The 61,633-nt window shown below is 41.3% G+C and overlaps 1 protein-coding gene across 2 annotated transcripts; it reads left to right on the top strand.

Annotated features, from left to right (window-relative positions):
• Window positions 1-27,145: 27,145 nt before the first annotated feature.
• Window positions 27,146-54,901, top strand: SMAD1 (SMAD family member 1). 2 transcript variants are annotated; one of them, XM_004708699.4, is made up of 6 exons: window positions 27,146-27,717; window positions 35,353-35,610; window positions 38,855-38,971; window positions 47,016-47,237; window positions 49,522-49,778; window positions 53,499-54,901. In XM_004708699.4, the coding sequence occupies exons 1-6, from the start codon at window positions 27,318-27,320 to the stop codon at window positions 53,640-53,642; spliced, it is 1,398 nt and encodes a 465-aa protein (XP_004708756.1). In that variant the 5' UTR covers window positions 27,146-27,317; the 3' UTR covers window positions 53,643-54,901. The 2 variants fall into 2 exon arrangements, with proteins under 2 accessions (XP_004708756.1, XP_045151768.1); XM_045295833.1 differs by lacking the exon at window positions 38,855-38,971.
• The last annotated feature ends 6,732 nt before the right edge of the window (window positions 54,902-61,633 follow it).

Below are 61,633 nucleotides of genomic sequence, written 5' to 3'. Positions count from 1 at the left end.
CCACCTTCCGCCCACACCTCCTGTGTCTTCTGCGTCGCCCCATTCCTTTGCCCGGGCTGCATTCGATTGCCTCACTGCGCGTGCATCTGGGAGGGAGTCCGCGCTGGAACAACTGTGCTTTCACCCCGCTCCCTGCCTTTGTTAGGGGTTCTCGGGCTGGTTGCTGTTTGGAAGGTGGGGGTGGTGGGGGCGAGCGAGACAGACGGGGGCTTGTTGTGCTGGTGGCTTACTAGGCACACCGGGCCGGAGGCTGGCCGGGGGCGCGCTGCCCTGCGGACTTCTCCGGAGGGAGGAGGAACAAACGCCTGCCCATCTCCGCTGCGGACAGCCGCTACGGCGGCTTTTGTTTCTGGGGAGCCCCAGCAATGCTTCACTACCCCCTGTGAGGGGCTTTCCTTCTGAACGCCGGCGGGTCCCAGAGTCATCTCCTGGGGACAGCGGCGTTTACCTGTGTGCTATGACAACCGCCCCCCCCCCCCCTTTAACCTTTTCACTTCGGCGGTGGTTTAATGCCCTTGTCTCTGAAGTTTCAGGGTACCTGGAATGATGCAGAAGTTGCATGGTTCTTCATTATTTTTTATTTGTGTGCCTTCCCGTTTGCTGCCACGCTTCACACCTCACTCAAAGAACGCCTTTATTTAGAACATCTCTCGCTCTAATTGTCTCTCTCGGGTAACATGCCCACACTTTCAGAAACACAATGGGAAAACTGTTCTCGGCCTCTGTTGTTTTTTTTCTTCTTCTTCCCCCTTTCGACGTGCTTTTTAATTACCACTCTAACTTTTATTGGAGGTTGGTGAGCTGTATTGGAACCACTACTTAAGAATTGAGGCAGAACCTGTGTTCACGGCCCAGAATTTTCCATTGGTACACATCCTTTTGCTTAAGTGTTGGGTTATTCTGATGAAGAAGCACGGCCTATATAATGCTCTTTTGATGGATGTGTTGGCCCGCCCCCTTTATCTTTCCCATTTACAGCTGTGTGATATTTCGGTGCAGGTGGTATACCATTTGTGTAATACTGTAATTCTTAGGAAACTATAACCAGACTTTTGAGAGACGATTTTCTGGAGATGGAGGATGCTCAGGCCGCAGAGGAACCAGTCAGGGTCAGGTTTCAGAGGGTAGGGGTTTGCCCTTCTGTTTTGACCCTTCCAACCATAGGTGTGTAACCAAATACGTTTTTCCTTCTGAGGTACCTTTCGGTTTTATACCCTTGAAAAGCTGATGATCTATGCATTTTAGAGAAATGGCCAAGTTTAAGCAGCTAAAAATGTTAGTCTCTTGCATCTTTTGGAATTGAAGTTAAAAAGAAAAAAAACGTTTTTCTCACCACATTCAAGACTCACTTTCCTAAACATATTTCTTAGTTAAAAATGAAATTTCGGCTGGTAATCATCCTCTGATAATTCGGGGTTAAAGATAAAATGAATAATCTGGTCATTTGGGAGAAAGAATAAACTTGATTCAGATTAGATGAGCATATTTCAGCAGCAGCCAACATCATCAAGGCCAAGTTGTGTGTGTATGAAAGATCTCATCTGTGTAGTCTTACAAGGCTAATGGAGGCATCACTGAGGCTTTATAAATAATGTAAGTTGTGTATAATGTAGAGTCTCAAGAGACAGCAGAGAAAGCATCATTACCAGCCTTTTCAACCTGCTTGAGATCTTAAATTGATTTACAGCACTGAACTGGTGCAAAATGATACATCAGGATGACATGGGGTCAGCCTGTAAAAGTCTATGATGTCAGCCTATTAGTTCAGTCATCATAATTAAACCATATTACAGGGGCAGCTAAGCAGGAGTCTGGCGTTATCCTTCAGATATGGGTGGTACGTGAATTTTTGTTTGTAGTAGAAAGGCTTAAATGGCCAACAACACTGGTGAGTCTGAAAGAGGCTTAGCCTTATGGAACCGTGAGTCTCTGAGAGATGTGGGGGACTGAAAGTAAATGCAGAGAGATGTTCAGTCTGCGTTGTTTAAGTAACTTTCTATTAGGTAGTCGGGAAACAGATGCTTTGAGGGTGCTGACGTGGAAAGATCGGGGCCACTCTGAAGTGTGAGCTTGAATTTAACTTGGCCTCACTGACTTTCTAAAACGCTGAAATTTCACGTATTTCATATCTGTGGCCTTTTCATTAGCATCAAGTTCTCACTGAATTTGACATATCGGCTGGCATGTTATTTTTTTCAAATAATAGTAGTAGGTCTCCACAGAGAACAAAGATGTTTGAATTAAACATGAACAATTTGGGAAAAGACTACTCTTGTTTTTTGCCTAAATTTTGGTAATTAGTTGGTTTTATGTTTCCTTTAGGACTACTGCTGAATAAGGTAGCCACTAGCTAGCTACCTGTGGCTGCTTCTACTTAAGTTATTTGATATTAGATAAACATTTGTTTTTGAAGTAGCAGTATTAGACACATTTTATTTGCTCAGTAGCCACATATGACTGGTGGCTACCATATGGAACAGCTTGGGTCTGTGTGTAGGGGTGTTTATATATATGTGTATATGTATGCAGAAACTTCCATCATGGCAGAAGGTTCTCTAGGCCAGTGCTGCAGTATCAGTCCGTTGCCTCTCTCCTCCCTTTCTACTCCTCATTCATCTACTTCTCTGCTTGTTATCTCTACTAATGAATTTGTGTGCTCTAAGAGAGAAAGGCAAGTCAGTTAATTGTATTATTAGTTGCTTTTGTTGAAATAATTTTTAAAAAATCATTTAGAAGTGACAGTTGAAGCTAATGGATCAAATGAGGTTGACATTTCTGTGGCTGTTACATATCATTGGTCTCCTGGGTCCTAATTTGATTAGAGCTTTGGGTAGGAGAAAAAAATGAGAGCTAAATTTTGAGTGTTTACTGTGTGTGACATTTTTTTTTTTTCCGGACTGGGTAGTGTTTTATTCCATTGTACATAAGATCACTATGCATCAGAACTAATCAGACAGTATCTAGTAACAGTAACAACAATGGCTGAAAATTGAGCCATGGACATGACGCCAATTCCATTTCTGAAGGACTGTTAAGGGCCATAGTCTTGGGGGGGGTTCCACCAATATTTATCTAACCATTAAGCCTGGTTTGTTCTATGAGTTTGCGTTTTATTTCACATTTTTCTCCCACTCTACCTAGGATCTCTTACTGTGCTACCTTACAGAGCAGCAGTGAAGACATTGTTTTTGATATGCAAGATGTCTCACAATTTCCCTAATGACATTTTACAGATGAACAAACTAAGTCCAGAGTAATTCAACGCCTTGTCTCACACTACATAACTAGTGAGTAAAGAGGCTCTGTATTCCCTGTTGTGATAGGAGCAAGACAGTCTGGCTCTAGAATCTCCCTCTTGACTGTATTTTTTAAGTGATTGTGTCTATAACACCCAAATAGTCAGTGTTTGACTGTGGTACTGTATTGTGACAGACAAGATGACTTTGCTTTTACTTTTTACGCTTTTGGACAAATTTGTCCTCTGTTAGTGCTTCTCTTTGGATCCCTGGTGGTGTAGTAGTTAGGATTTGAGCTGCTAGTTTAACAGTATATTTTATCTCTTTGAAATTAGACTGGTATGAACAGTTAGACACTATACCTTGAGATGTAGGAAGAGCTCATTGTAAATTCTCTGAGAGTTTAAAAACAAAAAATGTCTATACTTTTTTGTAATGTCTTATAATGAAGTAGTTTTGTTTTTTTTAAGTTGGGGCTATTTAGGAATCTGATGACACTGGGGCTCTTCTATCTTCTTTTTATTCCTGTCTTTTTATTCCAAAATGTTTCTTGGCCCCGGTGACCCCTGAGTATGTATGCACATGGCATCCAAATTGCATGGTATTTCAGGTGAAGTGTTCTTTGTCAAGGACAGACATATCAAGTGTTTTCATAAGCATTAAGATTCGGAAATTTCCTTTACAAGAATATAGACATCTAGCTAAATGCTGCTTTGGAGATTCTCCAGCCTGGTTGGTGCATACGAGGATGAGGAACTTGAGGCCCAGAGAGGATCACCAGCTGGGCCAAGGTTGTCCATCGTGGGATCAGAAGAAGTACAGCTGGAACTTGGATCCCTCTTACTGTGCTCAAATGCTCATGCGTTTTGTTTTTTCCTACAGTCTAGGCTCTATTCCTGAGGCTTTTGTCTGAGCAGAGCCAGTATAATTTGGGGAAAAGAGGAGAGAAGAAAATGTTTTCATGATAGGGACGTTTCCGACCCTGTGTTGTGTGAGTTTAGTAGGAATCAAGTCTAACAACTGCAAAAAGTTAATGAGCTAGCTTCAAAAGTTTATGGAAAATGTCCATGATCTCTAAGTTCAATTTTTCAGTGAACTTTTTGAAGACCCCTCATGTTTTTCTTTTAAGAATCATATTGAGACTTGTTTGGGTTTTTTGAGAGAGAAAAGAAACCCCCCTGCTTGCAACAAAGTCTTCACCATAGTCATCTTCACTTGCTTTGCATGCGGCTGGTAACCAATGCCGAAAGGCACTGAGCCTTGCCTGAAAGTAAAGTTACCTACACATCTGTTCTGACTGACTGACAAATTCTTGAAGACAAGCTTAGGACTAGATCTCATTCCTAACCTTACCACTGCCTGTACTTAACATTTTAAATGGAAACTCCCTCTTGGTGGACATTAGTAAGATAGAGTCAGTCAGAGGTGTGCTGCTAGCCCTGTAGACAAAAAAGTAATCTTTACAGCCCCTGCTGGCTGACCTGCAGCTTCTGTGGGACGTTTTTTTTTTTGTATAAAAGAAACTCACTTTCAGAGGCGAAGAGCCAAACTTCATAAATAGTTGTACTGTAGTGAATACACCCGAATATTAGGAAGATAATGGCAACTGCAGGGTAGTTGGTCACATGTTGGGCTGCTAACCACAAAGTCAGTCGTTCAAAACTACCACCTGCTCCGAGGGAGAAAATGAGGCTTTCTACTTGAGTAAAGAGTTACTCAGGTAACTCAGAAACCCACAGGGGCAGCTCACCTAACTGTCTTTTAGGGTCTCGATGAGCCTGCATCAGCTCCCTGGCAGGGAATTTGGTTTTGGATTGGTAAATACAGTGGGTGAACAGAGTAACATTTTTGCAGTTCTTCTTGTAAACTGAAATCATTGGGGAAGATTATTTTTTATTAATTATTTTATTGGGGGGCTCTTAAAAATCTTTTAACAATCCATCGTTCGGTTGTATTAAGTGTACTTGTACATATGTTGTCATCAATCCCAAAACATTTTCTCTCTCCAAGCCCTTGATATCAGCTCCTTCCCCCCCCCCCCCAACCATCCCCCATGGGGAAGATTTTTAAAAATCACTTTAGAGAAGACTCTCTTTTGAAAATCATCAAACCCTTTAAGATTGGAGACAGCCTGTACTTGCTGATTCTTAACGAATTTTTTGAAGAAACAAGCCAGAATTAAACTTGAACTCACTTCAAAGAGGTTTCCTGTGTGTGTGTTTTTTAACTCATGATGTAAGTCAGTATTCACTCTGTCATGGTTGGAACCCTGTTGGTGTAGTGGCTCTGCATTGGGCTTCTAACGGAAAGATAAACAGTTCAAAACCAACTGCTCTGTGGGAGAATGACGAAGCTTTCTACTTAGTGTAAAAAGTTCGTCGCTGAAATCCACAGGGACACAGGGTAGAGGGTAGAACTGAGTCAGAATCCACTCAATGGCAGTGAGTTTGTTTTTTTGGTGTTTATGTCATGGTTGATCTTCTATCTGTTGTAAAAAACTACATTTATAAACATTAGTTTTAATGGCTTATTTGTAGTTTTCCATTTTAGGGTGGCAGATTGGGATACGTTGGCTGCTAACTGCAAGGTCAGCAGTTTGAAAGCATCAGGCCCTTCTTGGGTGAAAAAGCAGTTTGAAAGCACCAAGTGTTTCTTGGGGCTTTCCACTCCCATAAAAGAGTTGCAGTCTTGGAAACCCAAGTGGGACAGTTCTACCCTGTCCTACAGAGTCATGATTGACTCGATGATAGGGAGGGTTTTTTTTTTTAGTATTTTAGATTTTTTTCCCTTTATAATCTCAGATTGTTAGGGTATAGTTAAATCATTGTTTCACTCTCCCTGCCTATCTTTTGTGGTTTCTTTGTGGTATACTTGTGAAAGTGAAAGTATTTCATACCTTTATAGCTTTCCCCTCTTCTGTTTCAAAACCCAAATGCACCGTCACTGAGTCAACTCAAGCTCAGAGTGACCCTACAGGGCAGAGTAGGACTGTCCCTAGTGTTGTAAAGCTGTGTGTAAATCTACATAGGAGCAGACTAAGTCATTATTTAGTTTGTTAAATGCAGGATCTTTTGTTTGGATTGAAAGAAAACATGCCATTTAATGGATATTAAATATGCCCTTCCTGAATAATTTTGGTGTAGTATTATAATAAGCAAGGAGCCCTGGAAGTGCAGTGGTTAAGCACCCAGCTGTTAACCCAGAGGTCAGCAGTTCAAACCCACCAACTGCTCTCTGAGAGATAGGAGGTGTCAGTCTGCTTCTGCAAAGATTTATGGACCTACCTTGGAAACTCCGGGGCAAGGCTTCACTATCCTGTAGGGTTAACATGAACCAGAATCCACTCAAGGGCAGTAAGTTTTGGGGTTTTTAAATAAAGAGTCCCTGGAGTGGGGACAGGGAAGGGTGTAAACACTGGGTCACTAACAGGTTGGTGGTTTGTACCCATCCGAAAGAAAGAGAAACTGAAGACTTAGTGATTATTTGACTAGAGGGTAACAAGAGAGAGAAGTTGCAGCTTATTCATTGTTTCTCAAGCCTGGGTAGAAAATTAATAATGCCATTCCTAAAGAATAAGGATTGAATTGCAGTGAAGAGACAGTTTATTAAGTCCAGCTGAAAGGGACCGTGTATTTAGCTCTTCATCATCAAATAGAAGATTTTTTTTTAAAATATGAAGACAAGCCTTTGAATCTTTATGAAATGAAGCACATCTAAAGCAATAAGAAGTAGACTCTACACTCCCTTATCTTTCAGAAGAGGTGAGACCTCTTCACATTTCAAGGTTGAGGAAAAGAAGATAATGGAGAGGGCACGATGAAAGATAATGGAGTTATTGAGTGGCAGTACAGGCGACAAAATATTAACCATAATACCGAGGGAGCGTTGTCTGAGAGAAGCAGAAAGGGGTCGAGGGTAGAAAGGAAAGTAGGTGGCAGAGCTACGAGTAGCTAGCAGGCAGAGCCCTTCACTGGGGGGAGTACTGAGTTGGGATGAGAGAATCAGTAAGTGGTATTAGAATAAGGTGACCAGATTTAAAGCGGGCCACCATTGGCGGGGGTGGGATGGGTGATCTTGATTAAAAATTTGGTCTATGTGGACCAAATAGACCATTCCCTAGCTTGTCGTGCATTCTTTCTCCAAATTGGGACTTTTAAAAAATGCCAAAAATCGGGACTGTCCCTCCAAAAGCGGGACGTCTGGTCACCTTATGTTAGAAGCTTAAGAATGATGGAGAGATTTGGGGGAACCACTGTAGATTGTGTGCCAGGGAACATCTATAGAATTCAAAGGAATTATGGCACTGGTGGAATAGTAGGTTATGGGTTGGGCTACTAAGCCACCAGGTTAGCAGTTCAAAACCACCAGCCTTTTTGGAGAAAGCTGAGGCTTTCTATTCCCATAAAAAGAGACTCAGAAACCCACAGGGGCAGTTCTCCTCTGTCCCATAGGGTTACTATGAATTGGAGTCGATTCTGTGGCAGTGAGTTTGGTTTATAGATGTTAATAAGCCGGAGTTGAATTGTGATATATGAAATTATTAGGTACTTGTTACTCTCAGAGAAAATATAGCCAGAAGGTTCTTTATTATTGGGAATGTTGAGCCTTTGTCTTAAGTGCTCTGGGCATGTTATCAGAAGAGACCAGTCCCTGGAAAAGAACGTTGTGCTTGGTAAAGTAGAAGGTAATAAATAAACAGCCCCTCAATTAGGTAGCTGGCACAGTGGCTGCAACAGTGGACCCCAAACCAAACTCACTGCCTTCACATTGATTCCGACTCATAGCAACTGTAAGGGGCGGATGAGACCTGCCCTTTGGGGTTTGTGAGATTTGGGGGAGTGCACAGCAGGTGATAGATTTAAGCTGTTGACCTTGCAGTTAGGCTCAAGCAGAACAATTGTAAGGATGGCAGAGGATCGAGCAGGTTTTTGTTCTGTTGTCCATAGGGCTGCTATGAGTCCAGCCAACTCTATCTCATTAATAACAATAACAGTGTAATTTTGTGACCTAGTTATAAGCTTGGAGGGAAAGGTTGATTCTGGCCTATTGATAGCAAATGGGGTAAGCAACTTAGGCTCACACTTGGCTGGCTAATATCCAACTCCCTATACTTAACTCCCTTTATAACTTGGGAAAACTAACTTTGTATCTCAAAATTCTCTTCTGTAAAATACTCACTGCTATCTACTCAATAGTATCAGTCATCAACAACTCATTGCCACTGAGTGGATTCCAACTCATAGCAACCCTGTAGGACAAGGGAGCACTGCCCCACTGAGTTTAATGTTTTGGGGAGTAGAAAGCCCCCGCCTGTCTCCCATGGAGCAGCTGGTGGTTTTGCACTGCTGAGCTTGCAGATTGCAGCCTAATGGGTAACCTCTACGCCACCAGAGCTCCTTAGTATCAGCCTTAGAATTGATCATATAGGTGCCCTGGTGGTGTAGTGCTTACGTGTTGGCTGCAATTCGCATGGTTGGCAGTTCAAAACCACCAGCATCTCCATGGAGAAAGACTGGGCTTTCTACTCTGGTACACAGTTGTAGTCTCACAAACCCCTAGGGTGTTGCTATGAGCCAGCATTGACTTGATGGCCGTGAGTTTGGTTTAATTTTTTAAAAAGCAACCTGATAATATAATCAAATGAATTATACTTTTGTTATTTCATCTAATATCAAATACATTATTACATGAAAAAAACTAGAAAAGGACACTTGATTGTAAGACTTCCTTATTTCAGAGGTGTTAAAATTCAAGGGGAAGACGGAATAGTATATCTTGTATTCGGTGAAATGTGGACTCTCTAAAGGGCTTAGCATAGGACCTGACACATCACAAAGATCTGGAAATTGCTACCTATTCCAAGAAATCAGTGTGGTTTTAGAGTAAAAATGTTAGCAAGGGCAGTATGGAGTTCTACAGAGTCGCAGGTTGCAAGGAACCCAGTGAACTAAATGAACTGAGAAGAGTTCATAAGAATTCTGGTAGTGAAATCTTGGAAGAATTGGTAGATGAGCACTTCCTTGTAATTCTAGATAAACATTTTTAATAAAAGTATAGTAAGTAAACTAAGAGAAGCATGTCCTGTAACAGTTTAATTACTTAAATACCCAAGAGCTTTTAAAAATAAACTAAATTTATTCTCTAGTGCTGTAGCATACATCAGTGTTTTTGTTTATTTGTTGGGGTCGTTAAATTAATAGGTAAGTCAACAACGTTTGCTACAAACTCACCTTGATAGGTGCCCTCCATTTGGTTCAGACTCATAGCAACTCTGCACAACAGGCCCATATTAAACAAGATTTGTTTCTCATCTATCCTCCATCTAGGTTTATACCCTTCTGAGGACGGTGTTGCCATCTCTAACGGTCCCCTAAAGGATTCAGTGTTCTTTGAGTCACATCACTTAAAAATGGCAGTTTTGATATCCTGGAAACACGCAGATTCCTTGATGCCACTTTCCTGGTCTTTTTCTCTTCAGAGTCGTTTTCAGTTTTCTTCAAATTTAGTGCTAGTAAACCCTTGTGCTTACCCTGTGTCCTTCAGAAAACCCACCAGCATCATCTCTTTGGAATCACATGGAACAGTTGCTCTCATCCTCTGAGCTGACATCTCTGCCTGGAATTTAACTGGCCCAGCAGATCCCTCTGGGAGCCACTATTGTTGGTTTTTTCCCCTACCGAACTATATTTATTTGAAGGCACTTTAATGAGACTAAGACAAGTACATTACCGAGAGAACTTCTCTGCAGCCGTCCACTGATCACAGAGATATGCATAGACACATTTTGTAAACTTGTGTGACAAGTTTGAACTGGAACCGCCATAGCAGTGCTTTTTGACTTACCCTGTATTTGCTCAGAGGAGAAAGATTGTGGTGTTTGACATAGTGTTGTAAGGGAGGTGGAAGATTGGTTTATGCTATTTCAAGAGATGGTGCTATACACAGCCCATCACAGAACTTTTCTGCACATGGCTCTAACGAATAACATCAAGGACAATATAATAGAATTGACTTTGTGCACTCTGTAACCCAACACTCACTCACAAATCCAACTTGAGAGATAGATGACTGATTTGTAACAAGTTACTCTGCGCAAGAAAAAAAATAAAGAACACCACTCTATAGAAAAATAGACAAAGGACCTGAACCGGCAATTCCCAAACAACTGAAATTCAAGCTACTAACACACAGTAAATGTTCTGCTTCATTAGTAATCTAGAAATGTAAACCTAAGGTTGACACCTTTTTTTTCCCTTTCCACGTTCAGATTAAAATGGTAACACATAGTAATTTATTAGTAAAGGTTTGGAAATTGAGCACATGTACACTGCTGTTAGGAGCCCTGGTGATGTGGGTTATTTGTTGGGCTGCTAACCGCAAGGTCAGCAGTTCAAAACCACCAGTTTCTTTGCAGGAGAAAATTGAGAGTTTTTTATCCAGTCCTGTGAAGAGTTAAAGTCTTGGAAACTCACAAGGACAGTTCTACTCTGTCCATTAGGGTTGCTAACAGTTGGAATCAACTCAGAAGCAGTGAGTGAAGTGGGTGAGTGACACTGCTGGTATAAAAAGTAAGAAAAAAAAAGGGATTAAAACAAATCATCAACATTATTATTAGTCAAAAATGACAAAATGTGAAGCTATTGTTTCTTGATATGTCCCCCATCTAGGTCTATCCATCTACTTCTGACGGTGGTGGTTCCATCTCTCTCTCCCTTCCCCATGATATTCTGCATGCTTTGATTTCTACCACATCAAAACTTCAGCTAGGATGGCCTCGAGAGACACAAATCTTGTCCTTTCAAAATATTCTTTGATCAAAAAGATTTCTGATGGAGCAAAATTAGGGGTGTAGGGTGGATAGGGTAAGGTTTCCCAGTTGTAGTCTTCATGGGACAGACAGCCCTTGCCACTCTTGAAGAATGAGCAGGTACAGTGTGATGGGAAACAAGTCCTTGGTGCAACATTCCTGGCTTTGGGGCAGCCTCTAGACATTCATTTCTTGTTCGTTAAACTTTTTCTTTGAGGCTTAGGAACAAAAAGATTACTAATTGAGCAAGATAAGGTCTGCAGGATGGATGGGCTCAGGTTTCCCAACAAATATTTCATGGGACGGCCTTTGCTATCCTTGAAGAATGAGCAGGTACATTGTGGGGGTGGGGGTGATGGGCCAGGGAGTCCTTGGTACAACATTCTTTGGCCTTTTTTTTTTTTTTTCACCAATACAATTTCCGTTTTTCTGATTAAGCCTTTAGGATCGTCCTGTGTCTTAAAGAAAACCTATCTGATGACCCCTTCGGCATCCAAAACAAAACAAAAACTTGCCTCCACAACCGTGTGAGATGACTTCTTTGCGTTAAAGTTAAGGGCCCAGGAGATCCCCTCAGAAGCCAGGGAATCTCATTTGAATTACTTTCTGGGTTGTATTGATAAATCCAAGATACACCCTCAGTGATGAACCGTTCCACAATATCATTAGGGTCAATTTTGCTGATGGTGGAAAGATCAATTCTCAGGCAGCTGATCTTTGTGCAGTGGTGCTGGCACCCATCAAGTCAAAAGCTACCAAGGCCCAGATGTGTGCTTAAAATGGAAAAGGCCTGACCCTGTGTGATCTCAGCATCATTAGCCGTCACACCCACAGTAAATGCCTGGTGTGTCAACAGTTTCCGGATTTCAGCCACACTCTCTTCAGTCCTCCAGGTGGACTGGTTCCTGCCCCTTTGCTCATCTTTGAGGTCTTCCTGGCCTTCCTTTAAACACTTAATCCTTCCAAAAACTCTTTCACATGGGGCTTTTGTCCTGGAAACTGCAAAGCTCTAACGACGTGAGGTGGTGTCCACGTGAGCACTATTAGTCCTGACTTCAAAATTGTTTTTCTCCATGGCACATAAAAAGTATCTTTGGACTTGCAATTCCGTTATAGGAATTTATTTTAAGGAAATTATCTGATAGGATTGCAAGGATGTATGAATAAAGAAAACTGGCAGTCTGCTTCACAGATGAAAACCCTGTGGGTGTTAATTCTACCTGTCCTATACTGTCTTTAGGAATCAGAACCAACTAGATGGCCATTGTCTTGGTTAGTGGCCTAGGCTCAGGGAGATGCTGTGTTCTGTACGACACACTCAGCTGGAGTGGGGTAGTGCCTTCCCTTTTACTTCTGTGGTACTTGGTGTGGATTGTTTACTCAGGGAAAATGGTTTTTCTCATCGAAGGAAAGGAGATAAAAACTTCCCAGCCCCATCAAAGCAGCTAGAGTTATTTTGAGGTAGAGTTATAAAGAGTGAGATTCAAAATTTGTGGGAAATTTTGATTATCATTTAATTCAACTCTCCCATGGCCTTTTTGAAGCCCCCTTGTGATAGGTTTTGTGTCAGCTTGGCTTGACAGGATCCTCTGTGGTTTGGCAGTTGAGACCCGGTAATCTCCCATGAAAGGATCTCTGGTAGAGTGAGTAGTGAGCTAGTTACACATTGGGCTGCTAACCACCAGGTCAGCAGTTTGAACCCACTAGCTGATCCACAGGAGAAAGATGAGGCGTTTGCTCCCATTAAGATAAACAGTCCTGAAAACCCATGGGCGCAGTTCTATTCTGCCCTGTAGGATTGCGATGAGTTGAAATTCACTAGATGGCAGTGCGTTTGGTTTGGTTTGGTTTGGTGTGGTGTGATGTGACCCAACAAGGCAACCAACTCCATCATAGGATCTGCTGTGAGCAGACTAATGGTTGTAAACATTGGGCTGGAATGCTACCGTCTTACTCAGGTCCAAGCCCTGATAATGGTTCCTTAGGGTGTGGCCTATGTCCTACTAAGGCTGCGCTGCAGAGTGAGCTTCTTTCTGTCTTGCAAGTCTGGATCTTCCATCTGGTCCATTTATCTCTGGTTCTCTGGCTTTGAGCCAACGGCTGGTTACATTCACCTGCTGATCCCAGGAGCCATCAGCAGCTTGCCACCTGACTGCCATCAGCCTGTCAACTTTGGATCCATCTACCTTTCCAGTCATCAGCCGTGATTTTCCTACCAGTCTTGGGTTTGTCAGTTTCTGAAGCTGTACACTGTCAGGAGATTGGCACTTTTCAGGGCTTGCCCACTATCACAACTGTATGAACCATTTTCTTGATACACATTTCTCCTGTCTATATGCATCACTGGTTTGCTTCTCTAGAGCAGGGGTCCTCAAACTTTTTAAACAGGGCCAGTTCACTGTCCCTTAGATCCGTTGGAGGGCCGGACTATAGTTTAAAAAAATTATGAACAAATTCCTATATACACTGCACATAATCTTATTTTGAAGTAAAAAACAAAATGGGGCAAAAACACCTGGTGGGCCGGATAAATGTCCTCAGCAGGCCGTAGTTTGAGGACCCCACTCTAGGGAAACAGCCTAATATACCCCTCACATAAACTGGAGTTATGAGAGGCAGCCTTCTTTCTCCTATTTTTGTGATATTACCCAATCTAGCCCTCTGATGTAATTTTTGAGTGAACGGTCTCCTTATTAAAATGTGAGATGTTCATTGCCCATTAAGGGCTTGGCTGTACAATTTCTCAACCAACTGGCCATGATTGGTAAATGTTAAGATACCAGTGTTATAAGGAGAAAACCACAGCCACCAACATGATTTTGATTCACAGCAACTCTTTTTTAGAGTTTCTGAGACTGTAAATCTTTACAGAAGTAGCGAACTTCAGCTTTCTTCCAGTGGCTAAGGGGTTTGAACTTGTCTGATGCTTCCTTGACAGTGCCACCTAAAGCTCATTAAAAAGGGCCTTTCTCTCCTACCTGAGTTACAGTAGTAGATTTTATAAGACATTAATCTACTGTATTCCTAATGGCAACAACAATAAACTCAGGCATACCAGTAATCATGAATAGGCTTGAGGACCAGGCCACATTTAGTTCTGTCTTTCATAAAGCCACTAAGAGTTGGAGCCTGGTTGGTGGCAGCCAACAATTTATAAGAGATACAGTTAATGGTCTTGGAAGATGGTTTTGATTATTGACATAAATAGTTCATGAGGAATAACAAAGTGAGAAAAGTTTTCCCACAAAGTAAAACTTTACTCTTAGAAAGGTAAAAAAAACCCCAAACAGTAGTAAGTTAGACATCAGCATTTAGACTTCCAGATTTTCTCGTAAGGGTAAGAGTTAATCATCATCGATTGATAAAGACTTTTCATATGCCTCACATATGGACTTACTTATTGGCAGCATCTTGTGGAACTGGATTACCTTACCTTCAGCCATGCCTCAGTATTAAGTGGGATCTTGCCTTGCCACTACACAGAATCAGGATTTGTCAGCATCTTCTAACTCACTCCTTTTAAATGATATGCAAATATTTTAGTTTTGGCAAAACAAACAAAACACTAACAAACCCAAGACTTTCAAATCTCCTCTGTGGGCCTTTGACCATTCTCTCCTCATCTTTATGAAACCCTGGTGGCACTGTGTTGGGATGCCAGCTCAAACCCATACTGTGTGCTCCTGTGAAGATCTACAGTCTCCCAAACCTTGTAGAACAGCAGTTCTCAACCTCTGGGGTCAAACGACTCTTTCACAGGGGTCGCCTAAGACCATCGAAAACATTTCTGAAGGTCATAGGAACTGAGACACCGCTTCTCGATCCGTCTCCAGGCAGGTCCGCCCACATGCAGATATGCCCACATACGAGTACCCTGCGTGAAGACTGTTACCCATGCTACACCATGCTTTAAGGCAAAATTTCATTTATTTCTAATTAGAAATAAATTTTCAAAACATATTGTTTTGTGATTAATCACTGTTCAATTTGTAGCAATGAAAATACATCCTGCATATCAGATATTTACATTATGATTCATAACAGTAGCAAAAGTGCAGTGATGAAGTAGCAATGAACATTAATTTTCTGGTTGGGGGTCGCCACGACATGAGGAACTGTATGAAAGCGTCGTGGCCTGAGGAGGGTTGTATAAGGTGGCTGTGAAGCAGAATTGACTCGGCAGCAGCGGATCCCCATCTCGGAGTCTCTCCAGAAGGCTTTCCCCAAGGTTAGGCATTGGTCAGACCCATTCCTCAAATGTTTAAACCCCCGTTTGAGAGGGAAAAATGGGTGATGAGGAAATCAGTCTTCATTTTATCAAAGACAGTGGCTTTTCATGAAAGAGAATGTTAATGATGCTGTAGATGGTGCTTTAGAAATTGTGCCCTTATTTTGTACAAAAGCTCAGGGAAGCATGTAGCTTGCCATCTCATTTATTACAGCTTCCTGTTTTGCTTTTTTTGCCCGTTGCTGGCTTTGCAGTCTGACATAATTAATAACAACCTCTTTATTTTCCCTGTGTTCATGTTTATGTACTCAGGACTTCTCCCTAGCTTGTTCAAGCTTGAGTGAATGTTTGATTGGTTTTAAATGTTTGTTAAGTACAAACAAAATTAACTTGATTATCATTCAAATAGTTGGCATAATAACTTTATAGCATTTACTTGCTGTAAACACTGAAAATTTTGTCTTGTCAAATTGTACTACTGAGATGGTGAGATGTATTCAAGGAGGCCTCTTTGAGAAAAGGTGACCTTTTTGTGTAATAATTCTGTGTCTCATGTATTCCCATTGTGTGCTGAGCACTGTTGGGGGAGTTGAGAATTGTGCACGTCAGGTTTTTTTTGCTCTGAAGTAATATAATTAGTAAGGATACACTATCCTCAAGCCAAACTACTTGCCTTGGAGTTGATTTCCTACCCATAGTACAGAGTATAACTGCCCCATAGGGTTTCCAAGACTGTACTCATTCTCTCATGAAGCAGCTGGTGGGTTTGAACTACCAGCCTTTGAGTTAACAATTGACTTCCTTAACCTCTGCACCACCAGGACCCCTGAGCACAGACTTAATTATAAGAAAATCTAAATAACAAGACACTGTTACTAATATCAGTTTCTTTTTAAATCAATGATTTGGAAAGAGGTCTGATAAAGTGAGTATAACACTTGCTTCCTGCCTAATTCTACTTTTGTTTATTCTTTCACCACTTTTTGGAGTGTCTGTCATTATACTAATAGTATATCTCATACAGCTTGATAAGGTTGGGATAAAGAGTCATAAATGTAGGACTTTCACTGAGGATCTTAGAACTTTGAGGAACAGTACAAACCTGCTTGTTTAGTCTAGCTTCTGTTTAATAGCTCTTATGACAGCTATCTTCTTAACTCTCTGTACTGAGTAACTTGAGGTATGGACAGTGTCTGTATGCCTTGTGTCCCAGTGTCCAGTACAGAGTCATACGTACAACAACTGGCACTAATTCCTGGGCCCTGCCCTGGGGGGATCTTTCTCAATAGTTGTGGCATAGAGCTTTTTATAAAGTGCCACAGTTGAGTGTATAACAGGATTCATAACCATTAGCCTGACACAAAGTAAAGTACTTGATGAATGGATTTCTTCATTTCGATGTTTCAAACATCGTGTCAGGAAAAATGACCCATGGCATATTGTAAGTTTGTTGTGTGTATGTGTGTGCAGTGGTTCTTGTTTTCCCAGCAACCCTAGGCACTGATAACTGTTATAGGTGTTCAACATATCTCAGTTAATTTTGAGGTAACTGATTCTTTTGCCACCCCACCCCCGACCTTGTTTAAAATTTTTGAAGCAAAGGTATTGAATCCCACGGTTCCATGATAGGGCACTTTGGAAAACGAAACCGTCTCTAACTTTATGGCTAGTTAATTATTTTCTTTACTTGCATATGCAATAAAATTTTACAGCATTTGCACATGGTTGTACCTTCTGGATATATGCAGAATCTGACTACTCCTGCCACCTGGCCCAAACCTTTATCATCTCATGCCACAACTGTGCTATCCATTCCTCACTTTTCTCCCCCTCTCCCTGCTCCCATCATTATACCCTTTCTGTGTAGTCTCAACTCGGTGTCACAGTAGTCCTACTAAACTCCAAGCTGCTCAAATTGCCCAGTGATTCCTATCTCACTTTAGAGCAAGAACTGCAGTCCCTAACAGCCCCTGAGTGTCTGACCCATCACTGCCCTGACCTCACTTGGCCCTCACTCAGTCCATTCCAGATACCTTGAACTCTATGCTGCTCCTTGGACATTCAGGTGCAATCTTGCCTCACAGCCTCTATTCTATACTTGCTGTTCCTTCTGCTTGGGATGCACTTCCTCAGACCCCCCCAGGGTTCAGTCCCTGCCTCAGTGAGGCTTTCCCTGACAATGAGAATGTGTAGGCTCAGAAAGACAAAGGGTTTGTGTTGTTGTTGTTGTTTGTTTAACTTTTTGTTTAATGCTGTATCCCTAGTGCTTACAATAGTGTCTTGACACCTTGTATGTCTTTGTTGAATGACTTAAATGACTGCAGTGGTTTTCAGCTTTTCTTTTGTCTCGATTGAAGGTTAGAAGCTAAATTTCTTTGTTGTGTGTGCATACAGAGTATTAAAATTATTTTTCTAATTAGTGTTGTTGCCTTGCTAATAACATCTTGTCTTTTGTAGCATATTAACAGTTTTTAATCAGTTTTGCATGTTCACATAGAATCCTAGTAAAAACTCAGACCATAAGTAGTGGTCTGAATTGTTTTTGAAAATCAAATTGAGGCCCAGAGAGGTGATTATGTTAAAAGTGTACAGCTACTAAGTGGTGCACATCCACCTATGTCTTTCATATCAAGGTAAAGGCTCTTGTTTTCTAACCTAGAAATATCTTAAAGTGACTCCTCCCTCTTTTTTTAAAAACCCTCTTGCCCCCTCCTCCCCAAAAAAGCAAAAAAGAGAGGTTTTATTTGAAAAATCTGGAAAATGTGCCCTGCTTTCTCAGTTTGGGTTTAGTGTTCCCATTTTGAAAATACATAAAATAAATGGTTAACTTTAAAATTCCTGACAATGACAAGTCAACAAGTTTTATTTCTTTCACCTGTGGAGGAAGTGGCCTCCACCCAGTTTTACTGAATTAGGAGGGAAGTGATTTTTTTAAGTGATAAAAAGAAATAAAATTCCATGCTCTTCCCAGAGGAGGAGTTCAACAATTGGGAGAGTGGCGTGAGACCATATGTTGGTTTGTAAAAGGATATAACTTGTAAAGATGTTTCCTTTGATGCCTGTGATGAATATGGATGTGTTTCCTTTCTAGAGGGTCCTGATTAAATTATGCAATTAAGAGCTGCTCTGAAGGATCTAAATATAGAGAGAGGGCTGGTCCTGCCTTTGTGTATGTCATCTCACCCGTACAGATGTGCGTGTTTGTTGCCAGAAACAGCACCTGTGAGATCAGGGGAGAAGAGCAATATGTTCCCCAAATGAAATACCACACGGTTGGTTTTTTTTGGTTTTCAAAAAAAAGGGGTAGTTGTTTCCTCCCGTAAAACCTATTCCATTTTCAATGGTGAATTTTATGTTTGAATTATTTTCTTCAGATAATTAATGGACTTACCATGTCAATACTGGATTCGGATGTGGATTTACCGCTTACTAGAGTATATAGCCTCAAAAAAATATTTAACCCCTGAAATTCAAGTTGCTTTCTTTTTTTCTTTTTTTTCAGATTCAAGTTTCTTAATAAAACTGAGCTGATATTATCTCAAAGGATTACCATGATGAGTCAGTGAAACAGCGTTCATACAAAACAGCATAGGACTAGGTCAATTTAGAGCCATTTATAAATGGCCACTGGGAAATTTACCAGAGTTCTCATTCCTTGCAACCTGTAGAAAAGACTATTCTAGGATAAAATGACTCAGAGAGAACACTCCTTTTTAAAACCCCTTTCCTCTGACACAACCACTGCATAAAGTTCAAGTCCTCTGGTCTTCAGTCTTTCCTGTGTTTGAGTCACAAGTATGTGCAGCCAGCTGCTGCTGCAGCACACATTTTGCGTTGAGGTGAACACAGATGGACTTTATAATCGTGAGCTGATTAGTACATGCCTGTCTTCAAAGGCTGCCATATTTCCCCATCACAAACCTGAATTGTAAGAACCAGGGGTCAGTGAGATTAAGGAATGTAGTGAGACTTTTAGAGGGAATGATGGGGAGATGAAGAAAGAAACCCATTTGTTTGTTAAAGTTGGAGAGAGGATGAGGTGGCTTTTAAATGTCTTCATTCTACTTAACTAAATGATTAATCATTTGATGAGGCAAAATAGAAGTGAAAGCTGCTGTTGTATTGGGAGTCTCTATGACTTAAGGAAAATTTACAGATTGCCCATAGCCATTGGTCACGATGGGAAGACTTGTGTATGTGGAGCAGAACAAGAAAGGATGCGTGTCTTTAAGAATGTTCTTATACAGTGAAGATATTGAGCAGCATATAAGTGTTGTGGCATCGTGGTTACTCATTGGGCTGCTATCCACAAGGTCAACAGTTTGAAACCATCAGCCAGCCACTCCTTGGGAGAAACAGGAGGCTTTCTACTCCCATAAACATTTGTAGTCTTAGAAACCCATAGGGTCGCTATGAGTCAGAATTGCCTGGATGGCAGTAAATTTTTGTGTGTTTCAAAATATATAAAGCACAGTTACATCTGTAGGTCCTTGAGTAATGGGGACCTCTATCAATTCCTCGCTTCTTTCTTCTCAAAGGGATGCTACTTTTGAAACTGTTTGGCTGGCATGTCATAGCTTGCAATGAATGTGTAAGTACTAAATGGTAAGATGGAAAAGGAAGTCCCTATCATCATTCCTTTTCTCTTTGATTCCTAGGGTTCCTACTCATTTAACACTTGTAAGACCACGCAGACTCCTGCTTGGCATGTCACTGAAGTCACACCTGAGAGACGGACGGCAAGATGGGCTGGTTTTGCCTGTGCTTCAAAGGCAGGCCATGCACTATTGTACTATAAATAGGCTTTGGAGAGTTTGACCTTTCTCCCATCTCCACCCCCAAATTACTCCAGATTTCGAAAATTAATCTCTGGTAAAAAATGATTTTAATGAAACAATGACAAGCTAGCTGTTGTCTATTTACTCTTAAATTTTGGTGCTTTGCTTTTATGCATAATCACTTGCATATTTAGAAAGTTGGGAAATGTTTAACAGGAAGGAAGACCAGGTTGAGTGATGGAGGCTCAGTTAGGTAAATGAATGACTTCTAGGTGTTTGTGACAGTAGGGCTTCCCTGCTGTTCTGAACTAAGGGCTGTAGAATTCCTCTGTGTTCTCCCTTGGATCTGCAAATGGCTTTCTAGGGTAGGAATTTTGTTTAAGTACATTTTCTTTTCCTGAGGGTTCAGTTGAAATAGAATCCATTTTAGCCCAATTTCTAGCAGTGGATTAAGTAGTTTTAAAAATACTTTAGATTTTGTAAAAGAGATGGAAAGGGAGAGATTTTAATCTCTTTTTTTTTTTTAAGAATTGTTTCCCAAACTGGGCCATAAACAGCCCCTCTCCCCAAAAGGAGCTGCCAAAGCAGATACTTAAACTTTATCTTGGATTATGGGGCCATAGTACAAAGATGTTTCATTGCCAAGGGGACAATGAGTACATTTTAAAATTTTTCCTGAAAAGGGAGCAGTAAGCAGGCCAAGTAAGTTTAGGAACCCATGTTCTAGAAAGTGTCTTAGGGTTTTTTCCTTCTCATTTTGGTGAACGTCGACTTTCACTTAGTTATATTTAACCCATTTAAGATCGAGAGATGTTGAAAACTGAAACTAACTAATGATCACAAAGCCAAATTATCAAGTTAGGCCAAAAGAAGCTTTGGGGCCGATTATTTGTTGAAATGAAATCACAGATTGGTACTTTGGAGTATTTTCTGAGATTGAAATAGAGAAGCTCATCTCTGTTTTTATATTCATTGTACTTGTACGGGGAGTTTTAACTGTCTTTTTTCCTGTCTACCTGACGAGGAAAAGGATTTACCATTTTCCTTTAGGAGCTGTCTGTCCTATACAATCTTTATACTTTTTATTAGAAACTTTTGAGAGTTGGTACCACTTGTAGTTGTGTCCCAATTGTTCCAGAATACTGTCCCTGCCTGTCGTCAGTTCTCTTTTCCACGGCTGCTGTGCAAAGGGTTGTTTCCCTGTGGAAATGTGCATGTGGAGCACTTTTCCTTCTTCAGCCTCCTGTCCGCCCAGTCTCTCCTGTGGATTGTTTGCTGGTCCACTGCTGGTCACAGGCATTTTAGCTTTTTATCATGAAGTTTGCAAGTTCTCATTTCTTTGAGGTATTTGGTTCATTCGGTAGTCTAATTTTATGTAAGCCTGCTGATTCTTACTAAACTTTTCTTAGCTGGGGCAGTTTGTGAATTTTCTCCATCTAATTCTAATCAACAAATCTCATTGCAGTTCTTGGCTTCATGATGAACTGCTCTTCATGTTTGAAGCATTTACTGGCATGACCTTCACCTTTTTCAAGCATTAGTAAGCACTTTTGAAAACCAAGTGTCTAGTTTATATTTCTATGGTTCCTATGAATGTCAAGGGTTTTTAGGATGTCCACTTTACGTCTGAGAGTCATGATCTATTTTGACAGTTATATGTCTGTTAGGTGTCACAATTGATTTGAGTACCTCAGTGAAATGACAGGTTTTTTAAAAGACCCATTGGGGAGTAATGGAAATTATATTGTAGGGGTTCCTTGCCATTTTCATTTAAACATTTTTTTTCATAGTATAAATTAGCAAAGCATTTAGAGGATGCAAGAATTGATCTCAACAGGCTTTGAATCCTATCTAAAATAGGTTAAGATAAACATCTATCTTTTCATAATACTAATTAATTAGCATTGCCACAGATGATTTAATACATTTCTCTGAGATGATTTCTTTCTCTGTCATTACCTAGCAAGAGATATGATGAAATGATTTTTATGTACTTAAAAATACAGCACTGTGAAAACTAGTTTACCTGTGATCTCACCAAAGCCCCAGTGGAGATGTTAATAATAAGTGGGATCAGTCTACTGGTTTTATGAAAAGAAGCTGGTGGGTAGTGTAAATCAGGAAATATCTACAAAGTTAATTTATTTGTTCAGAAATACTTGTTTCCACAAAATGATCAAACTTTTAGAAAGGTAATTTTTGTGAAGGTGCCTTTTTTATCTTGAATAACTTAACCAGCTGTTAAACAGTTTGAAAATGAAGTTAATCAATACTTATGCTTTGTTTCTTAATTCTTTGTATTTTTATGCCTTGATTTGGTACTGTTGGAGTTAATTCAGAGTAATGCGCATAGGAACAAGAACTGGGGAAATTGGGTTGTTTGGTTCGTTCATAAATAGGCTATCTCACATCAGTTTTTGTTTGTTTTTTAAGGTACTGAGTCTTTTTTTCTACCCTCTTCAGGTTGTATGTTTATTTTATTGAATAATTATTCCTTCAGTATTTAATGGAATTATGTATTTTATCTAGTCCACTGAGTTTGATGGCAGTGAGAAAGAACCAGAAAACTGCCTCGTCTGAAACTGGTGTAGAAGGCCTTGGCTGTTGTTTCCCTCCCTCACTTTTTCATTATAGGTACTTGATTTGTGGCATTCAACATGACCACCCCCTCACTCCCCCTTTTTTAGTTGTATCTTCAGATATCATTATTTTAAAAGTTCCTGGGGGAATCTAGAGTCTGTAAGATAGTGACCATCATAGTATATTCACATGGTTGGATAATTACATGGTTCTACAGTAGATGAGGGCAAGGAATATTGAGAGTACCGCACACTGCCAGAAGGACAAACAAATCGGTCTCGAAGGAAGTATAGTCAGAATGCCCCTTAGAATCAAGGATGGTGAGACATAGTCTTAGTATTATGGACATATTGTCAGAAGAAATTGGTCCCTGGGAAAGGTTATCATGCTTGGTAAAGTAGAAGGGCAGCAAAAGAGGAAGAACTGAACAAGACAGATAGATACAATAGCTGCAACTGTGAAGACGTGCAAAACTAGGCACTATTTCATTGTGTACATAGAATCCTATGTATCAGAACAGACTTGAATCAACTTAATGGCACCTGGTGGCATAATGGTTACACTTTGTCAGCACTTCAGAATCAACCACCAACTGAGCCTCCGGAGACAGCTGAGGCTCTCTGCTCCATCAAAAGTCACAGTCTGAGAACCCACAGGGCGGTTCTGCCCTGTCCCGTAACCTGCTCCGTGGAGTTGCTGAGTCAGAATTGACTGTGACAACGAGTTTTCGTTTGTTTAATGACAATAACAATAGCTCTAATAAAAATATTTCCTGTGGATGAGAATCTGTGGAAATGGTCTCAATTTGGAATTCTGAAACTACATTTTTAATACTTCCAAAAATAGATCACACTCTAAGACCATCCTGACATTAATGTAGAGTTAGTTTCTCTATGATTTTTGTTCGTGAGTTGATGCGACATTAGTAATTTTAACAGCAAATATCCACATGTTGTTAGCTGCATGATGATGACTCCATGCACAAAGGACTGCACCACTGCCAATCCTGCACCTTCCCTGTCATCCATTGTGAGCCACGGATTCTCATTGACTGGTTTTTCTGACCTAGATCATCAGACCTTTCTTCTAATTTGTCTTGGTCTGGAAGTTCCCCTGAAGCCTATCAGCATCATATCAACAGGCAAGGCTTCACTGGCAGAAAGACGGTGGGTACACATGAGACACATTGTTCATGAATTGAATGGCAGGGGTTCTCTTGCATGGGTGGTAAGGATTCTACCACAGATAGAGACTTTAAAAAATATTTAATTAAGGTTAGTAGTTTTTCATTAAATAATATTTTAAAGTAAGAGGAGATACCGTATCAACCTTCCCAGCCCAGCCAGTAATACTTTGATGTATTTTCTGTACTGTTATTCATGTTATATATACAATTTTGTTCTGTTAAGATTTTTTACCAGGTTATTACATAGTCTATGAATATGGTTTATAAGCTCTCAATAGTACTTCCTGAGTGATAACAGATTACTTCCACATTTTTTTATGGTTAAATAATGCTCTAACGAAAAGTTTTGTGCATAATCTTTTCTCACTTTTTAGTTCAGGATATTTCATTAGAGTAAATTTCTAGATGAGAAAACGTTCCCCCCGCCCCTTTTGTTAGTGTGAAATGTTAGTATTTGGAGTCGAGGGAAGGAAATCTCTGTTTGCTGACTCATGTTTTTATTTTGCACTTTAAACTGATAAAGGGCACTTAACTTTGGACATAAACTAAGGCAGGAAGTACAAAAAAGGGGCAGGAAAAAAATGGTTGTCTTGCCAAGGCCATGGTATCATGGGCTTGTTTGTGCTCCTGATGTGAGATAGGCTACTTGTTTGACTTGTATTTGCAAAGGTGGTAGGTATAATGCAGTTGCGGGCTGGCATTTTATTTTATCTGTGTGCATGGTCCTGGGTTTGTGATCTTGCTGCTTTAGTTTCCAGAAGGACATGAAGACACCGTCCACCACCCCGCTGACCCCTGTGGTGTTTAGAACCAGTAGTTGTTTTTGCTTCCTGTAAGGAGACTTCTTCCTGTGTTTTATTGAGAGCATTACTGTTGTTGTCTTTTTGAAACACAGATTTGATCACGTAGATGCTCTGATTTAAGACTTCCAGCTATCCATGGTAGGATGCATCATTAGCCCTGCACAGCCTTGCCCTGCCCTTCGTCTCAGCCTTGTATTGGCAGTTGGATCCTACCCTGAGGCCCCTCGAGACCAGTCAGACAATCAGTTTACAAAAGGTCATGGCCTTGAAAACTCTGCAGAGTACTTCTACTCTGCACAAGTGTACTAGCTATGACTGGGAATTGACTAGACAATAATTAACAGCATTGTCTCCACCCAGATTGAATCCTAGCATCCCTACTTGTGTTGGTCTTGGTAGACTAGAGAAACAAATCCAGGGAGACTTATATTATGTATAAAAAAGAACTTTATATATAAGAGCAATTGAATATTGAGAAAATGCCCCAGCCCAGTCCAAATCAAGTCTATAAGTCTGATATTATCCCAGATGTTCGATACTAATCTATAAATTCCTCTTCAGACTTACGCAACACGTGCAGTGACGCCAAATGCAGGAAGATCACAGACCAATGAGTGGAATGTCTTGTGGATCCAGTGGCATTGTAAGCATCTCAGTGCTGGCAGGGGTCCCCACGTGGCTCCTTCAGCTCTAGGTCTCTAGCATAGCTCCTTGTGTCTTCTCAACAGGAATGTCTTGCAGTGAGTGAGTGTATGCCCTTCCTCCAAAGACCTGTTTATCTTTAGCACCTCCAAATAAGGTCATCAAGCTGCAACCTGATTGATAGTTAAACTCCACACCTTCACTCTTAAGTCTCAAATTGACAACAGATTATGTAACTACCACACTGCTGTATGTGTATTAGAACTAGCCACTTAACAAAGTAAAAAGAAGTACAGGATCTAGAGCCAGACAGCCTGGATTCAAATCCTAGCTTTGCCACTTTAGCTGGGTATGTAACCTTGGACAGGTTATATAACCTTTCTTACTAATTGTCCTTATCTGTATAGTTGTTATCAAATGGACTTCCTCTAATCCAGGAGGATTCCAGAGGTGCTTAGAACAGTGCTTATCATGCAGTGGACCCTAAAAATATTAGCTTTACTATTTCACAAAAGACTGCGCATCCTTTGAGGTTCTGGGAAAACTTCAAAACCCCTAGAATTGATTTGCTTTATTTTCTGCTTCTATATCCTATTGCTTATACCCACTGATGGCTTATATCCCAGTTAATTGTGAGCAAATACTTAGTGCCTAAATCTCTTATTCCTCTAGAGCAGTGATTCTCAACGTGTGGGTCGCAACCCCTTTGGAGATTGAACAACCTTTTCACAGGGGTTGCCAGATTCATAAGAGTAGCAAAATTACAGTTATGAAGTAGCAACAAAAATAATTTTGTGGTTGAGGGTCACCACAACATGAGGAACTGTATTAAAGGGTTGCGGCATTAGGAAGGTTGAGAATCACTGCTCTAGAGGCTCATGGTCAACATTGGTACAGCCATAGCATTTCTTCTCCTAGAGATGGTGCAGGAAAACTTTTCAACACAATCTACCTGAGTCTGCAAGCAGAGAAGCCAATTTGCTTAATTCAAGTCAGTTATTTGTTCTTCTACCAGCATGCCGATTCTGTATCCTGTGTCTAGCAGTGCGCCAGGTTCTTTGTGGGCACTCAGCACAGCTTTGTTGGGTGAATGTCAGTTGTAAACGTAAACACAGAGGTCTGGGATGGTGGATCTTTTCCCCACCCTCACATGCACGCCTTATTTAGCAAACTTCAGTGGTAGAGCTAAAACAGCACAAGTGGTTGTTATATATGCTAACCCCTATTCGTGAAAATCATTGTATAAACTATATGGAAGCCATTTAGAGTAGAAAAAAATGACATATGAGCACACAAGCACAAATATATTTCCTTACTGAATTGTGACTATTGTTAGGTGCTGTCCAGTCAATTGTAAACCCACAGCGACTATGAACAACAGAACAAACACTACCTGCGCTTGTGCTGTGTTGACAATTGTTATTTAGGACCCTGTCGCGAGGGCACTGTGTCAATCCATTTTGGCGAAGGTCTTCTCTGTCACTGCCCTATGTTACCAAGCATGGTGTTCTCTTCCAGGAGCACTCTGACTGAACTTCTTCCAAGACAGAGCTGCTGGTTTCCCTGGAAGTCCACGGGATTTTCAATATTCTTCACCACCACTGTAGTTCAAATGCATCGAGTCTTCCTCAGTCTGTTTCATTCAGTGTCAAACTTTCACATGTATATGAGGCAATTGAAAACTCCATGGCTTGAATTGGGTACACATTTGTCCTCAAGTGAAGTCCTTGCTCTTGTCCACTTTAAAGAGGTCTTTTGCAACAGATTTGCCTAGGATACGAAAAAGCACTTAAAATAACGCCTGGTACATAGTAATTGCTTAATAAATGGAGGTGTGTGGTAGAGATGATTTTTCTTATTTTTACCATTTTTTTCTTTTCCAGGTTCTGTCTCTGGGTTACTTTGAGACATTTGGATTGGAAATTTCCACTTTTCAGGACCTCTAAACTCACAAAAAATACCCAACTAGAGTGAAGCCTCTTCTGTTTTGTTTTGTGTTTTTTTGCCTGGGGGCGCCTTTGTTTCGCACCTCTGAGGAGTATACAAAAGGAGCAGCCATGAACGTGACCAGTTTGTTTTCCTTCACAAGTCCTGCTGTGAAGAGGCTCCTGGGGTGGAAACAGGGCGATGAAGAAGAAAAATGGGCCGAGAAAGCTGTGGATGCTTTGGTGAAGAAACTGAAGAAAAAGAAAGGTGCCATGGAGGAACTGGAAAAGGCCTTGAGCTGCCCAGGACAACCAAGTAACTGTGTCACCATCCCACGCTCTCTGGATGGCAGGCTGCAGGTGTCTCACCGGAAGGGACTGCCCCATGTCATATACTGCCGAGTGTGGCGCTGGCCCGACCTTCAGAGCCACCACGAACTGAAGCCACTGGAATGCTGTGAGTTTCCTTTTGGTTCCAAGCAGAAGGAAGTCTGCATCAACCCCTACCACTATAAGCGAGTGGAAAGCCCTGGTAAGTGACTCTTGTATAGCAGATGGTGTGTGTGTGCCAGATTCCTGTGTTTAAAAATACTACATAATCCCCTTTCTGGGATTTGAGTTGCAAAAACTAACACACACACGGACACATGCATGCACAAACACACTGCCATCGAGTTGATTCTGAGTCATAGCAGCCCCACAAGACAGAGTAGAGTGACCGCTTTTGGTTTCTGGGATTTTAAATCTTTATAGGAGTAGAAATCCTCATCTCTCCCACAGAGTGACTAATGGGTTCGAACTGCTGACCTTGAGGTGAGAAGTTCATTGGGTAGCCCACCCACTAAACCACCAGGGCTCCTTTTTAAAACATTAGGAGTTCTACTTGTGCTTGTCAGGTCCCCTTCTATTTTTACACATGGTAACAGCTAATCTGTTCAACTTAGTGTCATTTCCTGGGAGCAAAGCTATGAGCATTATGATTACAACGCAACTTTTAAGAGATTGTTTCCACTCTACAGACAGCAGTTGGCAATGAAAGGGTAGAGGGATATGAAGAAGCAGGGGGTACATTGTGAGGACAGCTGTCAATGACTTATCCCACTTTATCCTGAAAAGTAGCATCCTTTCCCATCTCCAGAAGAATTTACTATGACATAAGCCTTGTGGAGGATATGCAGGAATCAATTTCTTCTATAGAATCAATGGATACTGTTACTTTATAAAATACTTCTCGTTTTCACATTAATGACCCTTTTGAGAGAATAAGAGTAAAGGGCGTATTTTAACATCTTCTGATTTGCCTCAACCTGTGCATCCTGGAATTTCTGTTTCTGCTGGTGTTCAGTCAGATCAGTACTCCCATAAAATGTGATAAGGCCTTTAAGGGAATGGGAACGCAGCAGGGAGAAAGGAATGCTTGGTTATTTGGTCTACTGCAAGTTTTGCAATTCCTTGTTTACCACCTTTTTGTGTTTCTTTGATAACAAATACTTTTTCTGGGTCTAAGAATTGTAATTTTCCCCTTACCCTATGCCATTTATTGTGCTACGATGTCTAACAATATCCGTCGAGAAAACCCCAAAGTTATAGGAACACATCGCAGCAACTTATATCCTTTATAGTTACCCAACAGTACGGTGTATGTGTGAGTGAAGGAGCTTCCCTGTATATGGAAAGGTGCTACCTTGACCATTCCTGAGAAGTGCATCTTGGGAAAGGAGGAAATGCTGTCTGTAATTTCTTTTAATGCAAATGTCTAGACAGTTACAGGCAAGAGAGACAAAGTTCATGTAGCTACTGCAGACTATGACCCTGCTGATGATGTAACAGGTGGACTGTTTGCTTGGACTTTCATTGGTCTTCATAGCCAAGGCTACTTATTAGTGGCTGAATTAAATGTCGGCTCTTATTTCTTTATAAGAACAAATGCTGACAGTGGTGCTGCAAGTCATCTAACTGTGGTACTGAAACGACCATCCAGCTGCTATCTGCTGCTATTAAAGTGCCTGAATAGAGACTTCCTGACATCTGGTCATATTTATTTATTTTGTTTTTCACACGGTTCTTGAAAATTATCTTCGTCACTTTGAACTGAATCAACTTGAAAGGCCCTATTAAACCTGATCTTGAAACTCTTGAGAGTTCCATTTTGATCTTTAACAACGTGGAGCCTATTTCCAGGTGCTTTCATTGTCAGCATAATGACTGCCAGCTGTGTAAAATTAAAATGTGCCCCAAATCCTCTTCACCTGTTGTCTGAATGTGAGTTGTGGCACTCTGGCTGCCTCTGTCACTATGTCATTCATGGATTGGGAAATAAAATTTACCTTAAAAAGAAAGTCTTGGAATTATAGAAATGGAGAGCAGAATGGTGGGTTCCAGAGGTCCGGAAAGGAGTGAGGGCAGAAGAGACTTGGCAACACAACACAAAAGATCCCTGTGGTGACGGAAATGCTCTGCAACCTGATTGTACCCTGGTCAGTGTTGTGATGTTGCACTAAAGTTGTGCGAGATATTACCCTCTGGGGGTTCGGTCATGTCAAGCTGCATGTGAATCTGCAGTTTACCTCAATTGAAAAGTCATGTTCCGTGAAAAGTCAGCCAGTGCACATAGGAACTGAAACTCTTGTAGCAGAACTTTTTAGTGACCTTCATGTATTTGTACATATATGCATACACAGGTGGTCCCTGGGTTACAAATGAGAACCATTCTTGTGTCTTTCAGAATCTGTGGGTCAGTTGAAACAGGAGCCTTTGCTTCTACTTCGCTTTAATTTTAGTCCATGAAGGAGCCCTGGTGGCTCAGAGAATAAGCATTGGGCCGAGAACTGCAGGGGTCAATGGTTCTAGCCATGAGCTGCTCCCCTGGAGAAAAATGAGGATCCCATAAAGACTGACAGTCTCAGAAACGGAAGGACCTATTCTACTCTGACTTAGAGAGTTGCAGTGAGTCCAGATCTCCTGACGACAGTGCTTTTGGTCTTGGTCTGTGCAAGAAAAGCCATGATGCATTTTCAGTGATGTGAAGAAATAGGGGAGGGGGGGAGATCAAGGAAGGTGATTGTGATGAGTTCGTTGTGAGTAGGGATTGGTCCAATCATTTCACAGTGAAGACAAGTTTAGATTGATAATTCTGAGCCCAAACAGAGCTGCCCTGCTCAAAGATGGCAGGCAGTCATTCTGCTTTTAAGTGTGTGTGGTTGTTTGGTCCTGCCAACAATCCCGTCTAACACAGAGGCTCTTGAAAGGGCTCATCCTAACTTTTCCATGTCTTCCATTTCTAGGGCTCCAACCTGAATTTTCCTTCTCCGTTTATCTTGGCGAATCACTCAAACTAAAAATTCAGATCTGTTCCTGTTTTGCCACATCATCCATGGCATAACCAGTTCAGATCAGTTTGAAGTCCTGATTAAAGGGCAAGTGGTTGTCTGTAAATTGGACGTTTGTAACCTGGGGATTGCCCGTACATGTATCTGTATGTGTGTGTTTATATAAAGGGTTTAAATCACTTGGTAAGAAGACATACAGTAGAGTAGGAAAACGTTACTAATAAAGTAGACCAGTAGCAAGATCGAAACATGGTGGAGAGAATCTAGGGTCAGAAAACCTGGACTTCTTGGTCCAGAGTTGGAATATCCACTCCACGGCGATGGATCTGGCTTGGTTTCTGATAGCTTCCTTCTCCGAGCCTGCACTCACTCAGAGTCCTAGGCTCTGGTTTCTGGACAATTGAAGCTGCTCTTTGTAGCCTGGTTTTGGGTGACTCCTTGCATCTCTATATGTTACATCAGTAGTTTTCAAACTTACAGACACAGAAGAATTACCTGGGGCACTTTCTTAAACAGATTTCCTGGCCTTGTTCCTGCTTTATTATGTCTAAGAGGAAGTACAAAAGTCTGCTTTTTTAAACACCTCTCTTATTTAGACACAGGGAATCTGAGGACTGCACTTGGAGAACAACTGGTCCACATCAGTGCACATATATGAAAAACAGTTCAGGAATAATAATGCAATTCAAAAACATACATTATTTGAAAGGAAAAAAAAACCCCAAAACACTAAGAGTCTATCATAAGCTGGATGAAGCAAAATAAATCAAGTTCCGTTTAATTAAATCCTGCTTTAAATCCCATTCCTCCAGCCTACCAGCTGTGTGAGGTTGGATGCATTATCTAGCTGTGCTGAGGCTCCTCAGCTGTAAGGCAGATTCTTGTTGTGAAGGTTTGGTAACCTCTACATGGGCAGGGACAATGTCCTGTCCACTACTTTGTCTGTAGTGCCTGGCCTGGTGCCTGCCTTGCGGTCAGTGTCTAGTGGATGTATATGCAATATTCGATGGATGCTCATTAATATTATCTCACACCCTCTTCCCTGTCATCACTCCACCACCAGTAAAGCAAGCAAGCAGAGGTAAAGTGCCACGGCCCATGGATTTAGCTATAGTATATTGCCATTTAAAATACTCTGAGAAAGGTTCTGAGACTCTTCAGTGTAAGGGTTCCATAACAAATCATGAGGATGCACCAACCGGTATACCATTAACCTTGAAGAGATTACTTACCCTCTCCACCACCTCAGATTTAGCATGTTTCTGTGCCCTGCACGCAGCTTGCCTCTGACGATCGAATTTTTAAGTTGACGGTATTGGGTAGGATTTTATGACTTAACCTCGTCTTTAGTGTGGTTTCCTTACAGAAAACGTGGTCTTATTGTTTCTTTAGTAAGTAAAGAGGTTTTGCATATCTGTGAGCCGTGGCCCTTTCACAGGGCTTACTTGGTTTGTAACAGTAGTGAGATTGTAGCTGTCTGTGGTTTAAGCTTTTGCTGTCGGACTTCGTTTTTAAAGACGGCTCTGTGTCTGGGAGGGACTTTAGTTAGCAACAGCGCTCTTAAAATTCTCCTTTAAGTGTAAGCTTAAGCAGAAAGTCATTTTTATACATCTCTCATACTTTTCTATGAAGTGATTAAACAAGAAGCCAACCCCTCCCCCCCCCCAAAAAAAAAAGCTAAGGTCTCACGCAGTTGTGAGAGTCCTAGGATTCCTTTCACAGGTGCTGTGTCTGCCCATCAGGTCCAGTTGAGTCCCACACATGGAACACACTGTGTTTGCCTAGTAAAAGCCACTTATTAGTTTCATTTACGGATAGCTTCCACCATGGTTGCTGCCTCATTACAGACCCATGGTCGGTTGAATCACTGATCTGGTGTGATTGATTGCAACATGCTCCCTCTCCTTTCCTGTGGTCGTTTGCCAGGTGTGGTCTTTAGCGGAAGAGAGCTGGTGAGCTCAGTGGGTAACTGCTCACCTGCGCACTGAGTGGTCTGTGATTCAAGGCCACCAGCTGGGCCCCTGGAGAAAGACGTGGCAGTCTTCTCCCATAAAGATGACAGCCTTGGAAACCCACCTTACGGGGCATTTCTGCGCTATCAACTCTTAAGCTGGGGCATTAGGAGTAGGAGCGGTTAAAACCAAGAGCTTTAGTAATAGAATCTGTGCATATGGGGGCGGGGATCCTGCAGACGGTTTAAAAGAGATGTGGGAGATCGATTGGATCAAATTGCTGCTTTTGTGGGACAGTGCTTAGGGTCAGGCATTTGTCTTCCTTAAAGGATAAGAATCCGAATTGAGGCTATATCTAGATGACTCTTAAAGGCCAACGTTGAGAACAAAAATCCAAACTCACAGCTATCAAGTCAATGCCAACTCACAGCAACCCTATAGGACAGGGTAGAACTGTCCTGGTGAGTTTCTGAGGCTAACTCATTATTGCAGGAGTAGAAAGCCTCATCTTTCTCCCTCACAATGGGTGGTAGAAGTGGTAACTAAAGTAGCAGCTAAAAGAAAAAAAAATCATCATATAAGAAATTAAAGGGGTTTCGATTATTTTATTTCATAGCATGTGTGTATTTTGGAGTGTAGAGTTTTATTAGAGGAGGGGGAATGTTTTATGACTTGTTTTCTTGAACAAATAGCGTAAGATTGCACCTCAGATGACTATTGAAAAGTTGGAGAAATTACACCTTGATGAGTTGGTTTGGCTAGATTCCATCACGTGCTAAAAAGAAAATACACTATACTAAAAAGGTTTCTTTCTAAGGGTTCAACTGGCAGGGAAATCAACAGATCTTATTGATAGAGGATTATAAATTTAAGAAAGAGCATATAGAAAATTTTGCTGTCCTCCAAACAAATTTTTACAGAAAGAAAAGCAGTTCTCTCCTCATGGATAAGTGATAATCTAAGTAAGCGTTAGGAACACATTTTCCTATAGAAATGATATAAATTACGGATAGATTCCCTGGAAACCTCTCAAAATTCTACTTAATTCTGAGTACCACTAAATATTATGTATTTGGGAAAACATACTGTCAACAAACAATACCAGACTTTAACTCTTCCTCGCTCTCCCCACCCTCCTTCACCCTCATGCAGTTCACTGGATGGCTTTTTCTCTCCCAAGCGGGGGCCACCAGAGGAGTGATGTTCCAAGGACGTGGGTTACTGGGAAGGTCATTCTGGTAACCCCAGCGAGATGCTCAGACTAGTGCCCTGAGTGGGGCTCCCTTCTGGAAGTATTCTGTATCTGGTCAGGTTTCAAAACATCAGGTTTTCTGGAGATCAATGCCATACCAATCATTAACTCCTTAGGTTCCTAACTTAGAGAGTTTTTAGCAACACCTTGAGAGTGTTTGTGTCCTTGCTCAACAGATTGCTAAGAAAGCCTGAGATCTCATAGGACTGTTTTGTCCTTGGTCCAGGAGGTTGTGAGAAGTAATAAACATTACAATCCATAGAGAAAAGGTTTTCAGAAAGCATGACCACTAGGGCACACCATAAATTATGTCCTACAGAACACCCTGGCTTGTCTGATGAACTGTCTTCATTGGCATTTGAATTTTATACTGCTTGCTGCATTTACCTCCTCAGCTTTATTAACTGCACTTTCCTTTGTTTTAAAGTGTTAATGTGTCCATTTAAAACGTATGGTGGTTGTATTAGTCTGGGTACTTATGAGAAACAAGTCCACTGCAACTCATGTATAAGAGAGAGTTTTATGTAAAGAAAATGTGCATCACGAAAACATCCCAACCCAATGCTGCCCAAGCCCACAAGTCCAGCATTAACCCATTTACCCAACACCAGTCCACAAAGTCTTCCACCTCACAAAACAGAGGCAATGATGCCGACTGCAGGAGGAAAGCTGAGTCAGTGAACGAATAAGCATCTCAGCGCTAGCAGGGGTCTCCACACGGCTGCTCCAGCACCCAGGGCTGCATCGGGATAGGTCCATGTGGCTTCTCCTTGGGGATGTCTTGTATGAAGTCCATCTTGCAAGCTGAAGCAGGGAGCTGCTAAGGCAGCTGCACCCTGGTGCGACCATCACAAAACAAGAGACCCGAGAATTAAAAAGGCGAGGCTCACCACCCATTTATCCCTCCGCCTTTCAATTAGCCCCACGTGATTATCGGCCAGGCAGGCACAATTAACTAACTCTGGTGAATAATTCATGTCATTTAATAAATGCTGTCATTAGTTGCTGTCAAGTTGGAGTCTTTATCACCACAGAAAGAAGCGTTGCTGGGATCTGCAGCGGCATCATGATCTTTGATATGTTTGAGCTGCTCTTGTGGCAATGACGTCACTTCTCCTGGAGGGTTTCCTTCCTTGTTGCTGACCCTTTGCTTTACCAAACATGTCCTTCTCTGGTGACTGGTCTTCCCGGACCAAAGTAAGCAAACCAATGGCTCCATCCTCACTTCTAAGGAGCACTCATTTTTATTTCTTCTTAGACTAGCCACTCTGTATCATTAGCTCATATTGGCCAGAGCTGCAAGCTGGAATCATGAGTGGGTGATTTATATCATGAACTTTAGTTTTATTCTTAGCGAATGAAAAAAATTAAGAACAGGGGGCATGTTAATATTTTTAACTAAAAACCATGTTTTGTAAGCTTTTCCTGAGGCACTTTATCAAAGTGGCATATCACAGGCCTATGTCATTGATAATTCTAAAGAGAGTATTTGCTACAGAGGGTAAAATGCTGCTTTTGAATTATCAGTAAGGCAGACAAATTGTTGTCACAGATTGTTTCACTTTAATTGTACATAATTATAGACTTTTATCATTCTCATTTCTCTCTTTTTTTTCTTCTTTCTTCTTTTCCAGTTCTCCCTCCAGTGCTGGTTCCAAGACACAGCGAATATAACCCTCAGCACAGCCTCTTAGCTCAGTTCCGAAACATAGGACAAAATGAGCCTCACATGCCACTCAATGCCACTTTTCCAGATTCTTTCCAGCAGCCTAACAGCCATCCGTTTCCTCACTCACCCGACAGCAGTTACCCAAACTCTCCTGGGAGCAGCAATAGCACCTACCCCCACTCTCCCACCAGCTCAGACCCCGGAAGCCCTTTTCAGATGCCAGGTAGGTGGAATGTTGGGCAGAGTGCTGTGATTAGATCTGCTCTGGGAGTTGGGGGTGTGGGGGCATCTGGAATGTAGAGATCTTCGTGGCTCCTGTGTGTGACCCGGGCTCTAGTGCTCCCACAATGTGTCATTTGAGCCAAGAAGACTGTGTAGCCAAGTAAGCAGACATCATGTTTTATTTGTCAGGCACAGTTGCTTGAATAAGCTGTTTTCCCTTGATTTTAAAGGCTTTGAAGCAGCTGCATCCTTTTGGGAGTGACATAATGGTTAGAGTTTTTGCTTTTGATAAAAGAGGAGAAAAGTAGCATGCTGCTGCTCACCTTTGTGGTTCTGAGATATACCACCTTAATGAGCATCCTTTTCATACATAGAAGAACACAGGCTGTGAGTGCAACCTCAGAAAACTAACTTCCTGAGGGATCACACTCCCCATACTTAAATTCATTTAACCGGTGACGTAATCCCAAGAAGCGTATACTTCAACATCAAAGGAGTTGTAACAGGGGCACTGGAAACCATCTGTTTGTTTAATTTAGCAAAGACAAAAACAGTGTCCCTCTTTCTGGAAAAGATTTAACTGATGGTACAGTGTTTAGCAAAATAAATGATTAATTTAGAACATGAGATTTCTCAAGTTACAGGTTAGTAATAAGCAAGCACCTCAGAAAGGAAGGAAAAATTATTGCCAAATTGCTTGCCAGGACGCCTCAAGAAGGTTACTGTGAACAAAGATGGATGCTTCATCTCTGTTAGTACTTCAAGGGAAAAAGATTGGGTCAGCATATCTGTTGGGCCACTTGAAATGCTTTAAGTAAATTTGAATTGAACCCTAGTGCTGATGTGTCTGGAGAACTTGACAAGTGGTCTGGGCTTGATCTTACTTGCTCGTATGTATTGATTGATTGACTGCTTCCTTTTGCTTTGAGCCTGTTTATTTTGCAATGTATTATTTATTTTCAATACAGCACTCTTTAGGACGAGGCTGATAATAGTTTAAAATACCATCTTACCTATAGATATTTTTTACTTACCCCACTGTCTCCCAGACCTACTGGAGACCTGATGGGTAAGTTAGTAGTGAGAAGTTTAGTTCTGATGAACCTATCAGGGTGGTCCCAACAGTGGGGTGGGGGTGGGGACTCGCAGAAAGGAAAATTGTATCACTTGAATTCAGACTTTATGTTCCTAGCTGTCAGTAATTAAGGTGGAGGCTAAGTAGAGGAAGTATGGAAAGGAGAAAGTTGAGGAGTAGGAGGAGCCTCTCAGGGGAAGTGTAGAATAGTGCCCATAATCACTACCCCCTCGCAGTGCTGCGTATGCAATTGCATGTGACACTTCCACCAGCTGTTTTGCAGAACTCCATTCGATGTGGTCTCAGAGGAGACGCTTTGTCTTCCTTGCTGGCTGCAGGTAAATCAGCTGCAGGGAAGACGCTGAGTTCAAAGCAGCTGGGGAAAGGGTGAAAAAGGCATCCAGATCAGGCCCCTTGAGTCCAGGGTCAGTGCTTTGAGTCATCGCTTGTTAGCAGGGCCTTTGTTAGCAGCTGGATGGTGGGAGTTACTGGGTGATGATGCAGCTGAGAGTCAGACATGGAAATCACAGAGGAAAACAGAGGCAGCACTCATAGTTATGTGCATCCAGCAGTTACTCTGCACAGTCTAGTGCAGGGGTCGGCAAACTTTTAAGATAGAAGAGCTCATTCTGCCCCACACAACAATTTAAAAGTTATTCAAGAGTCATACATATGTTTTTACAAATGAACATTTTAAGTAACATTAAATGAAACTATGATAGTTTTCGTTTCATTTTCAATTGTACTTCAGGAGCCACATTGTACCGAAAGAGCCACACTTTGCCGACCTCTGGTCTAGAGTACTTACCGCAGTTACTCATGATTCCCTAAGGTAAAGAGTTCTGAAGCCTTGGTCTTAAATGTTATTTGCCAGTTTGACTATATGCTATTTAGGGAGGAAAAATCTGAAATAGAAGATGTCTATGATAAACTGGTGTATTTCCTTATTGTTCTGTTACAAAGAGTTCTAAAACTAGTGATAAAGTAGATAAGAAGAAAGGTATTTGAAACAGGTTGCTTGAGGTCATGGAAAATGAACAGAGGAATTGGTAGACAATACTAAAACTCTGGATAGATTCCTAAGAGCCAAAGTTTAATGCAAGTGGCCTTGAAGCTGCTTCTCTGAAGAAGTCTGAAAAATTCACAGGCTCTCTAAAGTGGAATGCATTTAATTTTTTTTCGGTTTTTTAAATCATTTTGTTGGGGGCTCATACACCTCTTATCACAATCCATATATCCATCCATTGTGTCAAGCACATTTGTGCATGTAATTGTTTTTATATGCAGTCCTGATTGTTTTCAAATAAACACAATTTGATAGGCAGACAACTTCTGAAACCGGCATACAGTATTTTTCCTCCCACTGAATTTTCACAAAAAATAGTCTAAGATTTTGGGTGAGTAGTTATTTTCAGAAATAGTTAAGTCGAATATCTGTAGTAACCAGTCTCCTGCCAACCAAAGCCAAACTCACTGCCGTTGCCTGGATTCCAACACGTAATGGCCACATAAGACAGAGTAGAGCTGCCCTGTTGTCGCAGGCTGTAAATCTCGAAGGAAGCCCACTGCCTCATTGTCCTCCTGTGGAGCAGCTGTTAGCTTTGAACTTCAGATCTTTTGGTTAGCAGCTGAACACTTAACCACACTGCATCCCCAGGGCTTCTTAATCATCTGACCTAAACCCAGGATCAACAAGTCAATTTCAATTGGCAGCAACCCTGTGAGCAGAGTTTATCAGCTGGTTAAGGTTTCTGAGACTAAATCTCTGTGGGAGCAGGCAGCTTCATCTTTGTCTCACAGACGATCTGCTGACATTGAGGTTAACAGCCCAGCACATAACCCTCTACCTCACTCAGAATTTAAGCCCTCTCTGTTACTGAGTCAGGTCCGACTCATAGCTACCCTACATGGGGTCTCTGAGGCTGTGAACCTTTATGGGAGCCGACAGCTTCATCTCTTTCCCACAGAGGGGCTGCTGAGTAAGAACTGCTGACTTTGAGGTCAGCAGCCCAATGCATAATTCAGTACCCCTCTAGGGTGCTTTTAATCTTCGGACAGGGAGGTTGAAATCATAGCTAGATTTATCTCCCAAGAATTGCAGCACAGAAAGAATATTATGCACGTATATGAATCACAAACTAAGGAATCATGTTCTTTTTAAACTTTATAGCTGATACACCCCCACCTGCTTACCTACCTCCTGAAGACCCCATGGCCCAGGATGGCTCACAGCCGATGGACACAAATATGATGGCACCTTCACTGCCCTCAGAAACCAACAGAGGAGGTAAAATTGCCACTTATCTAAAGGTTTGCAGGCCAAATGCTATTTCTCCCACAGATTTTTCATTAATCTTTGCAAAAGTAGCTATTTGAGAAAGGTATAACACAGTGATAAAATCTCAATAGAAAGAATTATTTTTGGACACCAAAATAAGTCTTTTTTTTTTTTTTAAAGCAACAACAAAAAAATTGACTTAATAGAGGTTGCATATAATTGTTCAATTGTCTGCGTAGATCATTGCTACCTGGCAATTTTAAATCGATGCTGAGACATAATGAGTATCGTAATACTGAAGTTGAGTTTTTACTTGTGATTTCCAGAATTAGAAATTCACAGTTCATATAACTGGGTTTTCCAAAAGGATTCTTTTTCAGATCTAGTTTATTTTCTTGATTTGTCTACCTGCAGCTAGAACCAACTAATGAAACTGACTTCTAATTTCTAGAAATTTCTAACTTTGTTGCACAATGGTTTTAGCCCTGAGCTGCCAACTAAAAGGTCGTGGTTCAAACTCGCCAGTGGCTCCACGAGGGAAAAGACCTAAAGACCTACTGCCATAAAGATTATAGCCGAGGAAACCCTGTATGACGGTTGTACTTGATCATCGAGGGTCGCTATTAGTCAGAATCAACTCCATGGCACATAACACCAGTTTTGGTGCCAAAAAGGATTTGAAACACATGGTTTTTCTGTTCTTAGAGAGTTTGTAAGCAGGGCTGCACGCTCCTTTCCATGTCCGATGGTGGTGGGTCTTTGTTCCCGGCTTCCTATTTTCCTTGGGAATGACTGAAGGGAGGATGGCATCATTCTTTCCAGGCTGCAGTGGAAAGTCGAGTAGGTATAAGTGAACAGAGAATCGGATAAACATGTTTGGGAGACCCCTGAGTATCTGCACGAGGCCCTGACCAAATTAACCTCCCATGAAGAATAGACTTTAGTGTGATGTGCTGTACGTGTGGCCCGCACCATTCAGTTTGTATGCAGTGTTTGGAAACTGAAGTTAAACTGTGATTTGATTACTTAAACCAGTAAACAAGTGGCCATGGAGGGAGTCATTCTGAGTCCTGCCCCCTCCCCCCGATGGGTCAGAGTAGAACTGAGCTTCATGGGGTTTCAATGGCTGTGACTTTACCAGACTCTTTTCTAAGACGTGTTTGGGTGCTCCCAAACGACCAGCCATTCAGACAGTGACTGAGTGTTAACAATGGCTTTGGCCATCCAGAGACTCTTAGGTGTATCTTATTTCATTCTTAGCATATTTTAATTAAAGTACACAGAGGCTTCAAAAAGTTCATGGATTGGGATCATGATAGTGGTGGTGGTGGTGGGGGCAGCATTTAGGAATTATAGGAAAGTTGTATTTTTTCATCGTTGCTACATCGCACCCTGACTGGCTCGTTTCCTCCCCAAAACCCTTCTGTATGGGGATGTCCAGTGGCCTACAAATGGGCTTTGGGTCTCCACTCCACACTCCCCGCCCTCATTTCAGTATAATATAATTTTTTGTTCAGATGATGCCTGATACCTGATCCCTTCCTCCCCCCCAACCCCCCCCCACTACATGATCCGAATTCTACCTTGCAAGTCTGGCTAGACCAGAGGATGTACACTGGTACAGATAGGAACTGGAAACACAGGGAATCCAGGGCGGATGATCCCTTCAGGACCAGTGGTATGAGTGGCGATACTGGGAGCGTAGAGGGAGGGTGGGTTGGAAAGAGGGAATCGATTACAAGGGTCTACATGTGACCTCCTCCCTGGGGGGACGGACAACAGAAAAGTGAGTGAAGGGAGATGTTGGACAGGGCAGGATATGACAAAATAATAATTTATAAATTATCAAGGGTTTGCGGGGAGGGAGGGGAAAAAAATGACCTGATGCCAGGGGCTTAAGTGGAGAGGAAATGTTTTGAGAATGATGAGGACAATGAATGTACAAATGTGTTTTACACAATTGATGTGTGTATGGATTGTGATAAGAGTTGTATGAGCCCCTAATAAATGATCAATAAAAAAAATTAAAAGGCCAGGTTAAAAAGAAAAAAAAAGTTCATGGAAAAATTCCATTACTTTTCATTCCATCTTTCCATGAACTTTTTGACACTTACCTTGTAAAAGAGACTTTATTTTTTTGCTGTAGTTGCTTGTACGGAGCCCTGGTGATACTGTCAGGTTAGATTGCTAACCACGATTTTGGCAGTTCAAACCCACCAACCTATTCACAGGAGAAAGATGTGAAGCTATCTACAGCCTGTAAAACCGTATATAGGAATGCTGCAAGTGGGAAGGAGCTCTTGGAGGCATCGTGGTTATGCATTGGGCTGCAATTGCATGGTCAGCAGTTCAAAACTACTAGCCAGCTCCAAGGGAGAAAGATGGGGGTCTTTCTACTCCATAAAGAGTTAAAGTCTCAGAAACTCACAGGGGCAGGTATATCCTACCCCCCTAATGGGTCATTGTGAGTCAGAATTGACTCCATGGATTTTTCTCTTACCCAAAGGAGCCCTGATGGCTGACCTCAAGGTCAGTCTTAGAAACCCACAGGGGCACTTTTACCCTGCCCTCTAGGGTCACCGTCAGTCACACACAACTCATGGGCAGTGACTTTGACTTTGATGAGTTGGGGTGACTCAGTGGCAGTGACTAGTTGGTTGTATGTTTTCAGTACTTAAAATTTGCTCATGAACGCAACGAACCTTTATTAGGTTAGCAATGTAGTAAAATAGATTGTACACCTTTTTACCTGTAAAATATCTTCCACAACCTACACTGGTGTGGCCTGGGGGAATTCTCTCTTTGTATTTTCTCTTTCAGGGAATGAGCTGTAGCTCATACCAGGGTCATACCTTTAATATGTGATCAATCACTACATAGTAAAAGGCAGTATTTTTATCTTTTTTAAAAAATTGGCTTTATACTTTGGTTCCTGATCATCTCTAGAAGATCCTCTCAAACTTATACTTGTGGGTCAGCAATAAAAGAAATAAGATTTTGGTTCAGGAAAATAATCCCTATCTCACACATCTTTGGATTTTGCATTTGGGGATGAGTGTAACAAAAGAGAGCATAGTATGAACCTTATTTTTGTTTTAAACCTTTGGTGATTTTCCTAGATAGCATTCAGCAAACTGCTGCCTACTAATCAGACAACCTGCTGCCTTTTTCTGTAAGTAACGTGCTAATGGAACACAGGCATGTTTATTTATTTATCTATTATCTACATCTGCTTTCCTGTTACAGGAGCAGAGTTGAATAATTACAGTGGAGACCTTATGGCCCACGAAGTAATTCTGGTCTTTCTCGCGCATGCTCACACATACGCGGGTGCTTCAGCCCTGTCCTAAATGATTAGTGTTTTGAACGATTCTGGTAGTTGATTTGAGCCCATGGCTGTTATGCTGAGTCCAACTCCCAGTGATGCTTCATAGTGTTTCCAGGGCTTTGTGAGCATTTAGGGGACCAGACAGCCTCATTTTTCTCTCAAGGAGTAAATGGTGGGTTTGAACCTTGGACTTTGAAATTAACAGTCCAACATTTACCTTACAGTACCACCAGGACTCTTGATATTTATTAAGAATGATTGATTATTAATGTTGTACGCGTCTTCAAAATTGGGCAGCTATAAACCAACAAAATTTTGTTCTTTAAAATATACTTTGGGATGAGAGCGGTGTTTAGGAAACAGAAATTGTATGTGTTTTCAGCTCATTTGTTTATATAGAACAACTAAAGTATGTGTATTTTTTTAAATGGTCATTTTCCTGATTTTATTTACTAAATTTAAAAGCTAAGTGCTTTTTAATACTTTTAGAGTTGATTTCAGAACATAGTGGAAATTGTCCTTTTACAGTTTCAATCTATGCTTCTGATGTGGATTTCCTTTCATTTTCTAACATGTTTATGATAATGCACCTCAGACTTTATAAACCTCAGCACATTACATATTGTTATAATGAGTATACAGTAGGTTGTATTCCTGGAATCTAAAGCACTGGTCTAAGAAGTTTTAGTACAGAAGGAACTTATCTTTAAAATCTTTTAGTTTGCAAATGTTTAGAAGCATGTTCTGTTTGGAGATTTGTTGGTCTTAAGAGATTTGACTTAACAAGCTGCATCCTGTCAGTAAAGTTGGGTAATTTCCATTGTTGGCCCATTCTGGGAATAGAGAGACAAAACACACCTGCTCTGCATGACTTAGAGCAAATATAAGGAAGTTAGCATGAAATCTGGATGAGAGAGATATGATTCATTCTGTAAAAATGGCCTGCTGGCAGGATTTCTTCCTGAGTTTCAGCACCGGAGCAGAGCTCTAGCTGTGGTAGTTATTGGCAACGAGATGTGAAGCAAAGACATTTCTTATCAATAATTAGAAACTGATTTTCATTTCTTTGAAATAGCATAACCATACTAATACTTTAGCTCAAATCTGTCACTTTGCCATACTGTGGTGGTTTACATGTTGCTGTGCTACAAGAAGTTAGGCCACTGGTAGCTCCCTTATCAGGGTCACCTGTGGTGGCCAGGTTTCTGCAGCGCTTACAGAGTGAGGCAGACGAAGACCTGGCAGTGTACTTCTGTAGTAATTGGCCAGCGAAAACCAAACGAATAGCAGGACGACATTGATTCAGTGACAGGATAGACAGGATGTATTTTCTGTGTTACAAATTGAACATAATGGAAGCATAATGATTCATCACAAAAACAATATGTAATTATATATTGTGAAATACTTTTAAAATTTTTATTTTTTCATAATTGGTACTTTTTTTTCTTAAACATTTTATTGGGGGTTCATGCAATTCTTATCAATCCATACATCCATCCATTATGTCAAGCACATTTGCACTTTTGTTGCCATCATCATTCTCAAAACATTCGCTTTCTACTTGAGCCTTTAATATCAGCTCCTCATTTTCCCCCCTCCCTCCCCGCTCCTCCTTCCCTCTGAAATATTATGTATTGTGAAATGTTTATATTTCTAATTACAAATCAGTGAAATTTTGTCTTGTAGCATGGTGTAGCATGAGTAACAGTCTTCATAGGAGTAACAGTACTCCTATGCGGGTGTATAGCACCGATGAAGCATACAACATTCCTTTAGTTCTTTAATGCTTCTCTCCTCACTCTGCCCCCACTATCATGACCCCAGTTCTATCCTACAAATCTGGATAGACCAGAGCATGTACATGAGTACATAAGAGCTCTCAACACATGGAATCTAGGACAGATAAACCCCTCAGGAACAATGGGTGTAGTGATACCCTGAGGGTAGGGGGAAGGTGGGGGAGAAAGGGGGGAACCCGTCGCAATGATCGACATATAAACCACGCTCTTCCCCCAGGGTGATGGACAACGGAAACCTGGGTGAAGGGAGACAGCGGATGGTGTTAGATATGAAAATGATAATTTATAATTGATGGAGGGGAGGGAGGGAAAACAATGAGGAGCTGATACCAAGGGCTCAAATAAAAAAAGTGTTTTGAAAAGGATGATGGCAACATATGTATAAATGTGTTTGACACAATGGATGTTTGGATTGTTGGAAGAGCCCCCAAATAAAATTATTTTAAAAAATTATATATATATATATATGGCCTTCAATGTATCACACCTGAATTTAGAGATTTTCTCATGACTATATCTGGAACATTGGACACTAATGACCCAAGACCAGACATGTTCTCATCAAGGGCATCGCACAAGAAAGGGAAAAGTCATTAAAAAGATAGGAAAGTAAGAAAAGACCAAAGTGTATGTTAGAGTACAGAAATGGTTGATGATTCTGCATGCTTTAAAATTGGGAAGGATGTGAGTCAAGGTTGTTTGTATCCATTCACCACACTTTTCCAATCTGTATCTAAGCAAGTAATCCAAGAAGCTGGACTATGTGAAGAAGAATACGACATCAAGATTGGAGAAAGGCACGTTAAGTGTCTGCAATAATCAGATGCACAACCTTGCTCTCTGAAAGCCAAAAGGACTTGAAGCACTTACTTTTTTTCTCTGTATTTATCCTTTACCTAGATTCCTCCAAATATAACATTCTAAAAATATCGTAGTTAAATACTTAATTAAGATAGGGACATTGATAAAATTAAATTGATCTTATATTTCTTTGTTAGTACTCATTGGCCAATGATGGTTATTTCAACATAATTTGACTTAGTCTTGAGAAAACTGTTAGTGACTTTTTATTATTAACTTAGTAATATATGTTCAGTACATTTTTTTTTTTTTCATTACAAGACATTCGCTTTGAGTTTAAGAGTTTGGATAGAAATACAGAATGATCCTGAGCACATATATCATATTCAAAACATTTTCTTTCTACTTGACCCCTTGGTATCAGCTCCTCCTTTTTCTTTTTTAATTTAGAATAAGTTTATTTATTTATTATTTTTTAAATCGTTTTATTAGGGTCTCATACAACTCTTATCACAATCTATACATACATCAGTTGCGTAAAGCACATTTGTATATTCATTGCCCTCAGCATTCTCAAAGCACCTACTCTCCACGTAAGCCCCTGGCATCAGCTCCTCATTTTTTCCCCTCCCTACCCGCTCCCCCCTCCCTCTGAGCCCTTGATAATTACAGAAGGGTCTCGGGGAGGAGATGAGCCAGTCAGGGTGTGATGTAGCAACGATGAAACATACAACTTTCCTCTAGTTCCTAAATGCCCCCCACCCCCACCCCACACTATCCTGACCCAAATTCTACCTTGCAAGTCAGGCTAGACCAGAGGATGTACACTGGTACAGATAGGAACTGGAAACACAGGGAATCCAGGGCGGATGAGCCCTACAGGACCAGTGGTGAGAGTGGTGATGCTGGGAGGGCAGAGGGAGAGTGGGTTGGCAAGGGGGGAACTGATTACAAGGATCTACATATGACCTTCTCCCTGGGGAATGGACAACAGAAAAGTGGGTGAAGCACTTACTGATGAAGATCAGAGACCTTCAGTATGGATCACAACTCCATATAAAACAAACAAAAATCTTCACAACTGGTCCAATAAATAACATCCGGATAAACAGAGAGAAGATCGAAGTTGTTAAAGATTTCGTTTTACTTGGATTCACACTGCCCGGGGAAGCAAATCACTCAAATCAAATGGCATCAACTCGTGATCATAGTTGGGCAGTTCTGCTGCAAAAGACCTCTCGAAAGTGTTAACAGCCAAGCTGTTGTCACCTTGAGGACTGATGTGCACATGCCCCAAGCCATAATATTCTTATTTGTCTCATATGCATGCAAAATTTCTACAAGAGTAAGAAGACCAAAAAGAATCAATGCATTTTAATTATGTTGGCGAAGAATATGAATATACTGTGGACTACCAGCCAGACAAACCAATGTGTGTTTGAAGAAGTACAGCTATTTACAAGTGCGGATGGGGAGACCGTCTCATACTTTGGACAAATTATCAGCAGGGACTAGTCCCTGGAGAAGTAGTACATTATGCTTGATAGAGAGTCAGCAAAACAGAGGAAGACCCTCAGAAAGACAAATTGGCACAGTGGCTGTAACAATCGGCTCAAACAGCAACAGTTTGAGGGTGGCACAGAATGAAGCATTGTTTCACTTTCATGTACGGAGAGTGTAAGTTGGAATGGACTTGCCAGCACTTAACAACACAGCAGTCCTTTTTATGCCGGCACATTTCAAATATTTTCTATCCTCGCTAGTCCTCGTCCCGTTCTTTTTTTACTTGCCAAGTGTTGTGTTTCTTTAAAGAGTACGTCAGGATCTGTGGTGAGGACAGCTTTTATTTTGCCTGTTACTTAGCAAGTAGCATAACACTTAGTATTCAGCAAATACTGTTAGCTGGTTGGCTCAGCTGACGCTGTAGTTATCTAACAGTAATCAGAATAACTTCCAATTACAGGGGAATGCCATACTTAGTTAATGAGCACCTGCTTCAGACATCATATGTAAAATGTATACATTACATTAGCAATTGACTTTGTCATATCTTCATGACATCCATGATCCTGAGCCAGCTTTTCAGCAGATTGAGCTTTCCCCCCACTTTCTTTCTTAACAGATGTTCAGGCAGTTGCTTATGAGGAACCCAAGCACTGGTGCTCCATTGTCTACTATGAGCTCAACAATCGTGTGGGTGAAGCGTTCCATGCCTCCTCCACAAGCGTGCTGGTGGACGGGTTCACTGATCCTTCCAACAACAAGAACCGTTTCTGTCTTGGGCTGCTGTCCAATGTTAACCGGAATTCCACTATTGAAAACACGAGGCGGCACATTGGAAAAGGTGAGCCTTCCCTTGGAGCGCTTTGAACTTGATTTGCTGAATCCTTTCCCCATGTGACTAGACTTCATTATTCCTATGTTCTCTTGCTACAGTTTATAAATATTTTTTTCCAGTTTTATGATCAGGAAGTTCTTCATGTTCCAGTTAGTGATTTGTGTGGTTTTTCTACCAGCTCTCATAATACTGAGAGAAGCTTGCTGAAATAGTGATCTGCTTTTACGGAGGGGGCTAGGCTACTAGTATGTCTTTTGTGCTATACTAAAATACCTGTTAAAGAATGTTCTACAACACTCGAGAGAAAGCTACAACACAGACACCAAATTCTATTTCAAGTGAGGGTCATAACTCAGTGTAAAGAAAAACAAGAATCAATCCAAAAGCACTTCAGAACGTAGTCTTTGACTGTAAGTTGAATGGGGCCAGAAGTGGTGGGAGGAGTTTGGGTTTACAAACAACTCTCTTGAACTCTTTTTTAGCTGATCTGATTATTCATTTTCCATGAACTCACAATCCGTGCTCACGGAAGCAGCAGTCAAATCATACGGCGCATTGCACCGGGCAGATCTGCTGCACAAAGCCTCTTTTAAAGTCTTCAAGAGCCAAGATGGCACTTTGCAGACTACAGTCCACCATGTCCCAGGCCATGGTGTTTTCAGTCACCTCAGATGTAGAGGTTGTCGTGAATCAGAAGCAACCTGGCAGCAACTGGTTTGGTTTTAGTGGGATAAGTGGGAGAGAACTCCGGAACAGCAGATTTACAAGAGAAATACAGCTGACTGATTTACATACGATCATATGTAGGCTCATGAGTAACCATGTAAACGAAAAGTCCAAACCATGATACTGTTTTGTTACCTATAAATTAGAAGCTTTTGTTTTTGTTCATAATCAGCCCTGTCACAAGTGACATGAGAAGGGCACTGAGTCCTACGCTGTTGCTGAGGGTGGAAACTGGCTCACGCTTTCTGCAAAGCCGTTTGGTGAAAAGCGTATCAAGAGCCTTCCATCCAGTCATTGAATTTGCAGGAATATCTCCTCAGGGTACTATCAGAATTTGTCCAAAGACTTTCCCTCGGCGTGGGCATAATAGCAGAAATGGCCCAGTAGTGGGAGAATCCTTAAATAAATCAATACTTTGGTATAGCCATGCAGACAGTTTAATGTGTGCAAGGAAATTTTAATGATATGTAAGACTGAATACAGGGTGTCAAACTATGAACAATTATTACCTCTAGGTTGTCCAAGAAGTGAGAATATGTTTTTGTTTTACTTGCTTAGATTTTTAAACGTGAACATTCGTCATTTTTTTATAATGGAGGGAAGGGATGGTTTCTCTCCACCAGACAGAAAAATGGTCTTGTGCTTGCTAGTTAGTGTCACTGAAATCTTCGCCACCCTGCATACATATAAATCTAGCCCATAGCGTTTTGTATAAAGACAGTCGTTTCAGAATTGACTGAACCATACTAGAATGACTTTTACTTGTACGGTGGGTCATTTAAAGCCGCAAGGGACGTGACTCTGTACTGGATGGCCTCTGTAACATAATCCCCTAACTGATGTGGGCTTTGTGAAGATGTTGAGTCGGTTGTTGTTCTTGTTGTTCCCCCCTTCTTTCCTGTTTTTAAAGGCTGGATCAGATCAATTTCCTACACTTCTAGTATTCTAGATCTCACAGGAAGAAGTTTGGAGCAGGTGGTAGTTCAGTGAGATCAGATTTCACACTACGAATTATTTTCCCGGTTTCTTTTTTTAAACCAGACTTGATTTCTTACAGCTCTCAGCAGTCCTTCCTCCACCTGTGGCTTTCTAGTGTGTCCACTTCTCTCCATCCTCCCACTCTCCCTCTACCTCAGCTTTCTCAAACTCCGTAACAGAGCTTGAGTGACGAATCCATACAGAGTCCGTAATAATGTCCCTGGTTGGACTGTGCCTCTTTTTTTCCTCCTCCCCTTTATGAAATGGGAGTAATTTCAGTTCCTGGCAAAAGAGAGCATTAACCTCTCATCAGAATGAAACTGCTGGACTTTGTTATTCGTTATTAAGGGGCTTTTGTTCAGTGATTTCCTGGAGACCTGCTAAGCATGCACACTGGTGTGCAGACATCCTATGAGCTAACCCAAGTGCAGTTGAGGTTTTTAAGTTGTGCAGGATGTAGAGAGTATCTCTTTACCTAACTACAAAAGTTGAAATCCGTGTGAAGGTGCATTTCTGCGCTGAAATGCGCAGGTGCCTTTCATCTGTAAATCGCACTGACTGGCCGGCTCTGCTTCTCTTCCCGCAGGCGTCCATCTGTATTACGTTGGTGGAGAGGTGTATGCCGAGTGCCTCAGTGACAGTAGCATCTTTGTGCAAAGTCGGAACTGCAACTACCACCATGGATTCCATCCCACTACCGTGTGCAAGATCCCTAGTGGGTGTAGTCTGAAAATTTTCAACAACCAAGAATTCGCTCAGTTACTGGCACAGTCCGTGAACCATGGTTTCGAGACCGTCTACGAGCTCACCAAAATGTGTACTATCCGCATGAGCTTTGTGAAGGTGAGGGAGCACTGAGTCTTCCAGTCGGGGTTTGGCATACGTGAGCTCCATCTCAATATTTAAGCATATCTCCTCTTACTATGTCCACAGAAGTATTTTTAAACTCATAACAATGATGGCAATTATAAGGAAACTATCGGTAACTATCGGGAGTAGCAGACTTCCGTAGTCTTTTCTTATTTTGTTAGTACGATCTTAGCTATTGGGCAAATACTGAAATATGTTATGTACTTAACATTTATCATTTAAACACACGCTTGTCTCCTGAGATCAGTTCAGAGACACACTTCTCGTTTCTGGTTGTTTTTGTTTCAAGAATAAGCAAGTGGCCTTTATGTAAAAATACAAGCCCATCATCCAGGAAATTGTTTTTGATTGGTCAGCTTCTTTTAAGCTGTTCCTGTAAACCTCATGATTTTATTAAAGTCAAAAAGTTAATAAAGCACTTGCCCAAAGATTGTATGGTACTATTTGAAGAAGGAAAAGGTTAAAGATATGGATCATAATAATTAATCTTTGTGCTGCCTCATCTTCTGCTTCTAAGAAATAAAATATTTTACATGCCACTGGAATATAAAATAAATGTTTAAATATCTGAATAGATAGGATGAATCAGTTACTTACTCTCTGAATTCTCAAAAATAAGATATTCATTCTCTGTTACTTTGAGAGACATTTAATTATATGTTTAGGTGAGACAGTCGGCTTTTATGTTCTCTCTAGAAGCTCACCTAACTTGTTTTTAAACCTGTTTTATCATGTGTGTATTACTCAGGGTAATTTTGGAACCTCACTTTGCTCACCATCCTTAAAGGTATCCTTTCCTGAAGATGACTTACTCCATGTTCCTTGGATTAATAAGGGGTCCTGGTGGCATCAAAGATTAATTGCCGCGCTACTACCTTCAAGGTCAGCGGTTCAAACCCACCAGTCTTTGCCGGAGAAAGATGAGACGGTTTGCTCTTGTAAAGATGGGTAGTCGCAGAAAGCCTGGGAGCAGCACTGCCCTTGCCCTTCCTACAGGGTCACTGTGATCGTTCAGTATTAAAGGCAGCCCTTTGAAGAGCTTAACTTGCACACTGTGTCCTTAATAGACTTTACAGACCCTTTTCATTCTTTATTCAAATGTTAAAATGTAATATTTGACTAAATATTTGGCTAAAATGAATGTTTAAATAAAGGCAATGACTTGCTTGAAACATCAACTCCATGGCAGTGAGTGAGTGGGGATCCAATCCGGCTCTGTTAAGGAGATAGTTTTGGACTAACGATTTTTATTTGCACCTGACAATTGGTTCTCACATATCTGAGAAATCCAAATCAGTGTATCTGAACAAGTATTTTAGAGTTCTTGCTTGGTGCCAACCATTGTCCTGAGGGTCACTGCCATTGAGTAGATGCCAACTCATAGTGACCCTATGAGAACAAGGTAGAACTGCCCCTGTGGGGTTTCCAAGGTTATAACTCTACGGGAGTAGAAAGCCTCATCTATCTCTCGAGGAGTGGCTGGCGGTTTCAAACTGCTAACCTTGTGCATAGTAGCCCAACGTATAACCACTGGAGCTCACAGATAAATAGATCTGATCACTGCCCCCAGAGAATTGACTATCTAGCAGAGGAAAATGGACATAAAGAAGCCTTTCAATTAAATCAGCCTTCTGATATATGTATAAAGTGTGTGTGTGTGTGTGTGTGTGTACACACACATACATACATTGTTCCTCTATTGAGGTTTTTCCCTGGAAGTTCTGACATTTAGAATATTTCATGAGGCTGTCAAGTGGTGGTAGTGCTGGGCACCATCGAGTTGGTTCTGACTGTCACAACCTTATGCACAACAAAACGAAACCCCTTCCAGTCCTGGGCCTTCCTCACACTTGTGTTATGTACATGAGCTCACTGTTGCAGTCGCTGTGTGAGTTCATCCCATTGAATGTCTTCTCTCTTTTTTTTCTTTTTTGCTGCCCCACCACTTTACCAAGCACGGTGTCCTTCTCCCTGGATTGGTCTCTACGGGTAACATAACCACAGTACATGAGACAAAGTGTCACCGTATTTGTCTCCAGGGAGCATTGTGACTGACTTCTTCCAAGACAGATCTCTTTGGCTCTTTTGACAGTCCATAATATTTGGACTTCAATACAATAGTTCAAATGAATTGATTTCCTTCAGTCTTCCTTATTTAGCTTAATTATTTAATGTCCAACTTTCACATGCATATAAGGCAGTTGAAAATATCATGACTTGGGTTAGGCATATGTTGGTCCTCACAGTAACATCCATGCTTTTCAACACTGAACACTATTAAAACAACACTATTAAAAGAGGTGCTGTGTTGTGCCGCAGATTTACCTAATGCATTGTGGCTGATCACTCTCTTGACTGCTACTTCCAGGAGCATTGATTGTGGATTCATGCAAGATGAAATCATTGACAGCTTCAGTCTTCTCTCCATTTATCATGGTGGTGCCGATTGGTCCAGTTGTGAGGATTTTTGTTTTCTTCACATTGACTTATAATCCATATTGAAGGCTGCAATCCTTGATCTTCATCAGCAAATGCTTCAAGCCATCTTCCTTTCAGCAAGCAAGATTCAGTCAAATACATATTTTAGGTTTTTAATAAGTCTTCCTCCCTTCCACCCCTGATGCACACCTTTCCTGATTTTAAACCATGGAGCATTCATTCCCTTGTTCTGTTAGCACAACTCCCTCTTGATCAATGTAGCAGTTCCGCATGAGCACAATGAAGTGCTCTGGAACTCCCATTCTTCTTAAGGCTAGCCATCGTTTGCTATGATCCACGTAGTCGAATACCTGTGCATTAGAGTAGGTAGGTATCGGAAATATGTGAAACCCAATCTTTTATGATATGCCTCCCCAAAGAAAGGTTTGTGAGCTTCAAATTCCATTGTCCTCCATGGCAGGGAGTTTTTGACCATTTGCAATAACAAAATCGCTTCTCTCTGGTTCATAATGACTTTCTTCTATGGAACGTTCATGCCCTGCTTCAGTATTCTAAAGATGCCTGGCAAAATACCCCTTTGAGTAAATGAATTATGCGATCCACTGATTCTAGGCAATGGTTATAGATCCATAGTAGCTTTTTGGATATTTAATGTGCTGCCAATTTTGCTTAGAGATTTGTAGATCAAGAACTGTGTGTTCCTAGGACCTTCCTTTGCTGAATAGGGAAGGAACCGAATAATAGTTTGTCTAACCGAATATTTTCCTTATTTTCTCAATGATAAAATGAGAACTTAGTAATAACCTTTTGAGAAAAATAAATAACATCACAGCGAATTATCTTATAACATCCAGACTCAGAAAGGTAAAATATATGATTTGCACACCTTTGGGTTACGAAATAAAGATGTTATCAATTCAGTGGAATAGTCACTATCATATTTAATAGCATGAACAGTGAAAATGAAAGTTCAAAGTTTCTTTATTAAAACTACCTTATAATGTATTTTAAAACTTTGTTTGCCCAACATCCAGGTGTTTGTAGTCTAGAATCCATGGTAAGACTTAGATGAACACCTCTTAAATGTGCCCACTAAATTGTGCATGTGTGTGCATGTGTGCATGAGCACACACCTGCAAGTTTTCTTTGAGTAATGGGAGCATAACTTTAATCAGCCTCACTTGTGAATTATTTTTACTTCAGGTTAACCACTAAGGTAAACCTGTTAAGTGACCTTCACTGTGTTCCTTCTAGGGCTGGGGAGCAGAATACCACCGCCAGGATGTCACTAGCACCCCCTGCTGGATCGAGATACACCTCCACGGCCCCCTACAGTGGCTGGATAAAGTTCTTACTCAGATGGGCTCGCCTCATAATCCCATCTCTTCTGTGTCTTAAATGGCCCCAGGCTTCTGCCTCTTGAAGACTTTTGAGCCTTGCATGTACTTGAAGGATGGATGAGTCAGACATGATTAAGAACTATCGAAGGAACCTCGATAGTACTTGACCTCACGACCAACTGTTGGATTCCAAAATTCAAGAGATTAAATAAAATAAAATAAAAAAAAACAGAAAAAACCCTTGGTAACATACTGTTGATCTCAAGAACCTGTTTAGTTTCCATTATAACATTCTATTGTAAAATAAACTAAAATACCGGCTTGTAGCAGGACTTTGTGTATAGTTTAGAAAGATGGCTAAGCCGGAGACAAATCCCTCTATCGGAAAACTACCCTACGAGATTCTTTTGTGTTTGACACGGTGAGGCCATCATTTGGCAGAGGTTAGTATTCATAGAGTAGTGTGTCTTTCTGAAGTGGGTTTTTATCAGGTGTGGAGCCCATGTTGAGTCTTTTTTGCCATGGGCTTTCATAATATTTTTAAAGCATTTGTTTAGTATTGGTTTTTGATTATTTGTTAATTTGTTGATTTTTTTGTAAACAAAGGTTAATCTTGATGATCTATGTAGTAAACGTTCTAAAATTGTATGCTGATCATACTGCTGTCAAAATAATGTTAGGCATATGCTCTTTGCTAAATATGTGTGTACAGAGTATTTGGGAGTTAAGAGTTGGTTAGAGTAGAGGACCTAGGAGTATATGTGGGGGTTGGGCGGGAGAGGGAAGGCGGCAACTGAAAATGTAGAATATACTGTAAATTTCAGTTGGTTGCTTTAAAGAAACAAGCTGATGCCTGAATTTTGCTGTTTGTTTATTGGAGTTTCTATCGTGCCTTTTAATTTCCCCCCGTTGTCTTCTAGTTCATCTCCTCAAAAGCAGTTACGCAGCTGCTTAGTTCATATAACTGAGATCAAATGAGTGATTCCTGTGCTATTCCGACATGGATTTCCTATCTCTTTCGATACCCATTATCTGGAATGTTTAAATTTAATAAGCCATTTTATGGGGTTTAGTTTATATGAATTTTCAAGGGAATTATTTGCCAAACCTAGTTATTCTTAAATCTTTGCAAGATTTTAAAGACCATCCCTGTGTAAATCCATTAGACTGGAACATTTTTTTGTACTATGTTTGGTTTTCTTTTTCTTCTGCTAATCTTTTATATTCACTTACGCTCTCGAACACTGAGAATTTTTATTCCAAAACTCATGGGTTTTCTCTACTGGAAAATTTAAATAAACCAGACCTTATTGCATACTTTGATTAAAACTCTGGTGTTTCCTTTCTTGACATACTACTAGATTTTAGCATCAGTAAGATTTGTTACTCTTTTGAGAGTTTTCCCCCCCAATATTCTTTGCTGCCACGAATACAGCACACTAAATTAATACATACTATATTGTCAGAGGATATTAATTATAATGGCAGTTCCTTTTGAATTCTATTAATTCCAGTAGTATGTGTGTACAGTACATTGAGAGGTCAATAGATTAGGTCGTTAGCTTAATAAAAGTGAGAAACTTTGTCCTTTTGCGCAAAATAATCCCATGTTCATGAAAGAAAATTGAGTATTTATGAGCAGGGGTGGGATTCAAATAATTTAACCAGTTCGATGCCCTAATGACCATTTTAAGTATAGAAAAAGATATATCAAAAGGCCACTTCTTATTTCATACAGTTAATACTTAAATAAGAACAGTAAGAGATACACAAAAGTAGATTGCTATAAAAGTTTTAAAATATTCGTGAAAAAACATTCAATACCTGACCAAAAACATCAACAAAACTGTTATTGAAGAGATTTCATATTGCTTCTCGATTGGCATCCTCACTTGCAAGCTTCTTCTCTTTTATGTGAGCATCAGGGCTGTGTCTTCACCATCTTTTCACTGTAGGAGTAGATCCCATTCCTATAGAGGTAGGCCAGTTAGACAATAGTCATTGTGCTTGCTATATTAGAAACCGTTGACCTCTCTGAACCTACAATGTTCCTGTTGGAGAAACCCCTTTCTGCTTCTGCTGAAGCTACAGCAATTGCTTTGACGATATTTTTGGCTCTCTGAACTTGGTGCGTAACAGCTGAACGAAATGACAGCGTGTCACCCTCTGGTTTTTTGGCACTCTTTGTTTCCTACTGTTATATGTTTGTTAAAAATGTAGTATTTCATCAAAAATATAACGAGTTTTATTAAATGACTAAATAGTACAAGCATAGTCTAATTTTTTATATGTCTGGATGGTGGGTCCTTAGAATATGCTGTTGGTCAGATGAACGTTAAAGAGTAAGGAATATAACTTTGTGATTTCCATATTGGGTGCCCACCAGTTCATTAAACAACACAAAAGTATCGGTATCCATTCTGCTGAACCAGTGGGTACTGACTGCATCCCACTACTAGGTATGAGATAAAAACAAAACCCCGAAAACCCCTGTATTAACCACTGCTAAGTCAATTAGTCTACCCTTGACTTAGTTGGTCATGACATCCACACTCAGTGGGCTTTTAGGTGAAAGGTCGCAGTTATATCTCAGCAGTTGTCTCACAAATTAAGGTTGCAGCCTAGGATGCCCTATAGGGAAGTTCCACTATCTTGTAGAGGAGTTGGAATTGACCGGATGGTACACAACCATAGCATAGAACCAGGAGGCAGTGGTGGCTCAGTGGTTGAATCCTTGCTTTCCATTCAGGGGACCAAGGTGCTAGACCAGTGGTTCTCAGCCTTCCTAATGCAACCCTTTAATACAGTTCCTCATGTAGTGGTGACCCCCCAACCATAAAATTAATTTTCATTACTACATCACTGTAATTTTGCTACTGTTATGAATCAGGTGACCCTGTGAAAGGGTCGTTCAACCTCCAAAAGGGTCATGACCCACACAGGTTGAGAACCACTGTTATAGACCAGTGCTCTTCAAGTGCATCCGCCCACCACCGCCTGTCCGTCAACGGAGTATGTATGTGTTGCCATGATGGTAAACACAATTAAGTGGAGCTTCCAGACTAAGATGGACTAGGAAGGATGGTCTGTTCACTGGAAAAACCAGCCAGTGAAACTGGTTCACACTGTCGTCATGAGACAGGGTCCACACAGGCCGGTGACAGTAAATACATAGAAATACTCAGCGTGCTTTAGGGAATTCAGTTCTAACCATTAGTATTGTCATATCAATACAGAGATGATGGTTGAATCTTTCCTTTGTTAAGCAGTTACTGGGTACCCATCCTGTGGCAATCACTGTGGTAGGTGAGCAAAGTGAATAAATCTTGGACCCTTCACTCAAGTGGAAAAGGCAGGCAACCAAACGGGGAAAGCACACAAAAGACATGCACACCCCCATGCTGAAGAGTAAGAGAAGACTTCTTGGAACGGAGGGTGCCTATGCAAGCCTGATGTCCTAACTAGAAACTGTAAGCAAGGGACCAATAGGAGGAACTGTCTGTCAGCAGAAGCAGCCAAATCCATAAAGGCAAGGATGGGAGAACCCAGCACATTAGGGACCAGCCAATAATTCAGTATAGGTGGAGTACAGACCAATTGAGAAACGAGGTAGAATGGAGAGAAAGGAAGGGGTCAAGTCATTTAGGATCTTGGTGTGCCACACGAAGGAGTGGGCTTTTCCCTAGCAGTTTTGTTGTGAAAAATGTTTGATCACTGGTCAAACAGGCCAGAGTCCAGGAGAGGAAACTAGTGAAGCATTCACATCAGACACTAATAAATTAACTTCCATATAACCCCCTCCCAGGGGACGGATAAAAGAAAAATGGGTGAAGGGACACAGAGGTCAGTGTAAGATATGGAAGAAAAAAAAGTAAAAATTATCAAGAGTTCATGAGGGAGGGTAGGGGAAAGGCGAAAATGAGCTGATACCAAGGGCTCATGTAGAAAATATTTTGAAAATGATGATGGTAATAACATGTACAAATATGCTTGACATGATGGATGGATGGATGAATTGTGATAAGAGCTATACAAGCCCCCAATAAGATGATTAGGGAAAAAAAGCCTACAACCCAATAATCATGCATAGGATTTTATATCTTCATTTTGCCAAAAAACACAATTATGGTTGTTTTATGTCCAAAGTGTTTGATGGCACATTTAAAGTCCAAGAATAAGTTTTTAAAAGATATTTTAATACTTTTTTTTTTTAAAAAAGAACTTCCAAACTTTCTGACATCAAGTCAATTCCCAGCTAATAACAACTCCATGGACAAGGTAGGATTGCCCCTGTGGGTTTTAGAGGCTGTGTGTTAGTCCGAGTAGACTAGAGAAACAAATCTAGGGAGACTTACATGTGTATAAGAGAAATTTATACAAGTTTTATTGAGAAAATAGCCCACTCCAGACCAAGACCATAAGTCCAATATTAGCCCATACGTCCAATACCAGTCTATTCCTCTTCAGATTCATGCAACCATATAATGATGCTGAGTGCAGGAAAATTACAGGCCAGTGGGTGCAAAGTCTTGTGAATTCAGTGGCAGTGGAAGTATCTCAGTACTGGCAGGGGTCTCCACATGGTTCCTCCAGCTCCAGGGCTCTGACTCCATCAATGTAGCTCCATGGGTCTTGTCAGCAGGAAGACAAAGTAGAGTCTTTTGTGTCTTGCCAACAGTGAGTCATTTATCTCCGTAGCATCTCCAAATGAGGTCAACAAGCTGTGAATCTGTGGGTTCAAAATGCTGACCTTGTGATTAGCAGCCCAATGTGTAACATAGCCCGCTATGCCACCAGGGCTCCTTGAAGCTAACAAGAAAAGAAGCACACCATCAGTCACCAGAAGGTTGTAAATCAGATAGTCCAAAGTCGAAGGAGGGATTAGGATCCGAGTCTAAATTGTGAGAACCCAGTTTGCAGAAGGCTATGGATGATAGTGGGAGCCCAGGATACATTTGTGGGAACTACAGAGGAAAGCTCCCTGCGATCTCTCTCTATGGGAGATCAGTGGTTGGGAGGAAAGTGGTTACTAAACTGTATTAGAGGGATGAGTATAGACGATCAAAGGGAGAAAACTGACTTGAACAGCCAAAACTTTGTCAGTTGATTCCCCCCTCTGATGCATGCTGGACCTAATCTGCCTCTCAAGCTTCGCCTCATTACAAATGGCAGGGGTGGTCAAATGGCATGTGCCCTGTCATGACTTGCAGCCCAGCTGGCAGCTGCAGCTGTGAGGGTCTCTGCTGGCTGCCAGGAACGTCCCTGCCATCTCGGAGGTGTTATGTCATTGGGGGATATATGTTTTCCTGTTTTTCAGTATATGAAACCCAGATTGATGAATCCAGAGGGACAGCAAGTAGAATAAGGGTTTCAGGCTGTGTGTGTGGTTCCAATGATGGGGGGCGGGGGGCGGGGAAGGGGGGTGTAACAGGGAGACGATGCCAAGGAGTCCAGGAAGGAAAAGAATGTTTGGAAACTGATTGGGGTAGCCATTGCACAATTTTGCTCAACGTGATTGAACTATAGAATGATATGCTTTATGTATTAACCGTCAGGTAATAATCAATTTTTTAAAAAGAATAAATATAACAGCAGAACAGCAACCCCCAACCCTCCCCCCCGCCCCCCGAAAAAAGAGTAGGAAATAAACCTGTAGTCAAGGGAGGTGAAGGGGTTCCCCCGACAGCGTGAACAACGAGGGTGCAGAATGGTGAGAACTTAGCAAGGGTTTGATTTGGTTACTAGGAAGGTTTAGTGACCTTGGAAGTGTTGTATGTCATCAAGCAGATTTTTAACTGATTGACCCGATGTGACCGACAGAACCGCTGAAGAGGGTTTTCTAGGTTATGAGCCTTATGAGGGCCACCCACGAGGTCTGAACCCCCACGAGGTTTGAACCACCAATGTGTCAGACACTTAGCCCGCGGACCACCAGGGCTCCTTAACAGTGTTGACGGAGCATGAAGCTTAATTGTAGGTGAGTTTGGACTGACAAAGTGGAGGCAGAGAGTATTTTTAATTCTAAGGAAGGCGAAGGAGATAGGAGGCAAAAGGCGGGCCAGGGAGGTCAGCAGCTCTAGAGGAAGGCTATGCTAGGATGAGTTGCTGAGCCTGCGGAGTAAGATAAAGTCTGCCGTTGTGGTAAGCCCTGCACTAAGAAGGGACTGGGCTTGAGAAGAATGGGAAGGTCAAAGAGGCTGTCACGAAGAGAGGGGTCAACTAGTGATAAACTAGAACCATGTCAGGAAGCACCAATGGCAGGGTTGGAGGTGGGGTGGCAAACCCTTGAAGTGGATCCAATCCACACGCTTCTGTAAAGGCTCGGACTGCGGGGACAGGATCAGAGACAAGGAATACACTAGTTCTAGAGTTGAAGACTGACACAGCACATCCAGGGTCATTCTAACAACCAAATGGTCAGCGTTCATATGAGGGCACACAGATCTCAGATGTGGAATGCTGGTTTTTTTTTTCCCCCCGACTGATTTAATGCCAGCTGAGAAGTGGGGTATGCATGGGGTTGCTAACCAGAAGGTCAGCAGTTCAAAACCTCCATCCTCTCTGTAGGAAACCGATGAGGTTTCTTACTCCTGAGGACCTAATGCCGGGGGCTTAAGTGGAGAGGAAATGTTTTGAGAATGATGAGGGCAATGAACGTACAAATGCGCTTTACACAATTGATGTGTGTATGGATTGTGATAAGAGTTGTATGAGCCCCTAATAAAATGATTTTTAAAAAAGAATTAAAATCTTATAAACCCACAGGGGCGGTGCTACCCTGCCTATAGGGTGGACATGAGTCAGAATTGACACAATAGCAGTGACTGTTTGTTTTGAGTAATTTAACCACCAAATATTTCTTAAAAACAGTTTTATCCATTGCCTACATTGAACCTAGGTCACTTCTTATACTAGAAGGAGTTATTGAAAATCAACAATTTACTGAGTGCCTTGTACATGCACCCAACACACATTTAATTATTCGGAGGTCTCACACAGCACAGGATACGGGCTGTTGGCCATAGGATGTCAATTGGGTTTTTTGCTACATAGTATTTCTTGTACTTCACGGAGAATTGGGATTATACAAATTGTAGGCAGTTTGCTGAAAATGTTGTCTGGTCTAATTCAGTTTGATGATTGTAGCAGGAACAGTTTTCTAAATTTTAGGTGTTTTTTAGGGCAGTAGCCTCCAAAAAGTGTGCTGTAGGGAAACCACAGGCCTGAAATTTCCAGTGGTAGAATTGATAGCCAATTTCACAGATCTGAGAGCTCAGTGTGAACAGTTGAAAGGTCATGCATAACCCATTCTAGTTTAAACGTAGCACTATAATTTAAAAGCCAGGACCCATTATATTTTAAAGTTTAGGGAAATATCTTCAAAGAAATTATTTTGTGAAGAAATCATGTCATTGTAAAGGTGGGTGAGTGCAGAGTGGAGACTCAGAGTCCATCGGTAGGCAACCGAACACCCCACTGCTGAGGGGATGTGGGGAGGAGACGAGCTAATCAGGGTGCAGGGTAGCAGCAATGAACCATATAACTTTCCTCTAGTTCTTAAATGCTTCCTCCCCCCCAATATCATGGTCCCAATTCTTCCCTGCAAATCTGGCTACACCAGAGGATGTACATTGGTACAGATAGCAACTTGAAACACAGGGAATTCAGGACGGATGACTCCTTCAGGACCATGGTGAGAGGGATGAGGCCTGGAGGGTGGGGGGAATGTGGAGTGGAAGAGGGGAACCAATTACAAGAATCTAGGTATGGCCTTCTCCTTGGGGGATGGACAGCAGAGAAGAGGGCGGAGGGAGATGTCGGACAGTGTAACTTATGCAAAACTATAATAATTTATGAATTATGAGGGATTCATGGGGGAGGGAGGAGTCGGGAGGGAGGGGGAAATGAGCAAATGATATTAAGGGCTAAAGTGGAAGGCAGGTGTTTTGAGATTGATGAGGGCAACACATGTACATATGTGCTTGACACAATGGATGGATGGATGGACTGTGATGGGAATTGTAAGAGCCCTCAATAAAATAATTTTTT

This window comes from Echinops telfairi, unplaced genomic scaffold (assembly GCF_000313985.2).
Source record: "Echinops telfairi isolate 266 unplaced genomic scaffold, ASM31398v2 ScPeMD7_5868;HRSCAF=6743_1, whole genome shotgun sequence".
In the NCBI taxonomy this organism is placed as follows: domain Eukaryota; kingdom Metazoa; phylum Chordata; class Mammalia; order Afrosoricida; family Tenrecidae; genus Echinops; species Echinops telfairi.
Note: the sequence above shows the minus strand (reverse complement) of the source record. Positions and strands in the feature narration are given on the sequence as shown.

Coding starts and splice junctions, on each gene's coding strand:
- SMAD1 (XM_004708699.4), top strand. CDS start 27,318: ATGAACGTGACCAGTTTGTTTTCCTTCACAAGTCCTGCTGTGAAGAGG. Junction 27,718..35,352: donor TAAGCGAGTGGAAAGCCCTG/GTAAGTGACTCT, acceptor CTTCTTTTCCAG/TTCTCCCTCCAGTGCTGGTT. Junction 47,238..49,521: donor GAGGCGGCACATTGGAAAAG/GTGAGCCTTCCC, acceptor CTCTTCCCGCAG/GCGTCCATCTGTATTACGTT.